This window comes from Carettochelys insculpta, chromosome 3 (assembly GCF_033958435.1).
Source record: "Carettochelys insculpta isolate YL-2023 chromosome 3, ASM3395843v1, whole genome shotgun sequence".
Taxonomy (NCBI): domain Eukaryota; kingdom Metazoa; phylum Chordata; order Testudines; family Carettochelyidae; genus Carettochelys; species Carettochelys insculpta.
Window position 1 is genome coordinate 195,378,257 of NC_134139.1, and position 72,089 is coordinate 195,450,345.

A 72,089-nucleotide genomic window follows, 5' to 3' on the forward strand; every position below is an offset into this window, starting at 1 on the left:
CACAACACACCAAGCTCACCAGGATCCACCTCCTGGCTCCCTGCCCTGGGCTGGGCTGCTTTCTACTCCCATCCTGACCTGAGGCACCACTCAGGCTCTTGCTGTGGCTGCCACCACCAGGTTAGGGCACCAATTCCTTCTCCCCTGATGGCCAGCCACAACTGACTGGCCTTCCTGGCCTTTATACTCAGGCTGCAGCTGGAGCATGCCTAATTGGGATATGGAGGAGGGGTCTTCTCCACCCAGTGAGTCTGGCCCCCACCCCCCTGGCCAGTGCAGGGTTGGTACCCCCCATCACATCTGGTGAAAGTGCCAAAGTAAGCAATTTTAGTACTGTGGATTGTGCCACTTGTATTTTTCAGTCTGATTTGTCAGACAATTTTTAAGTGAAGTGAAACTTGGGGTATGCAAGACAAAGCAGATTGCTGGAAGGTTATAGGAGTCTGGAAAGGTTGAGAGTCACTACTATACAGCACCTGCTGTCTCCAACAGGAAGGTCTTGGGACACATTTCCAATAAGCAGCTCTCCTCTTCCCCTGAATGATCCCTTCCTTTTATCTTGGCTTCTCAAACTATCAGGAAACCAAGTAAAAGACACTCATGCTGCCCAGGAGCCCGTATGCCAGCAAAACTTATGGCACTCAGTGGGTGTTTTTTGCATACCTCTGAGTGACAAATTTTTACCAAAAAGAGTGCTAGCGTTGAGATGGCCCAAGGAAAGCCCTAGATTTAAGTACAAGAGTTGAGGATCACAGAGGACAAGTCTATATGACAGCACTATATTGGCATGGCAGTGCTTCCATAGACCATTGGCTGAAGATAGGGTTGTTCTTATGATTGATAGGCATGGCATCCAATATGCTTACTGTTCCCTTGCCTGGCTCTGAGGGGTGTGCTGTGGTGATTTTGAAATTTCTTTTGGACACCACTGGTGTCCAAAAGGGCCCTATGCAGTACTGTTAAACTGGAGTCCATATGCCCAAAGGCAGCTGGGGGTGGGGTGGGGTGGGGTGGGGGGAAATATTGTTTTTAGAGATGTAATTTTATCATCCTCAGCAACATACTAATGAAATATTTTAAGTGTATTTTAACCTAAGGTCCTGTCAACCAGGAGCAAGGGAGGTTTGGGTTGGACCTGAGGAAAAACTTCCTATCAGGGTAGTTAAGCACCACAATAAATTGCCTAGGGAGGCTGTAGAATCTCCATCACTGGAGATATTTAAGAGCAGGTTAACATCTGTCTTAGAGGACCTGGATGGTGCTTGGTCCTGCTGTGAGGGCAGGAGACTGGACTTGATGACCTCTTGAGGTCCCCTCCAGTTCTAGTATTCTATGCTGTTACCTGGGGTTGGCAAATGCCTATTAAATGGGTTCAGTACCACTAGAATGGCTCTTTCACAGGTTCTGCTGTCAGGGTTTTTCACTTTTAACTTAACTAGATCCAGAACAGGGATAAGAAGAAGTGGGTGCATTGGTGGACATTAAGACCCAGTGGTGCCCCAAATTTTCAGGTGCCCTACACAGCTGTATATTCTGTTTATGGATAGGTACGGCCCTGGATGAGGACACACCATGTCAAGGGGACAGTGCTGTCCCATCAGTATAATTAATGTACCTTGGGAAGAAGCAGAAGCTACATCAGCGGGAGAGTATCTCCCGGTGTCATAGTGCTGAGGGGGACAAAGCAAAATGTGTGTTGCTCAGGAAGGGGCTTTTTCACACTCTGACCAACATAAGTTATGGCGACAGGTGGTAGCATAGACCAGCTCTGAGATGCAGCAGATTTGGAAACCCCTTATCTTATCTGCAGTCACTTTTCAGAGCAGAAAGAAAACACTACAGTCCCAGGTCCATGAGAGAATGTATATGTAAATTAAAACATTACCAATTAACAGCTTGTTATAAGTAGAGGCAAGACAGAGCAGGGGCTGCTCACAAAAAGTGATTCTAAATACCTTGGCTGTCGAGTTTATTTTTACCTAGAAGTGCCCCAAAAATAGTCCTGTCTCTTGAGCAGACAGACAGAACACTTGCCCTAACCATGAGAACCCCTGGAATTTATGTGTTTAAGTTTTTCTTTATTGGGTTAAGGAACAAACAAACCCTACCTGCTCAATACATTTCCACTCATACAATAGCTTCTGTCTGATGTCAGGACAAAGGAATGCAAACATGTCAGGTGATTGCTTCCTGCTGATCATTCCTCACCTGAAAGGTTGAGGTAATTTGTGTGATGGTGCAATGCTCTTTTGATACCACTCAGCCATCCCTGTCAGAGATGACTCATTCCTTGGACTAACAGTAGCACTTCTGAAGCATTGCATGTGTGTGTGTGTGTGTGTGTGCTGGACTTTGGAACGGATGAGATTCGAGCAAGTGACAAGCTTTTGTGAAAAAAAGTCCTGAAAGAAGGGATGTGTTACTTTCTTTCCCAGCTGCAAAGCCATCCTCTCATTCCTTACCTCAAATCACATTAAAGAAACAGAGAATAAGCCGTGCTAGTCTATACACTATCAAAACAAAAAGCAGTCAAGTAGCACTTTAAAGACTAGCAAAATAGTTTATTAGGTGAGCTTTCGTGGGACAGACCCACTTTTTCAGACCATATCCAGACCAGAACAGACTCAATATTTAAGACACAGAGAACCAAAAACAGTAAGCAAGGAGGACAAATCAGAAAAAGATAATCAAGGTGAGCAAATCAGAGAGTGGAGGGGTGGGGGGGAAGATCAAGAATTAGATTGAGCCAAGTATGCAGATGAGCCCCTATAGTGACTCAGAAAGTTCCCATCACGATTTAAACCATGTGTTAATGTGCCGAATTAAAGAAACACTGTATGATGCTAGCGGTATATTCAGCCATGAAGCACAAACGTTTTCAGGAAGGTGCAGTAATTCTACAGATAAGTTTCTTTCTTGCTTCCTTGGTTAGGATTCTGAATAGTGTTTCTCCAATGGTACCCTCTTCCGTATTGGGGCCACTGGACATTATTAGGTGGAGCGAAAAACTGGGAACTTTTTTAAATTTTTCATTGAAATAATTCAGAAAAAATGTGACTCACCCTAATATTAAGTATCAGAGAGGTAGCCATGTTAGTCTGTATGTTCGAGAACAACAAGAAGTCCTGTGGCACCTTGAAGACTAACAGATATTTTGGAGCATAAGCAGGTCTTTGTCCACGAAAGCTTATGCTCCAAAATATCTGTTAGTCTATAAGATGTCACAGGACTTCTTGTTGTACCCTAATATTAAATAACTTTAATGCTACTACAAATGACTTCTCCTCCTCTCTGTAGAGTACCTGTTACACTGGGTTTATTTTGTGGCAGCCCCTCGTTAAAGCATTAGGAATGCATCGCTGGCTTGTTTTAGCTGTCATGTAGCATGAGAGAACAAATTCCTCCAGCACAGATTTCCTATATACATTCCTACAGGCTTATGTGTCCCACCCCTCAGGGCATCAGCTGCCCTCTACTAACAAGGCTCATTAGCTTTTCCATAGAAAGTCACGACTCCACGCTCCCCTGTTAGCAGAGAGCAGGGCTACTGGGGAATTTTATACCTGTCCTTACCTGCCAAAGACTGAGTGAGGCCCATTCATCCCAAAACAGCACTTTACATGAAAGTGGCAGAAAATCAGTTTCTGAGTGACGTAACTGCCAAGAATAGAGTTTTGTGGCTCTTGTAATCCCAATTAAACAGTTGAGAGCAAAAGGAGAACAGGGATTGTAGCTCCTTCTCTGCGCAAGGTGTCAATAATGCTACAAAAGCAGCACAGGATTCTGAACTCATATCTTGGCAAGTCCACATACCTATCAGTTCACATTTCAAGGAATGACTGTGGGTTTTCCTGATCACAGTGGGGTGGGGGGATATTCCAGGATACCTCTGAGCAAGAACATCATTGCAGGAACATCAATTGTATTAAATGGATTTCTAGACTATCTGTCCTTTCAGTGGTTTGGCCAGGGAAGAGTGGAGAGGAAGGGAATGGAATGATGGTACCCTAGTCAATGTCAGCCTCGAATTGCTGGACCAGCACCCCCAAGTGCTGGAACAGTCAGGTGTTTGATAAGATAAGCAGCAGAGAAACAGTGAGCATTATTGTCTTAACTGCCATCAGTAGGTTTCAGAGTCCATGCCTCACTGAGATCGGAGAGCAGCCCAGAGAGTGGCCATTACAGTGCAGCAGACCACGCAGGCACCTTTGACTCAGTTCCCATCTGGATCTCCTAATAACCTGTTCACTGTCATGTGTGCATGAAGTAACATTCCCTTTCCTGAGGCTTAATGTATTATGGCTGTCTATAATACAACCTTCCTTGGCCAAATACTTCCTTGGGCTTCTAATTCTTCTTTCTTCCAAAGCTTTAGGCTACCACGTTCTTCCAAGACAGGGAGCTTTGCTAGTCCCACTGCAGCCCCTGGAGTGTCTTTCCGACAGGCCTCCCTCTGACTGGATCCCTGGACTCACCCCTCCTTCCCTTTGATTCAAGGACCACACAGCCCTCCTTCCCGGGACTGTGCTGTGATTCAGGCAGACTTCTCTACCCCACTGGTTTCCATTCTGTTTCTTTCCTCTTGCAGGGAGCCTCCCTCCTGACTCAGTGTTCCCCTATGATTCTTCAACCCAGACCATCTTTTGCTTTCTGGAAATCACCTGACTGCAGGGTATTATCTTGTTCTGGAGATATGGAATTAGCCCTTGACCCCCAACATTCACCAGCTTATCTGCTGCTGTGCTGAACACCTGTTTCCTTAAAGGGGCTACGCTGTGGAACACAGCTTGGCTTCTCCCAGGCCCCACTACCTGTCAAAGAGACAGACCACCCTTTCACAAGCCCCAGAGGCTAAGAAGGGCCCCAGCTGTGCTTAACTTAACCATTGTGAGTAGGTTCATAAAGTTCAGTGGGCCTACTCACAGCAAGGAAGTTAAGCGTTTTGTGTGATAGTAAAGAAAAACTCCTCCCTTCCACCCTTTCTTTGGTGTGAAATGACTGCGTAGCCACTCCATTGCCGTTATTGCTTCTTTTTGTTTGTTTGGTTTGCTGGATCTGGGTTATGTAGTTGCACTTCAGTGATATTGCAGCATTATGTTTGCTGCAGGTTTAAAATTATGTCAAGGGCTCCTGAAGAGTATGAATAGGTGTCACTTTCCAGACTCTCTGAGTATCAATCTAAACATGTTCAATAGCTATGCTAGTCTAGGGTGGCACTAGCAGCTGGGACTCCTGTGTGGAAACCGGGTGGGTTGTCTGCCTCCCCCTCTCACCAAACCTTCCCCTGCCTTCTTGTGACACTGCCCCTCCACCTCTGCATAATAAAACTACAGCAGTTCTGCAATGGCTGGGGAAGGAGGAGCCAATATGTGCTGTTCACAGCTATTTTCCCATTCTGTCTTCAGACCTAGTACTTTATCAGTTTACTGACCAGAAATGACCTTTGCAACTGGCCTTAGCACTGAATTTAGGACAGTTCAGAGAGTTAGATTTCATCTAACTCTTCTTGGTGTTTCTCCCTGTGCCCAGAAATGAGACTTTACCAGATATAACAGTTTAAGGAGACTTTCAGTAACTGGGGTAAGAGAAACATAAAGGCTGCATCTATACTAGGTGGTTTTGTCAACAAAACTCACAGAGCATCTACACACAAAATGCATTTTGTTGCCAGAAACTGTCGACAAAAAAAGCCGTGTAGACACTCTGTGGGCCCTTTTGTCAACAAAGCTGATCAAAATATCACTTTTATGTGTAGATGTAATCTGTCAACAGAAGTTTTGTTGGAACATCTCTTCCAACAGAAACCTCTGTAGACAGATGCTTCTAGTGTAGACATAGCCTCAGAGTTGTATATCTATGGTGCAGTTTTTCCTATGAGAAAGATTCACAAGGATATACCTAGGATTGTAGGTACAGGACTTGAGCTCTTAATATTTCTATTAAGGATAATGAGCAACAAATCTTTGAAGCATCTCTCTGTTACAGGCAAACACAAGTCCTCTGTGGTGCACTTCTTTCCACCAGCTTTTAACAAATTCACTCCAGATCTTTATTTAAAATGCTGTAAGTATGATTCACACATTACTCAACTTCCCTTACATTTGCCTGCTTTATCATGTCTCATATTCCTGGCGTAGTATTTAACCTTTTGCTGCATATTCAAGGAACTGACTTGTGGGCTAGGTTTTAAGTTCAGAGCACAAATATCCTTATTGGGTAAGGAGTTTATACTAAAAATGTATTAACTCCACCTACAAAGCCTGCATATCAGATGTGGTAATGGGCAATCTGAACCTACCTTAACCTGGTGAAATCTCCATACCAGATCAGCAATAGTGAAGGACAGATTTATAAACTATGTGGAACGCATATCTATATTGTGGGACTTGATTAAGCAACAAATCAATGGTAGACTCTATGAATACTTTAATTTTGTTCCATACTGTTTGTTCTAAGATATTAAATTTGATATTTAGATTTATAAGGAAGACTTAATGGATGTAAGGGAAATAAATGTTAATTATTAATGTGGAAAGACAAAGTAAATATTCCTGGATACCAAGTGCTACATAGCTGCTTTTTGTTTTGTTATGGTTTTATTGTGTTCCAGTTATCAGATCCAATATTTGGTACTCTCTGATTCTCATGTCATTGTTGCTTTTTGCTTATAATGAACTCAATATGTTCCAAAATCTGCACAATCATAAGACCTAGTAACTTAGGGCTTGATTATGGGTTTGCCTCAAACCCCAAGGAAAGGCAAGTAGGAGACTAGGTCTAAAGAGTCACAGTTTGATCCTTCACTCCCTAGTCAGGGAGGGGGAGGAATTAGAGAAAGGAAGTAATCTGCATCAGTCCAAATGCAGCATGGTTTAATGACTGGAGCACTGGACTGGGACTCAGGCTACCCAGGTTCTGCCAGGTGAGGATATTTCACTTCATCTCTGTGCCTCATTTTCCCCCACCTGCAAAATCGGGATGATGATACCAACCTTCTTTGCCCTGTACTTTGGGATTTACTGAGGAAAACTCAGTGGAGAATTAGATATCAAGATTACTTCCCTTGCTGCTGTGGGTGGAGCATAGCCCAGGCCCCACCCACTCCCCAAACCTGCCCACCCACTGTCTTTGCAGCTGCTTGGTGAGGGAGAGGGCCCCCAGGGGGCTGTTATAACCAGAAGTCTAGGGGAACCTAAAGCAGGCCCCAGTGGGCATATCCACATAGCCCTCTGCAGTGATCTGCCCAGCCCAGGGCTTGTGCTAGTCTCTAAAACTAACTGCATAGACAGCGCTTTGAAGTTGTGTCTTAGACTGGAACTTGGGCTCTGAAAACTACCCATCTCCCTCGCTGGGGTTCAGAGCCCAAGCCACAGCCCCTGGATGGCTAGTTTTACTGTGGTAGCAGGAGCCTTGCTCTCTTAGCCTGGGGCAGGAGGCTCAGTGCTGCTGGCTGTGCCAACGTGCCCAAGCTGGATCTTTGGTTTAAGTCAAAGCATGCTGAAAGGGACAGCTCTCCTGGAGGAGCGCTGGTTCTGCGTATAGCCACACACGGCCTCATTGCCCCCCTGACTGGCATGCACCCACCCTCCAAAACTATTTGTGCCCAGGACTGCCAACACGCCATGGGCCTTGGTGTGTGCATTCTGGGGCTCCAGCAGTAGCTAGGCCCAAGTGCTCAGCACTGCTGCTGATCTGCGAGCTCCTCTGAACAGGAGTTTCCACGTAGCACCTTCAGGGGGCCAAAGACTTCACAAAAGTAGGGGGCAGACCCTGCTGCTCCCCAAGGCCCCTCTGCTGGCCAAGCTGGAAACCACAGCATGACCAGACTGCCTGCCCATCACCTCCTAGGGCGGGGGCCAAAAGCAGCCCCCTGTCCATTTCCCAGCCTCTTGGAGTCCCTGCCCAGTGCAGGTAGAGGTGCCTTGTCTCTACACAGCTGCCTGTGTGGCTCTCCCTGATCCAGGTCTGGCGGGAAAGTCAAAGTGGGCCACAGAGTCACAGGCTGGCCACGATAAGAGCCATCCAGGTAGCTGTGGGGAGTTGCAGCTGACTGTCCTTGCCCGTGGCACAGGAGGCCCACTGAAAGTGTAACCGCCCACAAGCAGACTTGAAACTGGACCTCTGGAGCTCAATGCATGAGTCTATACAGCTTGAGCTAAAAGCCAGCTGGCTGCAGCTAAGTTTGTAGAGGATACCCATTTTCTCTGTGTAACTCTCAGTACCACTACATGGGACAGTGAACCACATCCCTAGGAGTGAGAGTTACAAAAGCAGCTCCCGAGTCCCAGTCCATGTCTCCACCCACTACAACATTAAGTACAGCTTCCCTGTTTCTCCGAACAGAGGGAGCTCCACCACCCGCTCGACACATCCACCCACTCACCCACATCCTCTCCCTTCCTGCCCTGCTTTCACATCCACTCTGGGCCACAGCATTCTGGCCTGTTTACTGCATGGACACTGATGATATCCTGGCAGCAGGTCTCCCAGCTACAACTGGTGAAGGAAGGAATCTTATGTCCACCCTCAAAATCTTGGCAGGGCCCAGAGAACACCACTAGTGGGCCCAGAGGAGGTAACTGAACAGTGACTCTTGATAGCTTCTGGTTAGTTCTGTGCACTCTAGTTCCAAAGTGATGGGCCTGGTATAAAATGTCGCCAGCCAGAAGCTTGCATGGCTGTGTATGCTGTCTCCTGCTATGGGGTCATTCAGAAGACTCCTCCAAGACTAACAAGCTGCATCTTTCACAAGCACTAAATTCATACCAAGAAAACAATGCAATGCAATGTAAAGGGGAAGAAAATCCATCTGGAGCAGTTACAGGAAATTCTTTCAACAGCAGTTCCTAGAAAAATGTTGTTTGAAGGGGAGTAGAGGCATGAGAATTCAGTTCTGGTAGACGCTGATCTTTGTTTTCTAGCCTCAATCACATGGCAGAGGGTCTGGGTTACTGAAGGGGATCTGAACCCCTTAACTACACCGTGATGTTTCCCAGAAGTACTCAAGGTAGCAGACATTTCATTCCCATCTGCTCTTAGTGTCCGAAAACCTGTCTTGCCATGTGTCACTGCACCAATTTCCCTGACCACCCCCACCCCCCATGCCCAGCACACAAAAACTCCCCTCCAGGCCTAGGTAGGCACCATGATGCTATGATTCTGCAGGTAAGTGATAAGCATGTGCCAACCCCCGAGTCCTTCCCACCATCTCCCTAGAATATCCATCCCTTGTCCCACTGGGCACTTGTGGTATTCACACATTCCTCCCAAAGGAACAGTACAGGCCAGCTCACCCATTACACCTTTGATCACTGCTCTACACTGATCATATCTTAACTCACAGCACTTAAGATATGTTTACAGTGAAATCAATAATTGATTTTACAAAACACTGAGATTCAAATTGATAACAAGTAGAAGTATTGGGAACAAAGGGTTATTTATGACTGACATAAAACTAGAGCTCAGACTTCATTAATAAAATACCCATGTCATGATCTCTGTGACCCCCGCCCTCTTTCATAGGACAAACCATGCTGTGTCTCTTGCAACCGCCAGATAACATAAAACAGAACAATCCTTTGTCCTTATTCAGTAACGGGCACCTTCTGCTGCTTCCAAAATTGAAGAGAGCAAAGCTACAGTCAGAAGCTATCTTTTGATTAACATCAGGTTCAGCAGGGAAAAAAAGTATACGGTGCAAGGTGAACGATACACATGACCAGCCTGCGATATAAACATCAGTTCCCATCTGCCTGATAAGAACATTCCTGAGATAAGTCACTTCCTGGTGACCTGCTTTCATCCCAAATCCTTAAGAACATTTTATTCTGTATAGGTAACTAACTCCTCACATATTATCCATATGTACATTTCGCTTGGGTTACAACAACCAGGGAGCCCTTGGTGGAGACCTCACATGCTGCCCTTTGGTGAGCTGCAATCCAAATATTTGACCCAAGGGATCCTTTGCAGGCCTGTGCATCCTCTATGCCTCGTGCCAATGAGCACCAAGGGATCTTCAGATGACAGTTGCTTCTGGGGTAATGAGTAAATGATTCTGAATTATCACATCTCCTAGTCAGGCACCCATGGCCGTTATTGTCAAGGAATCAACAAGCAAGTCAGTGAATCTGAACTACTTCGTGGCTGCCTCAGACCATCATGACACCAGCTTATTCTCCAAGAGCTGTTTCACACATGATGTTCATGATCTTGCTTGCAAGTAGATATGTAAGGCATTTAAAGACAATAATGTTTGCTGCAAAATCAGGAAGCCATTTTTTAAACATTATGAATTAGTTGAGATGCTGAATTCATCACGGCAACGTGTACCTTGTGGGTCTGAAGACACCATGAAAGGAAAGCTGGTTGCCAGGTGCCACCTTTGATCACCTTTACTGGATCCACATGAAAGAGCAGGAGCCAGCCTCTTGACAGCTTTGTCCTCCTAGACCTGAGGAAGAGGAATTGCACACATGTGAAGTAGACAAATGAGGACTGTTCTGTGTCTGAATTAAACCCAATAAGGTACTCCTAGAAACCTTATCAAATTTCCATTCAAAGAGTTTGTGTACATGGCAGCACCTTCCTCAGGAGGGCTTCTGTAGCCAGACATGACCCCCCATTTGGCCTTTTCTTCTTCTTCCCCCCAGCACTGGGAGAGACAGAGAGAGAAACAAGCAAGGGAGACAGGCAGCCTTTGATGTCCTGGGAACGCAGGTGTGCTGTCTCGCCCAGCTTCTCTACTATACACAAAAACCAGACAGTGAATGGGCTAGCTAATGGCCGCCCTTCTGGCTGATCTCGGTAATTGACACGCCTGATCACTACCCCAGGAAGAACGGGGAATCTCCGCCCATCACCTCCAAAGGTGCCCAATTGCCCACAATTCACAGGTGCAAATGGAGCCTTGCACCTTCCCTGGGAAACTTGGGGTTCAAACACATTCCTCCCGATTGGCCACTTGAGACCAGGAAGAAGCCTATGTGACAAAAGGGGTACAAGAGGGGTTTGGCAGCCCACCCCCTTTGAGTTTCAATCACCTACACCTGCTGGCCAGGTCTGGAATTAACTCCTGAGACTGGGGACGCCTGGTTCGTATCTACTTCTTCCCGAGGGATTGAGAGAAAGATTCTGGGTCACACCGGATCTAGGAGGCAGGGGTAAGAATTACACCTGTATTACACTTCTTTCCTATAGGAATTGAGGGAAAGACTCTGGTTCCACCAGGTCTAAGAGGCAGGGGTGAAAATCACACCTGCAACGTGCCTTTCTTGTGTACATTACTTCTAGTAGTTTAAGCTACCTAGTTTGTCTAAAACTTTTCTTAAGTTAAATTGTGTAGTTTCCCCTTTAAAAACCACGAGTACTAACTTGTACTTTAATCATTTGTCTTAGTTAAATTGTTTCTATCTTTGTATAAATAAAAAGTAACTGTTAAAGCCTCTGTAAGTGTAATTTTTCCTCTTGCTGGTGTACCCGAACTAAACGCAAACCAAAGAACCCAGCCTGCCCTGGCTGCTTAGCGTAGCTGCTGCTGTGGCATCACCCCCTTTGCCCCACCAGACCCTTAGCTGGCACCTTGGCATCGGCTCACAGCTTCTCTCTGTATGTATTCAGTCACAGCTGCTCATTTTAATGTCACATTTTACAACTCTTCACTCTCGTAGCCATGCAGTCACTTGCAAAGAGAGGGAGGGATTCTGCTCTGTCTAGTGCCTCATCAACAGAGCTGTTCACTAGGTTTCATTCAGTTACACCTCTGCAACCTCAGTGAGGGGAATGGGAGTCAGATACATCACTGCAAATATTGTTTGCACATTCTGGGACTGGACAGACAACTTCCATGAGACATGATAATGCCTAAAACAAACAGAATCCAGACTGACTCAGAGTCCAGGCAAGGGGTTGGGAAAAAGCAGGTTCTCACATGCGTGCTGAATGTATTCAATGCAGAAACTGGAGACGATAGACACTGAGAGCCATGAAGGGATTTGTCAGGCCAAAAGTGCATGCTCCTCTCTCCCTCCTCTACCTCATCGTTCTTGGCACAAGACTTTGCCACTCTTCAGCTCCTGATTTGCTGCATCTCTCTGCATCTATTTTCATGTCTCTTTTTCCCCTGTAGCTTGTACTGGGTATTTTCTCTCCTCCTGCAGGGGTGAATGTGAGTGAAAAATCACAGTGGTATGAGGGGCACCTCCAGCTTCCCCAGGGCCCTTCCACCCTGCATTTAAAGGGCCCCGGGGCTCTGGCTGCTGCCATGGTAGCAATAGCTGGGAGCCTGGGGCCTTTTTAAGTAACCAGGCCATGGGAAAGCTACTCCTTCCCCTCTCCTCTGTTTGCGGCTCTCCCAGTAGGGCCCTTAAAGTATTTCCTCAGCGGAGCTACTGCATTAGATCTTCAATGTCATTAACCTTTCCCCCACCCCATTGGTGGCCTGGGAGGAGGAACAAAAGGGGCAGCAGTTTAACATGCGCTGTGTATGGGCCACTGCTGGAAGCCATTTCTTACCCGCACTCTGTAGCCCTTTGCAGCCATAGGATCCCCAAGGCAGCACTGGATGGGAAGAGCAGTTTATACAAGGGACATTTCTGTAAAGGAGTCTTGTTTTGTGCATCCCCAGAAATGGGAGCTGGAACTTGGGGTTCTCCTTCGGCTCACGTCTGTAGTTATGGAGCACTAAACACATACCTGCTGCAGAGTGGGTGTAAGAGGCCAGAGAAGGCTAAGCCTTGCCAAACAGCCAGGCCATTGCCCACCCACCGACTGCCCTGAGACCTCCCCTTTACATCCTACTCTTCCCTTGGGGCTCTGCCCATGCTGCACCTCTTCCCACCCTCACTCTGCTTCTCCCTGAAGCCAGCAGGGGGCAAAGGTGGGCCCAGGACTCAGACTGGTTGGGATGGGAAGGCTGAGGTGTTTCAGGCAGATTGGTGACCTGGTGCTCAGGGCAGTTCGTAGGGTGAGGGGTGGGCAGGGGCTTCAGCTGGTTGATGACCCAGTGTTACTGAGGAGAGAGGACTGGTGCTTGGTCTGGCTGGCAACCTGGGACTTGGGCCAGCTCGTGGCCTGGGATGGCAATCCCAGTGCAGCCACCACTCCCTATTTTATCTGGCTGAAGCTCAGCTTTCTGACTGTAAGTTTTAACCTCCCCTAATGCTAGAGTCTTCTTTGCAGGAGCCTTTTCTACACTCCCCAGGTTTCTGGAATCACCTCAGCCACACTCTACCCAGGGTGGATCCTTAATCATCAGGGGTGACTGGCCCATAACTCTAACCTTAAGGTGTCAGACACCCTGATACACAGAGCTTGAAAACAGGCTTTAAGGGGAGTTTGAAGGAGGGCAGTGAGGGAACCTGGAAGGACTCGCTGCAGGATGGAGTTCCAAGCAGAGTCGGGCATGTGAATTTTAGGGAGTTGAGAGCAGAAGAGTAGACCGCAAATTTGGTGCTTTCTGACTGCTTCTGAACCTTTCAGACAAAGCAAATTCCTGCCTGGAGAAATGATCATAAGCGCTGTTAAGAGCATCAGAATGGCCGTAGTGGATCAGGCCAATGGCCCATCTTCCACACTGCACAAGGCTACATACTGCCAGGGAAATGAAAAGAACCAGGCAGTTTGGGGTGATTTATGGGGTGATCTGGTCCTAGTTTCTGGCAGTCAGATTTAAGGACACACAGAGCATGTGGCTGTGTCCCTGACCATTTTGAATAATAGTCATTGATGGACTTATCTGCCTCTTGCCCACCACTATTTCCACTTCTTTTTCTAATCCAGTTAAATTTTTGGTCTTCATAATATCCCCAGCAACGAGTTCCCCATGATAACTGCATTGGGTGAAGTACACATCAGCCTTCTGTATTCCGGGTCTCCCTGATCTGGGAACACCCATGGTACAGACCCTGGCAGGAGGAAGTGGCAGCTTTGTGCACTGGGCTACCCCTCTTCCCTTCAACTGGGGGAACGACAGTGCAGTGATGCGCTTCTCTGGAGGTTTTGCCCCTCTGCTCCCATAGCCACAGAGGAGAGGGTGCCTGGGAATGGCAGGAGGCACAGAACTACTTTTGCCCCCAGGAGTGAGGCATCAGGTAAGCACCCCTCTCCCATCCCCTTTACGCACCCTCATGGTCTCCATGGTCTGAGAGGTTGCTTAATCCAGCCTACCCTGTTTCCCATGGTTGCTGGATTAAAGAGGTCCAAGTGTATTTCTTTCTTTTAAGCTTGCTGCCCCTCAATTTAATCAGGTAACCCTGGGTTTTTGTTTTATGTAGAGAAGTAAATAACACTTCTCTATTTACTTTCTCCACACCGGTCATGATTTTCTAGACCGCTATCCCATACCCACCAGTAGTCATCTCTTTTCCAACTCATTTCATGCACACTATAAGAGGTGTTTAGAACTTCTGCTTAAGTCTTTATTTGTATTGTGGTAACATGTAGGGGTCCCCATCAAGGCCTCATTGCACGAGGTACTGCACAAAACAATAAAATGGCAGGCCATACCTCAAAGGTCTTATACTCTAAGCAGTGCATGAGACATAAGAGCAAACTTTAGCGCAGTGAGTCCAAGGAAGAGGTTTTCAACCAGCTCGGGATACTACAAAGGAGAATGATGAAAACAAAAGAGGAGCCAATAAGGCAAGTTCTGCAGAGGGATTGGAATTAGGAAGATTCAAGAAGAGGGGACGGATACACACACACACACACACACACACACAGAGCCTGTTTCAAAATATAAAAACCTCATTTAAAGTCCGTCTTCTACTCCTGAACTCTTAACACATTATTTGCCTCCCATCCAGTTCATCTTTGGCTATGTTCACAAAGCTGCTTTTGTGCACCCAATTCCCTCCCCCTCCACCCTGAAACTGACATTTATAGATAGGCTGCCCAGACCACTTCCTGAAAATTACTTAATAAATATATCCTTCTCAATATCTCCCTTTCAGTGTCACAAGGAAGTCCTTCACAAACCTCTCCTTACTTAAGAAACCTTTGTTTTCCAAGTTAGAAAGATTTTGGTCTGTTGCTGTATGCTACCCACGTGCTCAAGGAAAAACAAAGAGCTGATCTCATGATTCAGAAAAGCTTGGGCCCGACAGATAGTACCTGTGGGCGGTTGTGAGTTGTTAGATTTGTTACTTGCTCTCCAGACCGCCAACTTGCTTCAGAGCTGGAAAGGAGGCAATTCTCCCTTCTGGCGATGACTAGCCAGTATCACTGGTCTGCTTTGGCTTTATCACACCACCCTGCTGCTGCAAAGTGGCCAGGGGTCAAACAAACCTACCAATGACTCTAGCACACTAACCTTCTAAAGAAACTAATTGTGTGGTAGACTGTTCTTAGATTCCCAGAGGTGGCCCTATCCAACCCCAAAAGTAGTGAGCAAAAAGACTTCCACTGATTTCAGCGGGAATTGTATCAAGCCCTAACAAGTTATCTACACTTAATACAACAACAAAGTTGCACTACTGTAGCACTTCACAGTAGACACTACCTATGCTGACAGGAGTTAACACACCCTTTAGCATAAGTAAGAAGAAGCTAGGTCAGCAGAAGAATTCTTCCATCAACCTAGTGCTGTCTACAGAGGGACTTAGGTCAGCTTAACCATGCTGCTCAATGGGGTTGGATTTTTCACACCCCTGAGTCACATAGTTATACTAACCTAATTTTCCTACTTTAGGCCCGACCTAAATGTGCAAATCAGGACTCTCAATCACAGTTAATGCATGTGACTAACTCAAAACAAATTAACTAGATTTTTTAAAAAATAGTTGAAATTTATCATAGTTCTAATCACACTGTTAATACCAATTTAAATTTAACATAAATAGTTCAGGATTTTTTTACATTTTCAAATACAACGAATTCTTTTACAACACAGTACAAAGGGTGCAGTGCTCACTTCATTTTTGATTATGAATATTTGCACTCTAAAGAAAGACACAAAAAGGAATAGTATTTTTCAATTCACTTCATACAAGTCTGCTCAGTCCTACTTTTTGTCCAGCCAATTGCCAAGATAAACAGGTTTGTCCATATTTCCAGGAGATAATGCTGCCTGCTTTGCATTTATAATGTTCCCTGACAGTGAGAACTGGGACTCATAGGCTGCGTCTACACGTGCACGCTACTTCGAAGTAGCGGCACCAACTTCGAAATAGCGCCCGTCGCGTCTACACGCGTCGGGCGCTATTTCGAAGTTAACTTCGACGTTAGGCGGCGAGACGTCGAAGTAGCTAACCTCATGAGGAGATAGGAATAGTGCCCTACTTCGACGTTGAACGTCGAAGTAGGGACCGTGTAGACGATCCGCGTCCCGCAACTTCGAAATTGCTAGGTCCTCCATGGCGGCCATCAGCTGGGGGGTTGAGAGATGCTCTCTCTCCAGCCCCTGTGGGGCTCTATGGTCACCGTGGGCAGCAGCCCTTAGCCCAGGGCTTCTGGCTGCTTCTGCGGCAGCTGGGGATCTATGCTGCAGGCACAGGGTCTGCAACCAGTTGTCAGCTCTGTGTATCTTGTGTTGTTTAGTGCAACTGTGTCTGGGAGGGGCCCTTTAAGGGAGCGGCTGGCTGTTGAGTCCGCCCTGTGACCCTGTCTGCAGCTGTGCCTGGCATCCCTATTTCGATGTGTGCTACTTTGACGTGTAGACGTTCCCTCGCTGCGCCTATTTCGATGTTGGGCTGAGCAACGTCGAAGTTGAACATCGACGTTGCCGGCCCTGGAGGACATGTAGACGTTATTCATCGAAATAGACTATTTCGATGTCGCAACATCGAAATAAGCTATTTCGATGTTGGCTGCACGTGTAGACGTAGCCATATGGACCTGTTGAATTAAGTGTTGCAAGGAATTTATGTGGCAAATGAGTTAATTATTCATACGCCCCTTCATTCTTTGATTTGCAGGCTCCACAGTTTTACATGGTTTTAGCTTTCAAATGCAGCGCTGTTTTTTATTGTTTTGATTAAAAACAAGAAACACAAAACACTTTCTTGATAAGGAGATTCTATTACAGCAGGGGGTGAGCAAACTTTTTACTGCAGGCCTCACTTTTCCTCCCTGCAATGAGCGGGGCCTCCCAACCTCTAACGTAATCCAAAGCAATGGAAATTTAGGTTATGTTCATATGAAAAATGCCTTCATTTGGCATGTGTAAGAAAAAGTCTGTAGAATGTAAAAAGCTTTATCAATCAGTATATAAATGTGAATACACAGACATGCAACAGTAACATTTCAACATTTTTAATGAGATGGATGAGCCTGACACCCAGCAGCCGATCCTGATGTGCCCCCCACTTTAAGAAATTTCACATGGGACCCACTCCCCACTTTGTACCCCCATGCATTACAGTACTTGCATCAGGTGAACTGACAAATACTATTTCTTTTTTCATTTTTACAGTGCAAATATTTGTAATAAAAAGAGAGCACTGTTCACTTTGTAATTGAAATCAATATATTTGAAAATATAAATATATTTATGATAAAAACAAAAAAGCAGGCAAGTAGCACTTTAAAGACGAACAAAATGATTTATTAGGTGAGCTTTCGTGGGACAGACCCACTTCTTCAGACCATATTCATACCAGAACAAATTCAATATAATAAGGTATGGTCTGAAGAAGTGGGTCTGTCCCACAAAAGCTCACCAAAGAAATTATTTCGTTAGTCTTTAAAGTGCTACTTGACTGCTTTTTTTGTTTTGATAGTATATAGACTAGCACGGCTTTCTCTCAGTTAATATTTATGATAAATGTCATTTGGTTTTCTACTACAGTTTGACAATGTCATTAAAAATGCTATTAATCACAACCGGTTTTTTAATCTTATTAATTGCTTTGTTTATATTTTTAAGTCTTTTGACAGTCCTAGTGCAATTTTGGTTGTATTCAGAAAGAGACATGAAATGATCTTCACAGAAATGAAACAGTGTGTAAAGCTAGGAACTAGCTCTGGGAACACATTGTAAGCAAACTCACAAGCTCAGGCCACTTCCTTCCTTCACAACCCTCTTTTCTGATTTGATCTCTCCTTTTCTGCTTGGTTTTGTTGTTGTTGTTTTGGTTTTGGTTTTAAATAGGCTTGGTCCTGCTCTCATTGAAATCAATGGCAAAACTTGCACTGACTTGGATGGTGCAAGAACTGGCCCTTCATTCCAAGGAGTTTCCTGTTTAAGGACAGAGAGCTGACTATTTTTATTTGTCTGCAAAATGGCATACATGCCAATGGTGCTACACAGACAGACCAAAAACAGTGAAGTGGGCAGTATGGTTAGTATAAGCTCAAAATCTTGCCTTGCACCAACTGCAGTTGGTCCAATAAAAGATATTGCCTCACCTATCTTGTCTCTAGGTTAGCATACTTATCAGACAGAGCTCTAAAAGCAGCCAATATCATTACAAGTGAAGCCAACCAGGCAGTCAGACATTGCCTCTAACACACCCACCTCTGTCTCACGATCGGCAGAGGAAGGGCTTGACTGCACCAAAGGGTGGGAACAGAAATGGGCTTAGCTCCAGCTTGGAACATTTTTGAACTGACCTTGGCCCCGTTTGACAAGTACTGGCTCTCTCATGTGTTCAGAAAGGAGCTGCTTCCTTTGAGTTCTACTCTACAGCACCCTCCGAGGCACCTGCTAGGACTATATGGGCAACAGCAACTTACACTGAAAGAATAGTGGCAATTGTGATGGCGGATAGTGAAAGTTAATCAGCTGGGACTCATCTTCCTGATGCTCTTTGCATATTAAGAGCAAGTAGGGCATGGCCCTAGTGTGCACATAGCTTGGATAACATAAGGCACTACATAAGCAGTAAGTATTATTATAGTAAACAGAGCTTTGGGCACTACAAGTGCAGGCTGGATTCAGACCAATGGAATCAAGGTGAGCTCAATGTGCTGGTACTCTAAGGTGTCCCCTCTTGTATGTATTCATGAGCACATTAGTTCTTGTGCATCTGATGTGTCAAATGCACAACAAACCATAGACTTAACATACTGACATTGGACATCTGGTAGCTTGACCTCAAAGCATTTGTACTTGGTGAATAAGTGTGTCTGCAAAGTCAGCTTAGCCTTAAAAGTAAAACATGGAAATATTTCCAAGCTATTATTATAACACCTCCTTGTTATGGGGCAAGAAATGCAGCTATCTTTTTAAAGCAGGCTCAGAAAGTCACATTCCATAATGTTTGAGAACTGGCAGGTGTTTGCTTCCTCTTAGATTAATACTAAATTTACATAAACTCAGCATTCTTATCTGCTGCAATTTGCTGAGCCCATCTGATGGCAGGAACTTACAGTTAATTTCCAACAAAAGGTTCTGCTGTTTTTCTGCTGGTTTTGAGGTGTCATGAGAAAGCAAGTGACTTAGGGTAGGTCTACACTTGGCCTTAAATTCAATCCTAGATCTGCAGTTCCAGCTATAGTACCTAAGATCAACTTAATCTGGCCATCCCCAATGAGTGAAGTCAATGGGAGAAATTGTCCCATTGATTTCCCTGAATCCTCACAAGAATGAGGAGGAGTACAGGCGTCCACCCCACTAGGCACACAAAAAAATGAAACTCCAGAAGATCTCCCGGTAAGTGTAGATGTACCCTTAGAGATGTGCAAATGGGTTGATTTTTTTGATGAAAGGAAGAGAAGTGGTGGAACAGAACTGGTCAATGGAATGAGAAGTTCCTGAGAAAGAACAAGGTTTCCAGCCTGACCTATGTGGGGAGGCAAGGGTAAAAACAGACTCACAAACCAGCTGTAACCTATTAACTCCTCAGGGGCCAAGAATGAGCAGTCTTAAAAAACAAAGAAAAAGAGCAAGATGGTTATGGTTGCTGGAGCTGGCAGTTGCTGTTTTCCTGGCTGTGAGCTGCCTCCTGACCCTGCCCAGTGCCGGATGATGGCTGTATTACACTCCAGGACACTGCTGGCTCAAATCCCAGTTTATTAAAAACCGTGTTTTGCTTATTTATAGCAAATGTAAATATACATGCAACCAATACAGCAAAGCTAGAACAAAAGTACCAAATGCCTCCATGAATCCCCCAAGCTACCTGGTGAGGCAAGTTTTGGCACCAGACAGCCTCCTACGCACGCACACAGATGAGGAAACAATAGAGTTAAATGCCCACGGCACAGAGTGACACACTAGCAGATGAAGATTTAAATATCTAGAGATCCTGGCTCTGGGCCCTGAACTGCACCTCTGGGAGTCACTGCTGAGGTGACCCACCACCTTGGACATATATACTCTTACACGTACATACCCCAATCCCAGCCCAGCACGCAGGGAAGGCCCAGGGGTAGGGAAAGATTGTAAACTAGCCTTGCTCTCACCCTGCCTCAGCAGCCCATCTCCCACGATGTGGCTGGTCTTAGATCCCTGCTCTGAGTGACGTAACCTGGTGCATGGAGTCAGGTTTGGTGTGGACACTTCTCCCCACTTCTGAGGAGTGAATACAGGGCAAGCTCACCATCACCCTTCTCCACACAACCCAGAGACTGTGTGAGGCACAGCCAAGCAGAGCAGGTCAGAGCAGGGTCAGTAGCTGTCTGCAGCCCAGGGGTGATGGCTGGGTTCCCAGCAGGTGGAAGAAGTACTAATAATACCTAGTCACAGAGAGGAAGCCGTGCTAGTCTATACACTATCAAAACAAAAAGCAGTCAAGTAGCACTTTAAAGACTAGCAAAATAGTTTATTAGGTGAGCTTTCGTGGGACAGACCCACTTCTTCAGACCAGACTGGTCCCACGAAAGCTCACCTAATAAACTATTTTGCTAGTCTTTAAAGTGCTACTTGACTGCTTTTTGTTTTAATAATACCTACTGGGCATGTTTGTAGACTCTGAGGTTGAAGATGAAAGGAAGAAGTCTGGGGAAAAGTGGTGACCACTTGTCACAGGGGAAGTGGTATGATTACTGGACTAAGACTGGAAGTCCCAAGAAGGAAGGAACAAACAAACATTGGTGGTGGCATGGCCGGAGGGCTGAGCCATCAAAAGGAAGCTGTGAGAGGGGCTGAAGGCAGATGCAGAGACTGCATGCAAACTGGGGATGGGCATATTGGCCTTGAGGCAATCCACAGAGTGACCAGGAAGAGGCACCAGTGCAGGGGTGAGTGATGAGGCCCCTGACATACCAGAAGTAAAGTGTTCATGTGCCAAGACGCTAGCTGTGTGCTCCCCACATGCTGCTAGGTTCTGCAATTCATTACCACTGCCTGGGCCTTCAGTCAGCCTTTCAGGATAAATGGCTTGATTCGCCCCTGCCTTGCCCCTTGAGCGGCAGTTCCCAGCTGCGAAGTGTGGGTGTAAAGCGTCCCTGCCAGTAAGCGTACAGAATGCTCATTTGGTAGCATGTTACACCTGGTTTGTATAGGAATGTCTGTGCCTGGTTCAAGGCAGAAGAGACTCAGGCCTGGAGGCTTCCAATCAGGGAAGCCAGTCTAAAATTAAAATGAGTCTGATCCATGCACAGCACCCCAGCCAAATGCTGCTATTGGCAGAATAGATTAGTGTGAACAGAGCAAGGAGGATACAACTCTAAAGCTACGTCTACACGGGGATGCTACATCGAAATAGCTTATTTCGATGTAGTGAAATCGAAATAAGCTATTTCGATGAATAGCGTCTACACGTCCTCCAGGGCTGGTGCCGTTGACGTTCAACGTCGATGTTGGGCAGCACTACATTGAAGTAGGCGCTGCAGGGGAGCATCTACACACCAAAGCGGCCCACATCAAAATAAGGGTGCCAGGAACAGCTGCAGACAGGGTCACAGGGTGGACTAGCACTTCTGGGGCAACAGCAAGCCGCTCCCTTAAAGAGCCCCTCCCAGACACACTTGCACTAAACAACACAAGATCCACAGAGCCGACAACTGGTTGCAGACCCTGTGCATGCAGCATGGATCCCCAGATGCAGCAGCAGCAGCCAGAAGGGCTGCTGCACACGGTGACCATAGAGCCCCGCAGAGGCTGGAGAGAGCATCTCTCAACCCCTCAGCTGATGGCCACCATGGCGGACCCCGCTATTTCGATGTTGCGGGATGCGGATTGTCTACACGTGCCCTACTTCGACATTCAGCGTCGAAGTAGGGCGCTATTCCCATCTCCTGATGGGGATAGCGACTTCGACGTCTCGCCGCCTTACTTCGATTTCAACTTCGAAATAGCGCTCACCACGTGTAGACCTGGCGGGCGCTATGTCGAAGTTGGCGCGGCTACTTCGAAGTAGCCAGCTCGTGTAGACGCGGCTTAAAGGTGGTATTGTTTTCCACGCCTATTAACACTGCACACAGCCTGGGAGCAGGTTGTTCTCTTCTCTTCTCCCGCACCCCCATTGCGAACTGATCTCTTGGAAGCAGATTTTAGAGTGGTGTTACTGACAACGCACAAGCCAGACTTAAAACCCAGCACACTCCACCATACATGTGTAAGGAATGTGCCAGCAGGAGCTCAGTACTGCGGAAGGAGTTAGGGAATGTGTCCTTCAAAGGTTATTTGCATGAACATGCAAAAGGTGTGCATATGTAATGCCTAGTAAACAAAGCCTGATAGGAGCAGGCAAAGCAAGGACGTTTTGTCTATTCTATTGTAACAACATGTTGTTGTAAAGTCACATTTTATGCTATTACCCAGTGTAAGAATTGTGGAGTCTCAACAATGCTTGAATTTCTGTTTGGGGGTGGGTACAGGGTAGTCATCACTATTGCGGAAGATACGGATTACAGAGTGCCCCCTCCCTAAAGAACTGCGAGGGTGAAAAGGGGGAGGTATAGTGGTTGAACCAGCTGCTAGGAAGCTTTTTGGCTATGCAGCTGTAAGACTGGTTTGACTAGATCTTCCCCTACTGTTTAAAGTAGACCCAAAAATGGGTCCACAGCTATTCTGTGAGAATCCACTTTGGTGGATGCTGTGGCTAGGCTCAGAACTGAATGCTACCATGAGCTGGAATCACAGGGTTTTTGTCTACAGCAAAAACCCACAAGACACAAGCAGGTGGACAGCTGGTAGAAGAAGCAGCAGCAGCAGATGCACGGCAGTCACAACCAGAAGTTGGCTGGTAGGAGGAGCAACGGGTGGCTGGCAGGTGTGACCAGTGGGCGGCTGGTGGGGCAGCTGGCAGGGAGCAAGTGGAATGCTGGACCAGCACAAAGGTGGCGTTGCCTCAGGTTCAGTGAGGGAATACACCAGGGTGATGTGTCAGGGTCTGCGTGGACTGCACCGAGTTGTGAGAGGGTCATTAGAAAGTGGGGTACGAAGAAAGTTTGGGTGTGTGGATTGGCTGGTTACAGTATGGGACTGTTGAGCCTGAGAGGCAAAGGACACTGCTCAATCCATTTGAGCTGGGACAGTTACTTGAGGATTGGTTATGAGCGCTGGGTGTGGTATTTTCCCAAGCTTATGCCACCTGACTTTTCTGCTTCTTTTAAAAAGTTTCTTTTCTAGTGGGGAAGCATCGCCTCTCTGAGGTGCCTAGGAGTGTGTGTGAATTTCCAGGCTACTGGGTGAAGGCTGAAGCCGGTTCTGTGTGAGATGGATGAAAAGGAACCCCTTTTCCTTGATGTTGAACCCGGCCCTGATTGGTCTTGACTCCTTCTGGCAGAAGAGATACAAATATATGAAGTCTTTTGCAGTATATAGAGTATAGTGCAAGAATTAGAGACGGCACTGTCAGGCTGGTCTCTCCAGATCCTTGTATTGTAGCTAACCATTGAGACTGTTCTACTGTTGTGGTGGAAACTCCATTCCTGAGTTTTTATATGAAGATTGAATGTTTATTTAAGAGGTAGGTTCCAGGTAAGTGGTTCCCAAACAACAACAACCCTGGAGACCCTTTCACAAAATGTCAAATTTCATAACCCCCCCTCCTAAAATTGAATATAATGGAGGGATCTTCTCTCCTTTCTGAGTCTAAGTTATAAAAGCAGCGATCATGGTAATACAAAGTTTTTATGACATGCTTACTGCAAAAGACTATTATTACATTCATTTTACTGCATTGTGAAAATGGCAACACTCTTGACCATCAATTCATCTAAGGCCATATTTTATACCATATTTTTAAGTGACTTTCCAGAACTTAAATTTTCCACATTTGAACTTGATGGAAGCACTAGCTGCTGTCAAACATTTGTCTTCTCGTGTCTTAACACTTTGTTTTCAGCAACTTGCCCACAACAGCGCTGAGAATGTTAACAAATGAACAAACGAGTGAAAGGATGACAGACCCTGGTGGTCAGCAGATGGGATTGAATCGGCAACCTTGGGGAACATACTTAGGGTTAGTCTGACTGTGCAAGCCGGGATGATTCATGAATTGGGAACCAGTCTTATATGTAATCCCTGCTAAAGCTGGTTGAATTGTTTTCCAGTGAAAATCTTCCTTGTTAGAACATGGTTTGGTCAGTAAAGAAAACTCTTTGGGGTTGGGGGGAGCTATCTTTCTGTGAACAGCTGCAGTCCCTACATTCTTTTGAGCACAGGAATTGACTCACAAAGGGCAAGATGGAGGGGCAGTCACTACTCTACCATCTGCCCCACGCACCCTTCACTGCCCCTTAAGACGCTGTAGCATGCATTCCTTTGGGAGTGGCTATTCCCCTTATAGTTCAAAGATGCACTGGCTTAGATCCTCAAAGGTATGTAGGCTCCAAACTTCCATTCATTTCAAGCAGTTACTACTTCAGCTCAAGTCATGGAAATCAAGTTTCCCCACCAGAAGTCTTGAATTCAAAGCCCCCGATAAGCCAGATGGCACAAAACCTCTGCACTAGAGGATGGGGTGTGAGGCTGGGTTCCCTCTAATTTTTTCCATCCATAGGCAGAATGAATTTTATTATATGCACCAAGGTACGTGTGTGCGCACCACCATAGAAACACATGCTGCCAGCTGTGGACACTCTACTAATCAGCCGGGCAGCGCCTGAATCTCTTCTAGGCAGCCATCCAAGTGTTCCTCTTACAAGAAACACAGGTGTAAGGACTGGGCAGTGCTACATTATCTGCTATCCAGGGTATGCTTGAATTTAGTGCCATGTCTGACCACAATGTCCCTTTAACCTCCAGTGCTGTCAATACAAGTCTGATGAATTTTGCACTAAAAATAACAGAGCAGGAAGGAAAAGGCAGAACAAGGAACCCAAACAAATCATAAACCCACGATATCTTGCCTCTTTAGAATGCTATTCTTGTTATACTTCAAGTGACTGCAGCCAAACTTCATTGGCATCAGATGTTCTGGGACACACACAAGCATGCTAGCACTGCCTTCACAGTCACAGTAGCATATTAAAATAGACACCCCACATCCAGGGCACCAGACAAGTATCAGTTAATAAGACACTTAGGCTACGTCTACACGTGCAGCCAACATCGAAATAGTCTATTTCGATGAATAACGTCTACACGTCCTCCAGGGCTGGCAACGTCGATGTTCAACTTCGACGTTGCTCAGCCCAACATCGAAATAGGCACAGCGAGGGAACGTCTACACGTCAAAGTAGCACACATCGAAATAGGGATGCCAGGCACAGCTGCAGACAGGGTCACAGGGCGGACTCAACAGCCAGCCGCTCCCTTAAAGGGCCCCTCCCAGACACAGTTGCACTAAACAATACAAGATACACAGAGCTGACAACTGGTTGCAGACCCTGTGCCTGCAGCATAGATCCCCAGCTGCCGCAGAAGCAGCCAGAAGCCCTGGGCTAAGGGCTGCTGCCCATGGTGACCATAGAGCCCCGCAGGGGCTGGAGAGAGAGCATCTCTCAACCCCCCAGCTGATGGCCGCCATGGAGGACCCAGCAATTTCGACGTTGCAGGACGCGGATCGTCTACACGGTCCCTACTTCGACGTTGAACGTCGAAGTAGGGCGCTATTCCTATCTCCTCATGAGGTTAGCGAATTCGACGTCTCGCCGCCTAACGTCGAAGTTAACTTCGAAATAGCGCCCGACGTGTGTAGACGTGACGGGCGCTATTTCGAAGTTGGTGCCGCTACTTCGAAGTAGCGTGCACGTGTAGACGCAGCTTTAAAGACCAAGAGCAAGTGCCAACTCATAGATGCCCATGGAATTATAGGAGGTGTGTCATGGCACAACTTGGTCTTCACACTGCACTGTCCTTGACAGGGCCCGTGTCTCTTATGCACCCTTATCATCCATGCAGAAAGGAAGCATTATCCCTGCTTCACAAACAAGGAACTGAGGCACCAGATTGTCTCAAGGCAAGTAACACACAGGAAGTCTGTGTCTGTGTCAGGGGCTCCAGATGGTCTCTCAGTCCAGCTCCTTAACCACAAGCAGCTTCCTTCCTAGTGGAAGACATCTTAGAAAAAAAGAAAACTTTCTCCCCTCCCCCCACAGGCAGCTATAAAATTGTGGAGGGTTCACATGAAGATATCCAGTCAAAGTAACATGGCATGGTTAATGCTTTGTACGACCTTGAATTGTTAACAAGGAACTTCGACACATTGGAATGATGTTGTTAAGTGATGTCAGAGGAATTTTTTCAGAACTCATGACCTGAAAGCATTATTTGTGGAGTAAGGTAACCCTGGGCTCATTTTTCTTGCAGTCATTTCTCTCAATGACTCACTGTTAGAGGGACAACATATTGATTTCTACCATGCCTACACCCAACAGAGGAAGCTATTTGATATAGAGCAGTGGTTCTCAACATGGCCCTCCCAGCCGCACCCCAAAACTGTTCCTGAACCCCCATCAAAGCCTGTTCTAGCAATTCCAATTTATTTTCCACCCCACGGACTTCAGGTTGAGAAGCACTAGTGTAGACAAAAGCTTTTGTAGAACAAATCTTCAAGTTACATGCAAGGAGCAAAAAATACAGCACTAATATTTTAACCAAGCTAGTCATCCATCCCCACAGCTTCAGGGCTATCAATATGTACATCAGTCACTTCCTGGAACAAAGTGCAATTGTAAACCTGAATGTTAACTTACCAGCCCTTGCATGCTCTCCACCTTAACCCTAGTCCCTTTCCAGGGACCCATTTTCTCTCCCCATAATAACACCTGTTCCCTCTTATATGTTCCCATTCCATGTGTGTCTATGGTGGTGCATATTGGACCTTTCCTCCAGTGTGGGTCTTCTTCAAAGACATATCAACCCCCTAGCAGATTACTCCCCAAAACTACATTCCTGGCAATAGAGATGGGTTGGAATAGGTCTCCTTATTACTTTCTTCCTCAAAGCCTTCTCATAGCAGGCTGTGCACCTGTGAGTCACATATAAACTGGGCTCTTCCCCTGCTCCAGGAAAACCTGCCTGCAGCTTGATTTATTTTTTTATGAGCACCAGGTGTTCTTTCTGCTATTATCTAATCCCTAGCTGGCATTACCAGATTGGTCACAGGTGGGACTAGGAGCCTATCTTTTTGCCCCCCACCCCTTTGAGAGCAGCTACCCTGTGCCAAAGACAAATGTTAGAGCATCCTATGAAAATGCCCAGGCCCTCCCATCTGAGCCAAAAGAGAATCTCCCTTAGCAACATAAACCCTCTGCCACATAGTTGAGAAGTTCTGATTCTATCTACTGTATGGCAGTAGCACAAGTGTGTGCATGCACACACACGCAGGCACGCAGGCACGCACGCACACTTTACAGAATTTGTAATGTCCTTCCTGTACACTCTGATTTCAAGGGGGCAAGGACTTCACTCTAGATCGCAGGAACATCTTGCTGTTACACAGCAGTGCTGCAAATGAAGGGCTTTCTGAAATCACACCATCAGGTTCTTCAGCAACTTCCATTGCTCCAAGGGAGAGAGCAGGAAAATCACAGTAAGGCTACGTCTACACTAGCCAAGAACTTTGAAATGGCCATGCAAATGGCCATTTCGAAGTTTACTAACGAAGCGCTGAAATACATATTCAGCTCCTCATTAGCACACGGGTGGCCACAGCACTTCGAAATTGACGGGGCTCACCGCCGCGCGGCTCATCCAAACGGGGATCCTTTTTGAAAGGACCCCAGCTACTTCTAAGTCCCCTTGTTCCTATGAGCAGATAGGAATAAGGGGACTTTGAAGTAGCGGGGGTCCTTTCAAAAAGGAGCCCCGTTTGGATGAGCCGCATCAATTTCGAAGTGCCGCGGCTGCCCGCATGGTAATGAGGTGCTGAATATGTATTTCGGTGCTTCATTAGTAAACTTCAAAATGGCCATTTGCATGGCCATTTCGAAGTTTTTGGCTAGTGTAGACACAGCCTAAGAAAGAAGCAGTGAGCATCGTGTGATTCAGTGATAACTTTAGTTCAAAGAAGCATCAAGGGCCCAGATTAACTGGTTACAATAACATTTGTACTTCCTTCCAGGAACATTAGTCAGCACACAGAAGCACAATCTTTTAGCCACCCACAGCATTTTGCCAGCTGATTTGAAATCTCAGGCACTGATTAAACAAACACTATAATTAAGGCTAGACTAACTAGAAGTTGCATCATATCCCCCCCAACCCTTCCCCATTCCAAGTAGACACCTCCCGCTACTGCTGAAAAATTTTGTGTACTGGTTTTTTTTGTTATCTTTCACTTCTATTCACTTTCCTCTGCACTTCTGGTTTCCTCTTGGGGCCAAACTGAGAGTCCTGAAATATGGTAGGCAGATCTGTCCTCAAGAGGTAGATACATTCATGGAAGATGCATCCATCAATGGCACCCTGTGACAGGACATTTGCCCTGACCTGGCTTCCCAAGTGTTAAACTCAGCTTTGAGAGAGGGCTGAATTTGTGGAGCCTCCCGCTGTGGCACCTATCAGCCAGTTAGGGGCCAGATGAGGGGATATAAACAGGGGCTGCTGGAGGGGAGGAGAGAAGGCTCTTGTTCCACCTATGGAGTAGAAAGGCTGTAGCTACAAGGGAAGTTAAAAGGGCTGTGTAGGGTGCGAGAAGACATTGTGATGGTTAAGAGTGCAGTCCAACCCCTTTGTGAGCCCTCAGGAGAATTCCAAACAAACTAGCCAGAGGCCGTCTGTGCAAGGCAAAAAGCTGCAAAACAAGTATCCTGCCAAGGCGAAGAGCTGCAAAACAAAGTACGCTTGCCAAAACTTCAAGGCTACGCTGGCAGTAGGCCACAAGAGATAGTAAGAGTAATGCATAGGCAATTTTAAGCAATCCTATATAAATAAGGTGAAGCTTTATTAGTTAGTGTTAGAAGACCCGCTGTAGAGCCTCTCCCCCGAGCGAAGCGCCGACACATTGGGTTTTCCCCCACTGGTGACTGCAGCATTTCCAGGGCTCCCGTCGGGGGTGTCATGCGCTTTCAATAAACCAAATATAGGACTCACCTTCTGGATGCAGCCTCGTTTCTGGGGAACCCAAGCCTGGTTGGTTACATTTGGCGCAGCGAGCAGGGTTCTCCAGGTCAGATGCCTTTTTGGTCAAAGGCGGGGGAGGCAGGGAAGCCAGGGATGGCCCTGCAGCGCATACCAGGATGGCCCTCAATGGAGCAATGGGGGCCGGTAGTGCAGATGGTGGCCTGTTGGGCAGCCCTGGCAGACTGGCCAGAATTGCAGGAGGCGGCAGGTGTGACACCGGTACAGGTAGAAGGGGCATTGTGTCGGCTGCGGCTGAGCTGCTGGCCAGGGACAGAAAAAAGGGCAGTGGGAGAGGTAGCATGGCTTTTCCTAACTGTCCTCCGGGCCCTGGATGACGAGCTTCTCCGCTTGCAGAAGGCGCTGGTGGGGAAGGAACAGGAATGTTGTGATTTGGCGGATGCGCAGGCAATAGTGCAGGAGGTGGTTATCTCGCAGTCCAAAAGGACGCAAGAGTTAACCCTTCATTGTGAGGTGTTGGCGGTGAAAGTGGCAAATTGGCGGCGCGCAAAACTAGGGAAAGGACCAGTTGCAACGGCCCAAGTGCTTGCGGTCCTTGCGCTAGCTGCTTGTGACCCTGAAACCTGGGATGGCAACATTTGGAGCTCGTCCTCATCTGAGGAGGAGGAGGAGGTGAACGGGGTGGCTGTGCAAACCGTCCCGAGACAGTCATGCCCCATTCGGGAGATGAGGTTAAAAGGAGGCCAATTGCAGCCTGAGGTCTGGCGGGCGTTTAAAACAAGTGAGTTGCAGGAGATGGTGAAAAGTTTTAAGCAGGAGCCAGGGGAAGGCCTTCTGGCCTGGCTGGTGCGTGTGTGGGACAATGCGGGCAACACTGTGTTGCTGCTGCTTGAGGAACTCCGCCAGATGGGTGTGTTGTCCCAGGACTCACAGGTCCAACAGGCGTTGCAGAACTCGCAAGGATCGATGCACAGGGAAACGCTGTGGAAGCGCCGTCCCTGTACCACTGGTTAACTGAGGCGGTGGACGTGGTCTACCCCTCCCCGGGGGAACTGGAAGCACTGGTGAGGCCCTGGCGTACAATCCCGGAAGGGGTGAGTGCGCTGCGGCAGCTGGGCATGGCTTGGGCTGTGGTTCCCGAGGGAGAGACAGGACCGAATGATGTAGGGGTCCAAAAATCCATCAAGGCTGCTCTGTTACGCCTTGCCTGCCCTGAGCTGAAGACCTCCCTTATGGCTGTGGTCATGGCGCATGATGGGCATATAGGTGACTTGGTTGAAACGTTGATGCAATTAAAAACTGTCATAGGCGCTAAAGCGATCCTCATCACAAAAGGAAAAGGTGGTCGGGCGGGAGCACCCAGGCAGCAGAAAGGGCATGCTAGGGTAACCCGGAAAACCATGTGAACGGACTTGCTGAAAGCAGGGGTCCCCCATGAGGAGATCAATGGTCTACCAACACCAGACTTGTACAAACGTTGGTTACTACTGCCACATACCCAGAGGAGTGAGGATGAGAGTGCCTCCAAGAAGGTGGGCAAGACCCAGGCACCACAAAAAGGTACGGGACCCGGCGGAAGGACACACCCCAGCACCCCCATCGACTGGACCCTTCCCCCTAGGAAGTGACGGGGATGCGGGTCCTCTGCAGTACGGGCTGTGGCTGTGCGACAGGTAGCAGGGGACCGGCGCCCATTTGTCCCGTTAACCATAAAGTGGCCCCGGGGAGGGGAGCAGCATGTGTTAGCTCTGTTAGACACTGAAGCTGAGGTGACCATTCTGCATTCTACCCAGACTGCGGGTCACGTGGTGGTCGTGCAGGGCCTCGGAGGAGCAGAGACCATCGCTTATTCGGTGGAGGTCACCCTAACACTGGGAAAGCCCCTCCCTTTCGAGCAACAGTGTTGGCTGCACTTTTGGGTAAATACATCATTGGAATGGATGTCTTGTCGTGTGTGGATACGCAGTATGGGCTGTTTGCCTTTGGGCACCCCCGCTACATTCGGGCAATCAGGACCATGGAACCCCTACTGTGGGAACATCCCAAATGGGACCCTGTGCACCTGCCGGTCCCCCAGGCCCTGGTGTCAGTCAAGCAATACCGCATTCCTGGTGGAGAGCATGAAATTAGTAACACTATTGCTGCGTTGCTACAGGCGAATATTATTAACCCCACGCTAAGCACCTTCAACAGCCCCATCTGGCCAGTGAAGAAGCCAGATGGCTCATGGCACATGATGGTGAACTGTTGGGAACCCAAAAAGGTAACCCCAAAGCTTACAGCCGTAGTTCTGGACATGGTTACCATCCTGCAGCACATCACTGTGACGGCCTTGCCGTGGCATGCTGTCATAGACCTGGCCAATGCGTTTTTGTGTATTAACATTCATCTCAAGAGTCAAGAGCAGTTTGCCTTCACGTGGCTAACAAAGCAGTACACGTTTACCGTGTTACCGCAGGGCTTGAAGCACTCCCCGACGATCTGCCATCAGTTAGTGCAGGCCAATCTGGACCACCTGGACCCCTTCGACCGAACAACCTACTACCACTACATCAACAGTGTTATAATCTCAAACCCAAATGAACCAACTGTTCAAGCAGCCCTAGACACCGTTGTAACAGGTTTGCAGAAGCGGGGGTGGGCTATTAACCTCAGGAAAGTGCAGGGGCCAGCCACTAGTGTGGTCTAATTGGGTGTACTGTGGACGGGTACGGAAAAATGCATTCCGCCAAAAGTGTGGCATACCATCCAAGCATTTCCCACACCCTCGTCTAAACAGCAGTTGCAAACCTTTTTGGGCCTTCTCGGTTTCTGGCGTGCTTTTATTCCGCACCTTGATTTTCTTATGCATCCTTGACAGGAGCTTGTGCGGAAAGCCACCCTGTGGAACTGGACAGAGAAGCACCAACAAGCTTTCAGCCTCTGCAAAGAGGCGGTGGTGGCACACACCTGCCTCACTGCACCACTGCAGGGCCAACCGTTTAAACTGGAGGTAACAACCGTTGGCGACGTGGCTTCCTGGGGTCTATGGCAGCAGGTAGGAACCCAGCGAAAAAAACCTATTGGCTTCTGGTCACAAACCCTCTGGGGAGCCAAAAGCGGGTACACCGCCCCTGGAAAAGCAGATCCTAGCAGTGGTGTGGGCTTTGCAGAACACTGAGCGGGTCATGGGCATCACCCCATGACTGTACAAACCCCAATCCCCTTAATGGGGTGGATCACGGATACTTCTGAGCGTGCACATATGGGAGTGGCCCAAGCAGCTACCCGCTTCAAGTGGAAACATTACTTACAGCAGCGCATGCGCTTGGGAGCCCCCACACTTACTGCTCCACACGCCCTTCTCCTGGGAACCATTACTTTGCTCTCACTGCTAGGCTCACTGCAGGGCTGGGCAGCCCATTTGGTGCAAATTCTATTCCTTGGGCTCTTATGCCTCTGCGCCGGGTGTAGCGGTCTCATATGCTGTTGTCAAGTCTGTTGCACGGGTGCATGCTGTGTTGCCAAAAGAGCATCAACCACCTCACTCAATTCCTGCTAGCCTTGGGACTCACAAAGGGGTCGCAGGGAGGAGTGTAGGGTGCGAGAAGACATTGTGACGGTTAAGAGTGCAGTCCGACCCCTTTGTGAGCCCTCAGGAGAATTTCAAACAAACTAGCCAGAGGCCGTCTGTGCAAGGTAAAAAGCTGCAAAACAAGTATCCTGCCAAGGCGAAGAGCTGAAAAACAAAGTATGCTTGCCAAAACTTCAAGGCTATGCCGGCAGTAGGTCACAAGAGATAGTAAGAGTAATGCATAGGCAATTTTAAGCAATCTTATATAAATAAGGTGAAGCTTTATTAGTTAGTGTTAGAAGGCCCTCTACAGAGCCTCTCCCCCGAGCGAAGCTCCGACGTGTCGAGTTTTCCCCCACTGGTGACTGCGGCGTTTCCAGGGCTCCCGTCACGGGTGTCACACTTTCAATAAACCAAATATAGCACTCGCCTTCTGGATGCAGCCTCGTCTCTGGGGAACCCGAGCCTGGTTGGTTACAGGCTGCCTATCACAGAGCTAGGGGAAAGGTAGATAGAAGGTGGAGGAGCTTTTACCAGGCAAATTGCTAGGTTGCACAGCCAGAGGGAAGGTCTCAAGGTATGATGGCTTCAGGGAGGTAGCGAGGGCACGTGAAGGCAGCTAGTCTGACCCCCTTCCCAATGAAGGGTAGCCACTTTGGACTGTAATTTAGCCCTGAGATAAGGGGCTAGATGATGAGTGACGGGGTTACTGAGGCAAGGTGGAGAGTAGGGCAATTCCCTGGAAGGAGAGCATCCCAGAGAGAAAGTGTGGGGCACCGTGCCAGGGCAGGAGCCTGAGGAAAGGTATAATGGTGTGGAAGGGACCTGGTGGCTGCTCTAAGATGGTAGAAAACAAACAAAAAGCAGGTACTAGTGAGTGGGACACTGGCCAGAAGAGGGGACTCCAAAGGCTGGAAGAGCTAATTGCCAAGGGAGCAGCAGGAGGTGCTGTGGCAGTGAATCTTGTCCAGTTGTATCTTCTTAGCCTCTGTTTGTCAGCAGCTGGGAATGGGTGACAGGAGAAGGATCACTTGGTTTCCTGTTCTGTTCATTCCTCTGGGACACCTGTCCTTGGCCACTGTTGGAAGATAAGATACTGGGCTAAAGGGACCTGTGGTCTGATCCACTGTTGCTGTTCTTGTGTTATGCTGTTCTTTACATCATCCCCATCCTGATCTGAAGGGGAGAGAAAACTTCTTCCCATATCATGATATTAAGAATCAGAACAAAGACTAAAGAGCTCAACTAAGCATCCCAAAATTTGGCTGCCTTTGTAAACAAAAGTCAAAGTCTGTGCCATTTCATGTTCACCTCCCATTAACTTTCCTCCTTACCTCTTTGCATAGCCATTGCCTCTGCTGAACACTGACCAGCTCTCACAACACGGCTCCTTTACCTGACTTTGGTTCTGGCCATGCTTGGCTCTCAGACCTCCTTACACTTGAGCACATCGCTCTTTTCATCCTACACTGTCATGCTTCTTGCTTTTAGTTTTGAATGAGTTCACAAAGAAATGTTGATTCCTCATGACTTTTGTGGCTTCTTCTCTTTCCCTTGTGAAATCTCTGCTCCTCTGGAAAGATTAAAGTGTTTTTGTTTTTGTTTTTGTTTTTGTTTTTTTAAGTAATCTAATTTCTTAGCATGGATCCAGGAGCAAAGCAAACCAGAGCACTTCAGCACAAGGCTAAGTGTTCCACTATGTGTTTTTCTTTTATTTTAAATTGCTTCTTGGGAATGTTTATCTCCAGCAGCCCCAGCTTCTAGGCAGAGAATATTTAATAGGAACCCATTAATTAAAAGATCAAGTTTTGCTACTACAGTTATGGCTAGTTACAGGAAAGTGTGTTTTCCTGGCATTGTTCATAAAATATTTTTCTGTATCCAAAAAACCAGGGTGGCAGCCCTGATCAGGAAAAACATGTTTCCATTCAACCACAATCTGAAATGGAATGGCTTTGGAGATTTCTGTAAGTATGTTATTGATGATTGGGCTAAAGAGCGGTAACTGATGTCTCATTTTTAGTCATGTGGATTAAAGGATTCTAAAATACATGAGAAGAGTTAAAGAAACTTATGAATGTCGTACGGTCTCCTGTTTAAAAAAAATCTGGCTAGTTAAATGTTGAAACCGTTTCTGTGGGGAATGTTGCTAATTCTGTCCCTTAGCTTCTTGATGCTGTGAAAGTGGGTCTGTTTCTGACACTCTGGCACCTCCTAGTGGCCCAAGATTCTTACATTCCTTTCCATTTGAATTGTTTTTCAGCTACAAATCCTTTCTCTGCTGATTGAGAACTGTAAAGCAATGTAGCTTAGGCAGTTCTTCCTTTCAGGTTTACAGGTCATGCTGGAGTTCTTCTAATTTTCAGTTATTTCCCAAACCACCCCCAAGTGTGCTTATATAAATCCAGGCATTTCCTTAGAGTCAAGAAGCGAGGTGCAGCTTTCAATGCTTATTTCTGAACATCTATTGTTTTTAATTCCTTGATGGGGTGGCCGGTTTGCAGCAAAGTTGGCGACACCTGGAGAGAGTGCGGGAAGGTGCAGGCTGTTGGCAAACTCTCTTCCTCCCCACAGCTGCTTAAGGCCCTGGGAAGGTGTTTGGGGGGACAGGGGTGTGGGCTCTGGGAGGGAGTTTGGGTCTGGGGTGCAGGCTCTGGAAGGGAATGTAGATGTAGGCTCTGGCCTGGGGCAGGGCATGGGAGTGCAGGCTCTGAGAGGGAGTTGGGGGTTGGGGAGAAGGTGGAGTCTTTGGGAGTCGGGGTGTGGGAGAGAAGAGGGGTAGGAGTTCCACATTAACCTGGGGGACCTGTCCTTGGCAGTGGTTCCAGGGGGTGGGGCTCTCTGCATGCTGTTGCCCACCTGCTGCCCCCATGCACTTCTCCCTGTACATCCCCAGCCCTTTCTGTTGCCCCCGGCAATTTAAAAGAGCCTGAAAATCCCCACCACCACCACTGGCAACACAGCAAGGTTAGAGCAGCATACTTCTGCTGGTTGCAGGGGTAAAGCAAGGGGGCGAGGGAGCATGACGGTGACATGTTCCCCCAGATGCCCTGGGTGGGAGGGGTAAGGGAAACAGAGGAGGACAAGCGGGGGGCCTGATGCCTGCAGCAGGGGGTTTCCCACTTCCCCCATGCTCACCTGCAGGGGAGGTGGAAGAACGTGTCCCAGCCTGCTCTGCTATCCTGGCCGTATCGCTCGAGGTAGCTGTTACCCTTTCACTCAATGGTGGACAGCAGAGCAACGTGGCTGGAGGAGGTCCACCTCAGGCTCAAGCAGCAGTGGTTTCTGCTTGTAGCTACATTGTTTCCAATAGCAACTAAGATGGCTGTGATCACAACTGCAGGGGCAACCTCTCAGGAATCTGTGATTATTGTCTTCTGCCAGCTTTCTGCCTGGGGCTCTCCAAGTGGGTGCTCTCAGTATGACTCATCCCTGATAGGAATGATCTGGTACAGGTTAATAATTTCTGCAATACCTGCTGGCAGGGCTGTCCCGGGGTGGGGTGGGGGCAGCGGAGACCCGGGCAAGTCACCTGCTGGAGGGCTCCCCTTTAACATTTTTTATACAGGTCAAATCCGGTTATGGTGAACTTCAAGGGCACCTGCTGGTTGGAAGTTAAATATTGATAAAGCCCGGCTGCACAATTCTAATGTTGAATAGTAACAGAGAGGGAGCCGTGCTAGTTTATACACTATCAAAACAAAAAGCAGTCAAGTAGCACTTTAAAGACTAACAAAATAATTTATTAGGTGATGAGCTTTCGTGGGACCGACCCACTTCTTCAGACCATAGCCAGACCAGAACAAACTCAATATTTAAGGCATGGAGAACCAAAAACAGTAATCAAGGAGGACAAATCAGAAAAAAATGATCAAGGTGAGCAAATCAGAGAGTAGAGGCGTGTGGGGAGAGAGGGAAGGTCAGGAATTAGATTAAGCCAAGAATGCAAACAAGCCCCTATAGTGACTCAGATAATTCCCATCCCAGTTCAAACCATGTGTTAATGTGCCGAATTTGAACATAAAAGACAGTTCAGCTACCTCCCTTTCAATTTTAATGTTGTAGCTCATTTTTATAATTAAGTTCATACAACTTAAAAAACCTCACTCATCACGATCAGTGTCATGGCACTTATGTTCTGAAATGCAACTTCCTGGACTTCCTTACAGCAAATTCTATCAGATTATGGTAAGGCATCTTTGATGCTACTGCCTTCTCGATGGACAGAATGGCAAATCCATCCAGTCTCTCTTGAGACACAGTTGGCTGTAGGCAGCGTTCCCTGTAAGCTGAGCGTTTGTGCAGCTGCTCACAAGAGATTCAAATGCCACCCAGCAGATTAACAGAGCATCCATAACCAGGTTTTCTTTCTGCTGGTGGTGCTCATTCATACATGCCTTACTGCAGAGAAAAATGATTATTCCACACAATGGTGGAAAAATATCCACAAATGGATGGAAAAGATTAGGGGGAACACTGACCGGCGGTGGTTCTGAATTTTTAAGTTGGAAAGCTTTGTTCCCCTGAAGACTCTCTCACCAAAACCGATTACATTTTCATCAAAATCAAATTGCCAGCCCCATGATTTACGAATCATAGCACCTTACAGGCATCTCTTGCAAAACTGCTTTTGTTGAATGGGATTGCAGTTGTTATCCTTAGTTAACTGACTGTGTGGTGTGTTTGCACCATCTGTCTCAACTAAATATGTCTGTGATTTAGCCATTCCTCACACTCTGTTTAACAGACAGAACATGTTTGGGGAGCAGCCTGTAACTCAAGGGTCCCTTGGTCAAAATGACCCCAAATTTGGACCACTAGTGCTATTCATCTGCAAGATGGAGATTTCCGAGCAATCAGAGTAACCATTCAGATTTTAGAGCACTTACGTTGAGTTTAAAGTTCATAAAATGGTGGAAACTACTTGATGCTTTTCTGTAATTTGCCAGCCCTTGTGGGAGGGGGTGGCGTTGTGGGTCCCTTGGTCTGGTACTGTGGGGTGGGGAACCCCAAGGCTGGAGCCTGCTGAAGAAGGCATGGAGGACCCTGGGACTGGTGGTGACAGAGGCTGCCCCCCCACTCTTGGAGCCTGAAGGCCTTCCTTGACTCAGTGCTGGGGGCGGGGGGGAAGAATGAGTGTCATCTACAGCCTAAGCTGAGCGGTCACTGGCTTTTAACTCAAACGGTAGAGGTGCCTGCATGAAGCTCCAGAGATTCCAGGTTCAAGTTTGCCTGTGGCCAGTTACCTAAACACCCCCTCAAAACGTGGAGCCGGGGGCACCTTGCCCTGTGGATGGAACAGCTCTATCAGTTGGCCAGCCCCAAAACAATACATACAACATAGTATTGCATAGTTTAGGTCTTGGACTGGCTAGTATTGATTCTCTGAAAGAGAGATTGCTGTTTGAACTGTATATTTCCCAAGTCTGACTATTCAAGTGCCATTTTTGTAAACTGGATGTTACAATCAATCACATGCAACTGCTATTAACCTCTTCTCCCCTTCCTCCCCTGGCTTTTCCTGCATCTCTGCTTTTACTGAAGCACAAGGCAGACTTCTGGCTTTTCAGGACTTTGTAGTAAATCTTACAGCTGGTCTGCAGAAATCACCATTGGAGATGCAGAGATACCAATAGGTGTCCTGGGTGATCCAGTTTACCCCTTTCTCCCTTGGCTCATGAAGCCACGCAAAGGCAGTCTGGAGTGCAATGAGGAGCAGTTCAACTACAGACTGAGAAAGTGCAGAATGGCAATAGAACATGCATTTGGCTGTGTAAAAGCTAGATTCAGGAGCCTCCTGACTCAGTTAGACCTCAGTGGAGGGAACATTCCCCTCATGGTGGCAGCCTGCTGTGTGCTACATAATTTATATGAGATTAAGGGGAAAAATTTAATTCCAGGTTGGAGGGGTGAGGCACATCACCTGGCCAGTAATTATGAACAGCCAGACACCAGGGTAACAAGGAGAGCTCAGGGGGCTTTGAAAAACAGCTTTATGAATGTTCAGACAGCAATATGACAGTCATGTATGTTGCTTTTAAGGCAGTACTCTCTCAATGATGTGTGCTTGCTTGGAGAGCCTGTGAATTCCCCACCCTGTGCACCACAAGCAATAAAGACACTGACTTGTGAGCTTAATTGTTTTTATTCAGGGGACACTAAAAGAGTTTATGGCAGGAGCTTCAGGCGTAGGTAAGCAAGAACACTTTGCCATCACAGGTGGGGAAATGTCAGCCTCCTGTTTTCAAAAGAGTCCATAGAAGTGGAATGCAAGACTGCCCTTGACTTTCCAGGATGCTGATATAGGGAGGTTAGGGATCATGGTGAGATGGGTATGTGGCTTATCATGGGCTGCAATGGGGCTCTATGCTCCTGTACAAGGCACCACAGGAGCTTTGTTTATTGCCTCATCAACTACACCATCTCCTCCTGGGTCTTTGATTCATACTGTCTGAGGGCTCTCCTTTCATCCTGATCAGCACGTCTGTCCTCCAGAGTGATTCTCCTCCATGCATGTTCTTGCAGGCAGCTTCCAATGCTCTATGAATATGTCTTCTTACTTTCATTTCATCCTGTGGATCTGTGCCAGTCTAACAGCTGCTGAGGTGAGATGGATGGGGGGAGTGAGTGGTGGTCACAGAGCCTGCTGCTGAGCACACTGCCATAAAACATAAGTGAAGGCCAGACTTTAAGGAAATACATTGACTGTAGATAAGTTTAACAACACACCAAGGAATCTCATGAAAGAACTTCTGGGAAACCCAGTAGAAATGCATTCCATGCAAGGACAAATGTTGGTTTTTAAGCATCATCTGTGCAGCAGGCACTAAACAGAGATCTTAAGGGACCTGCATTTCCAGCCAAGGTAAGGCACAAATTGGGGGCATGCTTCCAAGCCTATCGCTGCAAAAGCAGTTTCTGCAGTTCTGCATGCTGCAAGTGGGTGTGGCGGGGACCCAGGAACTGTGTTAGTGTCCTTCACCATGTGCTGCTCCTTCCCCTGCTTCTTCTTTTATGTTGCAAAAAGAGATATTAGTCTGCTTAGAATAGAAAATTGATAAGGAACGACTGCTGACTCAATGTGGGCACAGGGCTGGTTATAATGCTGCACTGCTCTATGGTGCCATGGCTCCAGATTACTTACTGGTGGTTTGGTATGGAAAGGTGTCCTATCGAGGAGGTCAGAATTAGTGAGGCCTCCCCAGAAACCTTGTGAGAAGACTTGGAGCACCTGTCTGAGAGCTTTATGGAGATGAGCAAGGATGATGGGTGCTCTGTCCCCAAATACATTAACAAGCTGTTCCAAGACTCCCAGGCTGTGTAGACACAGCACCCACCATGGATTACACTCAATTGCCTTAACCCACTTGTAACAGTATTATAAATGAGAACTCACCAGAAGTACCGTCCCTGCCATCAAGATCCAGCTACAAAACATCCTTGGAGGAGAGGATGAAATCCAATGTTGAAAAAGTTTATGGCTGTGGTCAAGATCAGCTGCTCCAGTCATCTGCTGGCCATTGTCATCGTGCTCCTCTTCCTCATCTGTGTCCACCTTGCTTTTGCCGAAGGCTTCCAGACGAATATCTTCAGAAGTATCCACAGACTGTTTGGGGACAATGGCTGGGTCATGCCCTAGAATCCCACACAGCTGCTCATAGAATCAGCATGTCTGTGGTGATGACCCAGAAAGTCTGTTTGGCTACGTCTACACGTGAAGCCTACATCGAAATAGCTTATTTCGATGTAGTGACATCGAAATAGGAATAACGTCTACACGTCCTCCAGGGCCGGCAACGTCGATGTTCAACTTTGACGTTGCGCAGCACCACATCGAAATAGGCGTTGCGAGGGAACGTCTACACGCCAAAGTAGCAGACATCGAAATAGGGATGCCAGGCACAGCTGCAGACAGGGTCAACGGGCGGACTAGCATTTCCGGGGCAACAGCTAGCCGCTCCCTTAAAGGGCCCCTCCCAGACACACTCAGCCTGCACAGCACGCGGTCTGAGGAGCCATAGGCACACAGACCCCGGGCGCCGCAGTCATGGACCCCCAGCAGCAGCAGCAGCAGCAGCAGCAGCCAGAGGTCCACCCAGCCCTCCCGACAGGAGCAGGGCTTGCCCTGCTCCATGCCATGCGGGAGGCAGCTGAGCACCTCCTTGCTACACCGGAGGAGGAGCTGCCCCCAGGGTAGCAGGGCTCAACCCCCAACCCTGCAGCACCCCCCGCCACCTCACACGCCAGCGGCTGTGGAGCTACCCCACCAGCACCGACTGGTGGGAGCGGCTGGTGCTTGGGGAGTGGGACGACGACTGCTGGCTCAGGAACTTCAGGATGAGCCGGCAGACATTTCTGGAGCTGTGCCAGTGGCTCACCCCCGCACTCAGGCACCAGGACACCGCCATGCGGCGTGCCCTCACAGTGGAGAAACGGGTCGGCATCGCTGTCTGGAAGCTGGCCACTCCCGACAACTACCGATCCGTGGGACAGCAGTTTGGTGTCGGCAAGGCCACCGTCGGGGCTGTCCTCATGGAGGTAAGAGAACCCACAGGGAGAGGGCAAGGCAGGGGAGGGGGGCCCGGGCACAGGAGGGCAGGGCAGGGCAGGGGAGGCCAGGGCAAGGAGGGGAGGGCGGGGGAGACCAGGGCGGATGAGGGCAGAGGAAGGTCAGGCAGGGGAGGGCAGGGCAGGGCAGGGGGGCCAGGGCAGAGCAGGGGGGCCAGGGCAGGGCAGGGCAGAGCAGGGGCACCAGGGCAGGGCAGGGGGGCCAGGGCAGGGCAGGGCAGAGCAGGGGGGCCAGGGCAGGGCAGAGCAGGGCCACGCACACCCTGCTCACTCCTCATTGGGGCTGTCCCATGTGCTTTCTCTGCAGGTCGTGCGTGCCATCAACGCCATGCTCCTGGACAGGCTCGTGAGGCTGGGGGACCCACATGCCACTGTCGCCTCCTTTGCCACCCTGGGCTTCCCCAACTGCTTCGGGGCTCTGGATGGGACTCACATCCCCATCCGCGCCCCGCACCACAGTGGAGGACGATACCTCAATCGGAAGGGCTACCATTCAGTCGTCCTGCAGGCCTTGGTGGACAGCCGGGGATGTTTCCAGGACATTTACGTGGGCTGGCCTGGCAGCACCCACGACGCCCGGGTTTTTCGGAACTCGGGCCTGTGCCACCGGCTGGAGGCAGGGACCTACATCCCCCAGCGGGAGATCCCTCTGGGGGACACCACCATGCCCTTCTGCGTCATCTCAGATGCGGCCTACCCCCTCCGGCCGTGGCTCATGCACCCCTACACGGGCCATCTCTCCGCTAGCCAGGAGCGCTTCAAAGAGCGCCTGAACCGTGCGCGCCAGGTGGTGGAGCGCTCATTTGGCCACCTCAAGGGACGCTGGCGATGTCTCCTGACCCTCCTGGATGGGGGCCCCAACAACATCCCCCAGATTGTGGGTGGCTGCTGCGCCCTGCACAACCTCGTGGAGAGCAAGGGGGAGACCTTTCTGCAGGGCTGGGCCGCGGAGGCCGGCAGGGCACACGTGCAGCCACCTGCTGCCCCCAGTTGGCAGGTGGACCCCGAGGGGACCCGGGTCCGGGAGGCCCTGCGGGCCCACTTCGACCAACAGGCCGCAGGGTGAACTCTGCCCAGGCCCCCTAATGCCCACCCCTTCCTCCCCCACACTCCTGCCCCAACGCCCACACCATGGAGCACCCCACCGCCCCCCCGCCACTTGTCCTGGACAAATGACAGCACAAACTTGTGGCTGAACGTAAACTTTTTTTTTGTCTTTCAGAAACTTTTTTTTTTTTTTTCAATAAATATGTCAAACACAAACCAAAAAGTAGGGACAAACGTTCAACAAAAGCAAGATATGCACAAATAAAACAATACAACAACAAAGCAAACAAGTGTGCGCCATCAACCAAAAAGAAATCCAGGGAGGAGAACGGGGAGAACTATTTACATGGGGGGACGGGGCAAACGAGGGCACCAAAAAAAAACAGTCCAACTATATACACAACAACAAGGGGGGGGCCACGTCCCGGGCCCCTCGCCCCTACAGCCCAGCACTGGGCGTGCCCGGCCGGGAGCCCCGCCGTGCCTGCAGTCTGGTCCGCGGCTGGGTGGGAGCGGGCTGGACCGGAAGGTATCGGTGCCGGCGAGTGTCAGGTGGCTCCAGGGGTCCCTCGGCGCTGTGGCCCTCGCGGGTGGGTGGTGGGGCGATGGCGGACGGCCCGGCGACGGCCGGAGCAGCTGGTGGTGGGGCTGCAGGAGCGGGCGGGGCGGGCGATGGCTGGGCCGGCACGGCATGGGGGGCCAGGTATTCAACCAGGCGGTTAAATGTCTGGATATAGGCCCCCCATGCCTCCTGGCACCAGGCCAGGGCCTGCTCCTGCAGCTGGAGGTGCTGCTCCGACACCTCCAGCTGCTGGCGGAGGATGGCCAGCAGCTGGGGGTCCGTGGCCATCGCCGGTAGTAGGCGCGGGGTCCGCCGTCTTGCCCTCCGCGGGGCCGGTGGTTCCTCGGCCGAGGGGCTGCCCTGGAGTGATGGTCCCGGAGGGCTCTCCGGGACAACTGAGGCCTCGCTGGCGCTCTCTTCCGGTCCTTCGGATGGTGCAGGTGCAGGTGCAGGACACAGGAGAGGAGGGGGGAAAGAAGAATGGAGACAGGCGTTAGTGTGGGCCCCGAGCTGTGGCCTCTGTCCCCCCCGCCCTGTGCTGCAGGTTCCCCATCCCCGTCCCCGGGAGATGCTGCTGTGATGGACAGGGTTCAGGGGTCCCCCTGCCCTGCACCCCGTCCCCTGGTGGGAGCGACTCTCACTTCACCCCGCAGGGTCTGAGAGCAGGAGAGGTTTCTTAGGCCACAGATGGCCAGTTTCTGGCAGGAGTGACAGCACCAGCTGTCGGGAGAGACAGTCCTTCCAACCCGTCGTGGGGAGAAGACCCCAAGGGGGGCCCCTCTGGGATACAGCTTTCCCCCTCCTTTGGCTGGCTGCCTACCAGCTCTCCCTTCCCCTAGCCTCTACCTGTGGCCCCCGCCCTCGCCCCCCCAATTCCAAGCCAGCTCGGCTCCTCCCTCCTGTTTGTTCAGGGCAGAGGTGTCACCTGCCAGCTGTAGCGCCAGGATCCTCCTTTGGCCCTGGGAGCTCTTCGGCTCCTGTGGCTCATATGTAGCCTGAGTCTCCCTTTGGCACTCCCCCCACTCCATCACATGCTGCTGCTGCGGGGTGTCCCACCCCCTCCGCCCGGGGGCCCCTCGAGGTTCCACTCCCCCCTGGCCCGGGGATGGGGCATGGGACTGTCATGCAGGGTGCGGGGGGGCAGGAGCTGATGGCTGCAGTGCTGTGAGGGCCATGGCCCTGGTGTCCTTGGGGCCATGGCCATGTGAGCGTGTGGGGGGCCCTGGACACATCTCTGTTACCCCCGCCCCTCAAGCCCAGGGGTGTCCACCAGAGAGGGGTACCTACCTGTGGGTCCGCTCCACCGGCCTGGAGATCCCCGGGGGTCGGAGGCCCTGCTGCTGCTCCAGGATGGCAGGAGGATCTGCAGGCTGGATTCTGTGGAGGAGGAGCCCCCCTCCTCCTCCTCCTCCTCCTCCTGCCGCGATGTCCCGGGGATGGCCTCCGGGGGGGGCCCCCGGGGTGCGGGGCTTGCCTCCGGGGCGGACTCCGGCTGCAGGGCCTGCTGGGCCTCGTCAGCCGAGGTGTCAAGGGTGGCCGGAGGGGAGGAGGTGTGCCGGGAGCCCAGGATGTCCCTGAGCTCCCTGTAAAAGGGGCAAGTGACGGGGGCGGCCCCAGATCGGCTGGCCGTATCCCGGGCCCGGGCGTAACCCTGCCGCAGCTCCTTGACTTTACTCCGGACATGGTCCGGAGTGCGGGCAGGGTGACCCCGGGCAGCCAGGCCCTCGGCCAGCCGAGCGAACGCATCTGCGTTCCGCCTCTTGCTCACCATTACCTGGAGCACCTCCTCCTCGCTCCAGAGCCCCAGCAGGTCCTGCAGCTCGGCCTCTGTCCAGGAGGGGCCCCGCTGCCGCTTCCCAGACTGCCTGGCCCTCTGGCTGGGCTGGCTGCCCTGGCTCCCCTTGGGGGGGGGTCCCCTGGGGGCACTGGGGGGGCTGCTGGGCAGCCATCGCCGCTGTGTGGTGGGCTGAGGGCTGTGCAGGCTGCCCGCATGTGCAGGCTGCAGCCTGCATGTTGCCTCAGCTTCCTGCAGAGTCAGGGCGGGGGAGGGGACCTTTAAGGGGCCGCTCCACGCGGCCACCAGTGAGCTGAGGGGCTGGAGAGAGCGTCTCTCAACCCCCCAGCTGATGGCCACCATGGAGGACTCGGCAATTTTGACGTTGCGGGACGCGGATCGTCTACACTGTCCCTACTTCGACGTTGAACGTTGAAGTAGGGCGCTATTCCTATCTCCTCATGGGGTTAGCGACTTCGACGTCTTGCCGCCTAACGTCGAAGTTAACTTCGAAATAGCGCCCGATGCGTGTAGCCGCGACGGGCGCTATTTCGAAGTTAGTGCCGCTACTTCGAAGTAGCGTGCACGTGTAGACACAGCTCTGGAGAGCAGCAGAACTGAAAGTGATGGCCAGAGCGGTCACATTTGGGCACTCTGTGACACATCCAGGAGGCCAAGAATGTCAAATTTCATAGCGCTCCATCTGCATTACCCAGGTGAAAAAGAACATAATAGCTGTGTCTACACGTGCACGCTACTTCGAAGTAGCGGCACTAACTTCGAAATAGCGCCCGTCGCGGCTACACACTTCGGGCGCTATTTCAAAGTTAACTTCGACGTTAGGCGGCGAGACGTCGAATTCGCTAACCTCATGAGGGGATCGGAATAGCACCCTACTTCGACGTTGAACGTCGAAGTAGGGACCATGTAGACGATCCACGTCCCGCAACGTCGAAATTGCCGGGTCCTCCATGGCGGCCATCAGCTGGGGGGTTGAGATATGCTCTCTCTCCAGCCCCTGCGGGGCTCTATGGTCACCGTGGGCAGCAGCCCTTAGCCAAGGGCTTCTGGCTGCTGCTGCAGCAGCTGGGGATCCATGCTGCAGGCACAGGGTCTGCAACCAGTTGTCGGCTCTGTGTATCTTGTGTTGTTTCGTGCAACTGTGTCTGGGAGGGGCCCTTTAAGGGAGCGGCTTGCTGTTGAGTCCACCCTGTGACCCTGTCTGCAGCTGTGCCTGGCACCCTTATTTCAATGTGTGCTACTTTGGCGTGTAGACGTTCCCTCGCAGCGCCTATTTCGATGTGGTGCTGCGCAACGTCGAAGTTGAACATCGACGTTGCCAGCCCTGGAGGACGTGTAGTCGTTATTCATCGAAATAGCCTATTTTGATGTTGCTACCGATGTTCGCTTCACGTGTAGACGTAGCCAATGAGTGACAGGAGGGAGGTGAAGTCAGAGGGCGGAGTAGCAGAGAAGGGGCAGGCAGGGTGTGGAGCAAGCATGGTCACTTTTTCTGCAATTAGAAAGTGGGCAACTCTGTCCCTATCTGAGGGGAGGGAACTGAAGAGAGACCCATTGTTGTGGGCTTTTCCCTCCCACACAGCTACAAAGAGAGGAGGCAGACCCTTTTCCTCCTTCTGCCTCCAATACAGACCCTGAAGAGAGCTGTGGTTTTGAACACAACTGGTTGTAGGCAGCAAGATGATTTTTGTTTGTCAAGGGTTGGAATTAATTCAGGCCCCCCCACCCAGCACACATGCTGTTATTAGGTAGCTTGTGTGTAAAGGTAGAGTTAATTAAGAAGAGTAATACAATTAATTCGGAGACATGCTTGGGGAGGTGAGAGAGAATTAATTAGGGGGAGCTCTGTGTGTGCAGTGAGAGGAGGGGGAGTAGAATTAATTGGTGCTCAGATTAAACCAATTCTGAATTGTGCACGCTTAAGTCTCCTGTGTATTGCAGAAAAGGTTGGCAGGTATGCATACGTATTTAGTTTGCCAGCGTGGCTGAAATCAGATGTTCCTGTCATCCCACCACTTTGCAAAACTAGCTTAGCAAATATTTAGCCTTGCTTCTGCCTCGTGAATCCCCCCAAGCTTTCCTTAGATAAATTCAACTTTTGAAGACTTTTTTAAAACTACACTAAGTGGATCACACTGTTTTCTCTGTAAGTAGTCAGCATCCACTAGAAAAGAGAACGCAAGTGTCACACACGTGTGAAATCTGCTGCTTCATGAGTAATCCACTGCTGTCCATTCAGGGGTTCAGATCATTGACTCCAATGGCAGAGGCCCAGCCTGTTCTTCGTTGCTAAAGCATTTGCTTTATGCTGTCACTAGTAGCTGGGGTTGGAACACAAGCACTTCTAGTGCAAATGCTGGCGTGTGCCATTCTAGGAGTGGCTTTCTTGGAGCGTATGCTCCTGCTGCTTTCAAATCCCCTTTTTCTGAAAGCTTCCGCCAGTAAAAAACAATCTCTTAAAACACAGACAGTGAGCGCACAAGGAGCAGGACTTCAAAGCAAATTGTCTATGTTCATCAGCTGAAGAGGCCTGGTAAAAGACTTTCCATATTCAGGCAGCTTTAATAATTATACACTGAGGGTGTGCACATTGGAAGCAGTTGAAAGAAAGCCTTTTTTAGCGCACACGCGGTGCGTTTGAAACTAATGGGCACGTTCCCAGTCCCTTCATTAATGAAAATATTTGTGTGGGGACTGAAGACCCACGTGGAATATTTCTGCTCAGGCTAATTCAAAATAGCGCTCATGTCCTTTGAATCCCTGCAAGCGGCTGTGGAGTTGAATACCTGCCAGGTTCACCTTTCCTATTAAAAGGCACTGTGACCCCTTTTCATGTGTATAGATATTTGAAAACCCCTTTCAGTAAAACTCGAGGCAGACAGACAGATGCAGACATATTTGTGCCAACAAGCACTCCATATAACCCCCAGGTGATTGTATTTCTCATTACAATGATGCTTGGACATCATTGCACACTCATCAGGTAGACCAGGGTGTAAACTGGCACAGATTTCCCCATTCCAGAACATCCCCTCCTGACAAAACATGGCCTGGCTGCCTCTAGGCCTTGCTAATGCTGCTTTTTCCCCCTCCTCACCAAGCCCAGAAGGCCTGACATTGAACCCTGGGGTCTGTGAAATGCCTTTTCTGCAGGCTTTTCCATATTACTTGCAGCTTGAAAAAATGAGGCAGCCTATGGGTTTCACATAGCCTTTAATATTAATAACCCCATCCACACACACACAGCTACAAGGTTTAGACAGCTGCTTTGCTCAGTTCTTTACTGAGCTAAAAGAGAGAATCTTGGCAGAGTGTTTGACGTGTTTTCCCCTTTCCTCTGGGGATCTGGTTCTTTTAGCTCATCACTGGATCCAGAGGCCCCTTCAAGACCTCATGGCTGTCTCTCAGAATCTGTTTTGGCTCCCAGAGGCTTCTGCCCGCCCTGCTCCATGCAAAATTTCTCTCTAGTCCCAGGGAGGTCAGATCTTTCTACTCTGCAGTGTCTGTTCCCAACCAAGCAGGGGTTGGTTTTTTGAACCTGCCCCTGCTCCATATGTCTCAGTTGAGGCTGAACAGCTCTTTTTTCATTTTGGCTCCCAACCCAAATGATCTCTTGACCCAAGGTGTGCCCTGCCCCAATCAGGCCATGCCACGGTGCCCTAGTTCAGTGACAGAAGATCTCTGACCCTCTTCTTTAAAGGGGCTCTGTTGCCCTGAGGCACAGGCCATTTTGGGTCACACATGAACTTGAGTGTGGACGGTCACCCCTGAACTTTGTCAACAGTGGGGCTGGAATACAACTTGGCAGGAGCAAGAGATCCACACCCACTGTGCTAGGCACTGGTCACACATGGTACTTTGAATATTTATCTGCTTTTATGCAAGCTGACCACTTGCCATGGAACTGTAATCTACCCAGAATGAAGCTGAATATGTACCTTACAAAGTATAGAAGGAGTGAAAATACCCCCATCCATTAACTTACAAAGAGAAAACGCATAGCTCTGGTGCTCAGGAACTTTATCCATCGTGAGGTATCAACACTGCATATATTCCTCATCCCCAGTGTGAGCACCTAAATACCTACATACATTTAAAATGTGTGAAAGTTGTAGACCAAAAGTTTAGACTGGCGATGGGCAACACAAGCTAGTGAGTGGGCTGCATGAGTGGCCCTCCTTTAGTTCTGTGGGCCAAAAGGCTGTCATAATCAAGGTGGTCTTCTAGGATAGGGCAGTTTTGCCAATTGCGCTTGCATGCCTAGAATTTGTGGGATGTGCCAACTGAAACTTAGCAGCACTTTGATTGGATGCAGAGGGAGCGTGAAGCTCTCACAGTCACTATTGTATGCAATCAGCACTCACTTCACTTCACGGGCCCTTGGCTGATGTGTGTGTCACTTTAATAAGGATAGGAGTAAAAACCCTACATGGACAGAAACCAGCAGAGTCTGGCAAACCTCCATGTGGGCAATAGTAAACAAACATCTCAGGGCCACACATACAACCCTGGAGGGCTGCATGTAGCCCTTGGACATCAGGCAGCCCACCACTCTTCCGACTGAGGCCAAGGATTCACAAAGCATGTTTAGAATAACACTGAACAAACCAAGGAGCCAGTATCAATGTCACCAGTGCCGCTGCATGGATTTCTTATATCTATTTTGCTGAGACAACAGGAAGTAATTTTCTTCCAGCTTAGCAGAATTCATTTTTCAGGCATTAGATTTCTCCAAAGCCAGTGCTTTGGTGGTCAGATGGTGGTCAGAGGTCTGCATTGTGCTGCAGGACTTCCTTTGTGTCATGAACGTTTAGGATCACTCTTCAGCCTTTCTGCAAACTGTATGAAGATAGCATGGTGTGCGGCTCTGGGTGAGTCTAGAATAGTTCAATAATCCATCTGTATCAGATGCCTTTATTTTAAAATCTTTCTTCTGCCGCTCCTTTCCTCCCAGGTGACTGCTGTCTTCCTCTCCATTTCCTTTTAGAACAAGGTTACTACTTTTGTCTTAATTTCTGGTATCTGTGTTAACTAAGCCATGGCACCACAAGATGTGTTCACAATACTCCAAGCTAAAAAAGTAGGGCCCAGTCAGTACTCAGACAGGTGTGCTCTGAGGGAAGCCAGGAGCAGTAGTTCAGAAAATGGCAGTGAGCTGCCAGAATAGGCCATCTAATCCAACAAAAACAGTAATCCTGGATGCTGAAATTTTTGGCCCAACTTGGAGTTGCCTTAAAAGGGCTCAGTTTTCACTTGAGCACTCACCCTGCGAAAATCAGGTTCTACCAGTCTTTAAAGCAGGGCCCTGAAAAACTAAGGCACCTGAAACCACTAATCACATCTGAAAATCTAGGCCTCCATTCCTGTGTTCTCTCTCCATAAAATAGGAACTATAGATCTTCCTTTGCCTTGTCTATGTGGGCAAGAATGCTTTTTGCTATATTTATAAACTGTGTTGAGCATAATTGGTTTGGTCTTTGGTGCTATTGCTCCGCCTTCTAGGTATTTGTACCAAAGAACATCAACATAGGATATGAGCAAAATTAACATAGAATCATGGAAGATCAGGGCTGGAAGAGACCTTAGAAAGTCATCTAATCCTCAGCTAAATCCTTCCAGCCAGGGCTTTATCAAGCCTCATTTTAAAACCTCGACGGATGGAGATTCCATCATATAGCTAGGTGACCCATTCCAGAGCATCACCTCCATCTTAGTGAAATAGTTTTCCCAGTGCTTTTTGTATTAAAAAAAAAGGAACATGTACTCAGCTGGCTTCCCACCCCTCACTCCAGCCAGTCACACAGCTGGGGCTGCCGAGGTGCTGGTACACAGTACCGGCAAGTAACAGCACAAAAAAGCACAAGTTTTTCCTAATATTCAACTAGATTATCCCCACTGCAACCTAGGACCTTTGCTTCTTGTTCTGTCATCTCCCACAAATGGCTCCATTCTCTTTGGAACCTCACTTCAGGTAGTTGAAGGCTACTATCAAATCCTGCTTCATTCTTCTCTTCTGAAGACTAAATAAACCCAGGTGCCTCAACCTCTCCTCATATATCATGTGTTCCAGCCCCCTAATCATTTTCATTGCCCTCCACTGGACTCTCTCTAATGGTTCCACCTCCTTTCTGTAGTGGGGACCCAAAACTTGACACAGTCCAGGTGTGGCCTAACCAGTGCCAAATAGAAGTGAATAATCACTTCCCTCAGTCTACTGGCAATGCAGCCCAATAATGCCTTTAGCTTTCTTGAACAACAAGAAGTCTTGTGGCACCTTATAGACTAACAGATATTTTGGAGCATAAGCTTTTGTGGGCAAAGACCCACTTCTTCAGATGCATGAGTGGGGTGGGGGAGTTCCAGAGAGATATTTAAAGAGTGGGGTCCCAGTAAAAGGGAGGGCCAGAGCTAACAAGGTCTGTTCAGCAAGGTGGAAACGGCCCATTATCAGTAGTATGCATCAAAAGAGATAAAAACACATCAGGAACGCTAACGTACAGAAACCTGTGGGAGAGCACTTCAATCTCCCCGGACACTCAGTAACTCCATTTGATTTTTGAAATTTTTTTGATTCAGAACTGTCACCCTTAAATCTGCCACTGAGTGTCCAGGGAGATTGAAGTGTTCCCCCACAGGCTTCTGTAAGTTACCATTCCTGATGTCTGATTTATGTCGATTAATTCTTTTACGGAGAGACTGTCCAGTTTGGCCAATGTAGATTGCAGTGGGGCATTGCTGGCACATGATGGCATATATTATATTCGTACATGTGCAGGTAAAGGAGCCCCTGATGGCATAGTTGGTGTTAGGTCTTGTGATGATGTCACTGGTGTAGATATGTGAGCAGAGTTGGTAGCGAGGACTGTTGCAGGGGCTGGTTCCAGGCCTAGAGTCACTGGCTTGTGATTTGTAGTGGCTGGTGAAGATTTAAGGCTGGCAGGCTGTCTATAGGCGAGGACAGACCTGCCTCCCAAGCCCTGTAAGAGTGAAAGATCATTGTTCAGAATGGGCTGCAGATCACTGATGATGTACTGGAGAGGCCTTAGGTGGGGGCTGTACGTGATGGTCAGTGGTGTTCTCTTGTTTTCCTTGCAAGGTCTGTCTTCTGGCAGGTGGCTTCTGGATACCCATCTGGCTCTGTCAGTCTGTTTCCTCACTTCCTTCGGTGGGTATTGTAGTTTGAGGAAAGCTTGGTAAAGGTCTTGTAAATGTTTGTCTCTGTCTGAGGGATCAGAGCAAATACCATTGTACCTTAGTGCCTGGCTGTAAACAATGGATCATGTAGCATCAAAGGGAGAGAGAAATCTGTGAGCTGCAATTTATTTGCAAATTTCACTCCATCAATCATGGATTAAACAGAGATTGGGAGTGGCTTGCAGCTTACAAAAGCAGTTTCTCTGCTCTGGGTGCTAATGTCTCCCCATTAGACTCTGACAATGGCTCACATCCCCCGTCTGATCTGACTTGTTTTTTCCTCTTTTGATAAGTACTGTTGATACTGGGCCATTTCCACCTTGCTGAATAGACCTTGTCAGCTCTGGCCCTCCCTCTTAGTGGGACCCCACTCTTTAAATACCCCTCTGAAACCACACCCCCCACTCATGCATCTGATGAAGCGGGTCTTTGCCCACAAAAACTTATGTTCCAAAATATCTGTTAATCTATAAAGTGTCACAAGACTTCTTGTTGTTCTCGAAGCTACAGACTAACATGGCCACCTCTCTGATATTTAGCTTTCTTGGCAACAAGGGCACACTCTTGACTCATATCCAGCTTTTTGTCCAGGGTAATCCCCAGGTCCTTTTCTGCAGAACTGCTGCCTAGCCATTCAGTCCCCAGCCTGTAGCAGTGCATGGGATTCTTCCATCCTAAGCACAGGACTCTACACCTGTCCTTGTTGAACCTCCTCAGATTTCTTTTGGCCCAGTCCTCCAATTTGTCTAGGTAACTCTGGACCCTATCCCCACCCTGCAGCACATTTACCTTTCCTCACACCTTAGTGTCATCTGCAAACTTGCTGAAGTGAAATGTACCCATCATCCAGATTGTTAATGAAAACGTTGAACAAAACCAGCCCCAGGACTGACTTCTGGGCAAATGAAAATTACTTATGTAAAGGTAGTCACATTGATTTCAGTCAGATTATGCACGTGTGAGAAAGTTTGATGGATGGGAGTGTAAATACCTAACCTCAGTAGAAAAATACCCTGGATCCTGGGGCTCATTTTTCCCTCTTGCCAAAAGAGGTATTGGTTCTCATTGACTACTTGTGATCAGCAACTTTTCATCCAATAGGCACATTTAAATTGTGTGTTTCTTTTAAAAAGAGGTGACATTTAAATCTCCAAGAAAGCCCCTCTGTTATCCTTTCCCTCCTCTCAGAGCTCCTGCAGGAACTCTGTGCATGCACACACATGCATATTTGTCCTTCATGAGTCCGAAGAGTCTTGCTAGTTTTATCATGTCTTTTGACACTTGAGGCTTTTTTTCTTAAATGCCAGCTTGTGGAGTCATGTCGTTAGAGGAGAAGCTCAGTTTACATTTAAAAAGAAAAAGGATGATTCCAGCCCCCATGGTTGAAAAGGTGAGTTTGAAAATATGAGTCAACTCCACTCTGGTCTCAGACATCAGATGGCAAATAAAGAGAACCCAGAATTCATTATTCTTTACAAAGTTCATGCTTTTTGCAGGGAGTGGGAGGCTGATCCTGGGTTTTGGAAAACCGAGCCTGCTGATGGGGGGACGGGGGGGACGGGGGGGGACAAATTGGGCAACTGTCCCAGGCTCTGGCAATTCTAAAGGGCCTGGGGCTTCCCGCCGCTGCTGACAGTAGTGTTAGCAGGAACCTTTAAATCACTGCCGGAGCACCAAGGGGCACACTCCAGGTAATCTAACGGCGGGGGCAGGGGCAGCTCTGAGCAGCACCCTGGGCAGCGCTGAGGACTGGCTGCCTGCAGCTCCACCTCTTCCACCCAAGGTCCCGCCCCTTCTGGGAACAGGGAGTCTCCCCTCCCCCACATCTTGCCCAGGGGCCCAGCATGGCTGTCAGCTGCCTGTGGTACACTCAGCGTTGTCAGTACTGCATGCTGACTTCACTCTCCCTCCCTGCTCTGGAACCACGTCTGCACATAGGAAGAGTTTAGGAGTTTCACCTTTCATATTCAGAACAGCACATGCTGAATTAGCTGAGCAGAACATTCCTCTTGTTCAGTGCTGCACAGTTAATAAAATAAAAATTGCCTCCCCTGTATTTCAAGAAATCGCTCAGCCACATCCACCCAGCTGGAAAACAATGGGGTTGTTCCAATACAGGCTATTCCAATACACCTAACTACTTTAACAGTGGTTATTTGTAACATGATATTTGGCTACGAGCTTTCTCTGTGTGACCTACAGATTACTGTGCAGGAGGCAGCCCTGCTAAACCCCACAAACGCAGGAGAGGCTGCAACTCAAGCTGAGTGGAAGCCTTGTTTGGCTGTAATTGTAGCTGTTTTCTTTAAATAAATGCCTGTTGCTTCCATATCAGTAATGTCATATATCAGAACAATTACAATATTCTTTACTCAGTCCTTGTCGTCAGCTTCTCCTCCTCCCCATGCTCTCCCTCCAGGACCAGATGCTGCAACACTCAGGTTGAATACCTCATCTAAGTCTGCTGTTCTGTGTCATCACACACTGAAGAGTGACCGAGAGAGAGCTGTGTTAGTCTGTATTCTATCAAAACAAAAAAGCAGTCATGTAGCACTTTCAAGGCTAACAAAACAATTTGTTAAGTGGTGAGCTTTCATGGGACAGACCCACTTCTTCACATCATAGCCTTACCAGAACAGACTCACTGTATAAAGCACAGAGGTCCAAAAATTGCACTACATTCAGCCATTCGGAATGGAGATCCATCACCTACGTGAAAAAACTTGCCCAGATTCAGACAGACATCAGCTTTCTCTCCAAATGCAAGAAAATGGACATCAAGGGGCTGACAGTGAAAAACCCATTACAATCAACATACTGCACCGACTACTGTGAGACTCTATGGCACGCACTCTCTAAGAAACTGAGGAACCACTTGATCAAAATCCTTTACAAAAAACAAAATAAGATTAAGAATGAGCCCTCTGAACTTGAAACTCTCATCAGTAATCAAGCATCCACACAAGATCCCACAGAACAAGACTTTACCTATACTAGACAAGAAACCTATAAAACACATTTCCACACCCTACAAAAAAGAAAGGACAATAAACTATCTAAATTACTTCATACCTCAGTATACCACAGTTACAACAACCACAGCTCAACAAACAATACTGTTAACCTTTCCAGATACAAACTCAGCCTAGCAGTAGAGTTCTCTTATCCCAGGGTCTTTCTTTCTGCCCCTCTTCCTCCACAATCTTAATACAATTCTGTGGTGACTTCAACACCTTCTTTTGCCATCTCTGTCTAAAGGAATTCTTCCAACACACTTATGAACATCAGTCTGACTCGTTCAAATCCCAATACCAACACCAAAAGAAGAACTCTATATGGACTCCTCCTGATGGCCATAGTGAAAGTCTGGATTTCTACATTCAATGCTTCTGCAACTGTGCACAGACTGACATTATACGCAAACAACACCACATGAGAGACAATCTCAGCTATGCTGAACACTATGCTGTCCAGTATCTCAGAAATAACCTCATATTATAATCAAACCAGCTGACAAAGGGAGTGTTTTTGTCATCATGAATAAGTCAGACTATGAACAGGAGGCAGCCACACAACTCTCCAACACTATATTTTACAGACCTCTCTCCTCTGATCCCACTTTGGAATTCCAAAAGAAACTACACCAACTACTTAAGGAACTCCCTGCTTCTACTCGGGACCTTATTCACTCAGACATACCACCTGAGCCCCAGCCTGGATTATTCTATTTACCTCCCAAAATCCACAAACCTGGAAACCCCAAATGCTCTATCATTTTGGGTATCGGCGCCCTTATTACTGGACTATACAGTTATGTGACTCCCTTTTCAAACCTTATGCCACCAACACTCCTAGCTATCTCCGAGATACCACTGACTTCCTGAGGAAATTACAGAGCATTGGAAAAACTTCCTGACAACACCATCCTTGCCACCATGGATGTAGAGGCTCTCTACACTAATATTCTACATGAAGATGGACTACAAGTGATCAGGAATACCATCCCTGATGTTACCACAGCCAGCCTGGTGTCTGACCTCTGTAACTCTGTTCTCATCCACAATTATTTCTGATTTGGGGACAACTTCTACCTCCAGATTAGTGGCACTTCTATAGGCACCCACCTGGCCCCACAATATACTAATATATTTATGGCTGGCTTGGAACAACAATTCCTCATTTCTCATCTCCTGTTACCCCTCCTTTACTTACAATACATCAATGACATCTTTATCATTTGGACCCATGGTAAAGAGACTCTAGAGTAATTCCACAGATACTTTAGCAATTTGCACCCCACCATCACTTTATGCCTTGACCACTCCACACGAGAGGGACATTTCCTGGACTCTACAGTACAAATCACTGGTGTCCTGATCAATACCATGCTCTACCAGAAACCCACTGACTGTTACACTTACCTACATGTTTCTTGCTTCCATCCTGTACACACGACACACTCCATCGTTTACAGTCAAGCCCTGAGATACAATCGCATCTGCTCTGATCCTACTGAGAGAGACCAAAAACTACAAGATCTCTACCAAACATTCATAAACCTGAATTACCCACCGGGAGAAGTAAACAAACAAATCAACAGAGCCAGACGAATACCCAGAAACCAATTACTCCGAGATAGCCCCAAAAAAGCCGATAACAGAACGCAACTTATCCTTACCTACAGCCGCCAACTCAAACCACCGCAACGCATCATTAAAGACTTACATCCTATCCTAAATCATGATGCCACGCTCCAGAAGGCCCTAGCTAACAGGCGAGTTCTTTCCTATAGACAACCTCCCAACCTTATGAGGATTCTCACTAGCAACCACAGGTTATACCATGATAATACTAATCCTGGAACTTTTCTTTGCAACAAGCCCCGTTGCTGACTTTGTCCACACATCTGTTCTGGAGATACCATGACTGGACCTAACCATGTTATTCACAGAATCACGGGCACATTCTCCTATTCCTCAGCTAACTTTATATATGCCATCATGTGCCATCAATGCCCAGTAGTAGTAGTAGTAGGCATCCTTCAGTCTGCACAGACTATGGATCGCGCCCTTTAAAGTTTCAATTGAGGACTTCATTTACAGCGTCTATTGTGACTGTGAAGACCCACACGAGAGTGATAGTCCTTGCTGCATCTCTTGCAGATGTAGTGGGTGTCTGGCAAGTCCTTAGTGTGCTTTCTATGCGCTCGCTTCTCCTCTGCTTGCTGTCTAATCTTCATCTCGCCCTTCTGAAGGCCCTTGTGTAACCCCTGCCTCCATCTGCTGCAGTCGTCTGCTAGTTCTTCCCAGTTGTCCAGCTCGATGTCTACCTCTCTGAGGTCTCTCTTGCAGACATCTGTGTAACGCAACTGGGGGCGTCCGGGAGGTCTTTTGCCAGAGGCTAGCTCACCATACAGGATGTCTTTTGGAATCCTTCCATCGTTCATCCTGTGGACGTGGCCAAGCCAGCGGAGTCAACGCTGCCTGAGGAGGGTGTGCATGGTTGGGATTCCAGCTTGCTCAAGGACAGCAGTGTTGGTCACTCTGTCCTTCCATGATATTCCAAGGATGCACCTGAGGCAGCACAAGTGGAAGACGTTCAGCCTCTTTTCCTGATGGGCATACAGGGTCCAAGTCTCGCTGCCATAAAGGAGGGTGCTGAGGATGCAGGCTCTGTAGACTTGCATTTTGGTGAGAGTGTACAGCTTGTTGTTATTCCACACTCTTTTGCTGAGTCTGGACAGAGTTGTGGCTGCTTTTCCGATCCTCCTATTTAGCTCAGTGTCCAATGACAGGGTGTCAGTGATGGTGGACCCCAGGTAAACGAACTCGTGGACAACCTCTAACGTATAGTTGTCAATGCTGATTGATGGGGATTCAGCAACATCCTGACTGAGTATGTTCGTCTTCTTTAGGCTGATGGTAAGCCCAAAGTCCTTGCACGCTTTGGAGAACTGATCCAGCAGTTTTTGAAGCTGGTCTTCTGTGTGAGACACTACAGCAGCATCGTCTGCGAACAGCATGTCTCTGACAAGGACTTCTCGCACCTTAGACTTAGCTTTCAGCCTTGCAAGGTTAAACAGTTTCCCATCAGATCTTGTGTGCAAAAAGATGCCCTCTGTTGAAGATCCAAAGGCATGCTTCAGGAGGAGTGTGAAGAAGATCCCGAACAATGTTGGAGCAAGCAAGCATCCTTGTTTGACGCCGCTCCTGATTCTGAAAGCATCCGATAATGCACCATCATATTGGATGGTTCCTCTCATGTCTTCGTGGAACGACTGGATCATCTTGAGTACCCGTGGAGGACAGCCTATCTTGTGGAGCAGTTTGAACAGACCATCCCTGCTGACCAAGTCAAAGGCCTTGGTCAGGTCGATGAAGGCTATGTAGAGTGGCTTCCTCTGCTCCCTGCACTTCTCCTGCAGCTGCCTTAGAGAGAAGACCATGTCAACGGTAGACCTCTCTGCGCAGAATCCGCACTGTGATTCGGGGTACACCCTCTCAGCAATCTTCTGGAGTCTGCCAAGGATGACGCGAGCGAACAGTTTACCAGTGACGCTTAGGAGGGAGATTCCACGGTAATTGTTGCAGTCGCTTCTGTCTCCTTTGTTCTTATACAACGTTACAATGTTAGTGTCGCGCATATCCTGTGGAACCTCACCCTCTTTCCAGCACAGGCACAGTAGCTCATGTAGGGGTTCCAGGAGTGTGTCCGCGGCACATTTGATTATCTCTGGTGGTATACCATCCTGACCAGGGGTCTTTCCTGCTGCAATGCTGTCCATGACTCTCTTCAGTTCATCCACAGTCGGTTCTTGATCCAGTTCATCCATTACTGGTAGGAGCTCAATGGCATCGAGGGCTGCGTCAACCACAACATTCTCACGTGAGTACAGCTCAGAGTAGTGCTCAACCCAGCGCTCCATCTGTTTGGCTTTGTCAGCAATGACTTCACCAGATTTGGATTTCAGAGGTGCCACCTTGTTCTGTGTGGGTCCCATCAATGCCCACACACCATGTATATAGGACAGACTGAAAACACTCTTTCACAAAGAATGAATAGACATAGAACAGACATAAAAAAACTCCAAATACACAAACCTGTCAGCCAGCACTTTAATGGAGTGGGCCATTCGATTAAAGAACTGAAAGTTTGTGTTCTACTGAAAATGGACTTTAACAACCATCTACAAAGGGATTGCTCAGAGCTAGCATTCTTAATCAAATTCAACACATCAACACGTGGCTTGAACAGGGACAGCAATTACCTGACCCATTATAAGGACTCTTTTATGTACTTTGATGTTTTATCTAACTCTTAACTTCCCCACCCCACAACCCACACCCTCCCGTCCATCTGCTCTACTGATTTGCCAAGCATGATAACAATTTTTGGACCTCTGTGCTCTATGATGTGAGTCTGGTCTGGGAAGGCTATGATCTGAAGAAGAGGGTCAGTCCCATGAAAGCTCACCACCTAATAAATGATTTTGTTAGTCTTAAAAGTGCTACATGACTGCTTCTTTTGCACTGAAGAGGTTAACTTTACAGATGCCAGCCAATATGCACTAGCAGAAAAACAAGCTGCAGAACAGCCTGTTTTATCAGTTCTTTTCCAAGAATGCTGCTAGAAGCCTTTAGAGACAAGCCAATCTGTTGTGCTTCCCACCTCCATATTTTGCTCTGGCCTTTTGTTGACATTTAATAGTTTCTCTCTTGTGAGCATGTTACATTTTTTTAAAATAATGCTCTTTGCCCTTTTTATAGATGATGTCTTGAGGTTGGGGCTACAAGTTGCTTTAAAGATCATGTGAGTACGGCAATCTGCAGAGTGCAAGAATGGGAGATTTGGTGCCCTCTGGAAAACGTGCGGTGTTTCCATTCCGAGCCATGTGCAGAAGGTTTCATACAACAGCAGCAAAATCTGTCATGGTCAAGTGGGCCTGGGGTCTTTTGGTTTATGAGCAATGTAAACCTGCAATGGGCAACCAAGGATGGCAAGCAGGCCGTATGAGTGGCCCGTCTGCATCTCCATGAGCCGCAACAGCCTGCAACCCACTGGGATTCCATCTGTGAGGTGTGAATGCCTGCACCTGCCCCTCTCCCTCATGCACTTCTCATGCACTGGGGCACTGGAGCCCCCACTTCCTACTCTTGCCCCTACCTCCCAGCACTTTTGGAGTGCCACAAACCACCTGATTCATACTCTGCCTCCACTCTTCCCCCTCCCTCCCAGAGCTTGAGCAGCTGATCTGTGCTACTCCGGCTCTGGGAAGGAGGGGGAGGAGGAGGAGGTGAGGGACTCAAGCGCCCCATTGCACAGAGAGGGACAGCTGGCCAAGGATGGAGCCCCACAGGCCACAGGTTGCTCACCTTTGTCGTAAACTGCTCTTTATCAGCATCACTGATTCTCAACTTATTTACCATGTGGGCGGCCTGTGCACCTCTCTGTATCATGTTGGCCACATGCACCCAACGTGTATGAGCTGTATGGACTTGAGGGTGTCACATGGGCTGCAGCTGTATGCTGATTGGCCCTCAAGCAGCACACAGGCTGCCATGTGTTGAAAACCACTGACTCACATGATAACATCCAGTTGGACTAGAAGGGAATCCTGCAAATGGGACAGTTACCCTGGGGCCCTGCAATTTAAAAAGACCTGTGGCTCTGGGTCCTTTAAATCACAGCTGGAGCCCCACCTGGCATGATCTAGAAATCACTGAGGCTGTGCCTAGCCCCACCCTTCCACCTGAGGCCTTGCCCCCTCCAGGGTGGGTGGGGGCCCAGCACTAAATCCTGCACTACCCAGGGCCTGGAGAAGTCTGTCCTCAGCCCTGAGGGAATCCTAACTTTTTCTGATGGTGGAAAACAGATTTATTCTGTGGGATTGTTTTTCCTTTGATTATTGTACATTGGCTTAAATTTCCCATCACACAGGGCAGGAATTTTTCCCCTTAGAGTTCAGAAATCCTAAACTCTGCAATCTGCGGAGGGGAATCTCTGGCTTTGGCTAACATCTCTCCAGGGTTTTAGTCCAGGTCCACGGCCAGAAAAGGCACAGAAAATTGTTACAGAGAGGAAGGACGTGGAGAACTGACTCTAAAGAAGTTTGCAATTTGTCCAGCCTTCAGAGTAGGGCCTTGATCCTGCAATCAGCTCTGTGATGGGCAGATCCCTTGCAGTGACTTCAGGGGGAGTGATTCATATGAAGGACCAGGACTTAGGGATACCACCATAACAAATGTCTGGCACAGGCTTGCCTTCCTGACTCAGCTAGTACAGGTAATGATAGCAGTGAAGACAGCACAATGTGGGCTTCAGTGCAGTGGTACAAACTCAGCATAGACCCTGCATACTTTCTCAGCCGCAACAACGAAAAGTCCTGTGGCACCGTATAGACTAACAGATATTTTGGAGCGTAAGCCTTTAAGGGCAAAGATCGGCTTCATCAGATGCGCACCCTGCCCCTCCCACATGCCCCCCTGCCGCCTGGCACTAACACCTGTTTGCTGCCATCACGCTGTTGTCTATTTACATAACAGCTCTTTGGGTCAAACTGTGTCTACTACATCATATCTGTACAGTGGCCAACACAACACAGACCTAATCTTGGCAGAGTCTGGCAGATGCTCCTACGGCCCAGGTGAAAAACAATAATGGAAATGGTTTGATATTTTTGGTGGGCAATTTTTGTTATTAAGAAAGCTGAGGGAATTGCTCTTTGCTCCGAGCTATGTCTCCAAACTCGCACCTCACGAGGAGTGATCCACTCAGCTCAGTTCTGTACCTCAGCTTTAAAAAAAAAAGTAACCATGACCTTCGGTGTTCCTCCGTTACTTGTAGACTCACCTGAGTCACCCAACTCTGCTTTAAACCAGGAACGCCACTGAAGTCACTGGAGTCTGGGTGCTGTGGTTGATTAGAATCAGGCCTGCCATGCTCAGTTTTGAGAACGCCGCCACAGCTTTCTGTAAGTAGGAGGTGTGTCTCTGTGCCCCTGGAGAACTTCCAGGGGTAAAGCCACTGTCAACCCTCTGCATGTGTTCTTCTGCCCAGGGGGACCCCCCAGTGTCCTAGAGCCATTGCTGTCCCCTCCTTCCACTCCTAGCCCATGGTGTGTTCCTGAGCAAAGGAGTTTAGTTACAGTAACCCAGAGAATTATGAGAATCGGCCACTGAGCCTGTGATTTGGTGAAGGGACATTGGAGCAGACTCAAAACTGCTTTACGCCAGAGAACACACTGGATCCAGCCCCAGGATTGTGGTGGTAAAGGGGGTGGCACAAATGTGGCTTCCTAACTGTTCTAGTCTGGAATGACATGCAATTGTGAAATTTCAGGAGACTTCATCTCCTTGGGGAATTTAGATGGAATGAGCTTGAAAATTAGACTTTCAAGGCTAACTGAGCATTAACCATGATTATGACATGGCCTAGCCCACTCCCCAATTATCATTGTGGTCTTTAACAGCACCTAAAGGCTGTGTCTACACGTGCCCCAAACTTCGAAATGGCCATTTGCATGGCCATTTCGAAGTTTACTAATGAAGCGCTGAAATGCATATTCAGCGCTTCATTAGCATGCGGGCGGCAGCCGCGCTTCGAAATTGACGCTCCTTGCCGCCGCGCGGCGCGTCCAGACGGGGCTCCTTTTGAGCTCATGGGAATAAGGGGACTTCGAAGTAGGCGGCGTCCTTTCGAAAAGGAGCCCCGTCTGGACACGCCGCGCGGCGGCAAGGAGCGTCAATTTCGAAGCGCGGCTGCCGCCCGCATGCTAATGAAGCGCTGAATATGCATTTCAGCGCTTCATTAGTAAACTTCGAAATGGCCATTTGCATGGCCATTTCGAAATTTGGGGCACGTGTAGACACAGCCAAAGAGTACTAAGTGCTTCAAAAAAAGACCTAGAGGACCACAGCCACTATCCCAAAACATTGACACACCTTATTTTCCTGGGACCCAAAATACACTGTCCCCTGGAAACTGAAATCCATGTCGCTGAAAGTTCAGTGGGGACATTACCTGTCTGCAAACAGATCCATCACAGACTTACAAAGCCATGATGGCTCTGGTCTGTTATCACCTACAGTATTCTAGCAGCCAATATAACCATGACAACTAGTTCTTGGAGCTGGCTCATGCATTGTCCAAGCTCAGATGCAGTGTGGGGGGTTGTTATGCAAGACTGTTGACTCTGAGCTCTAGTACACAGAGCCCAGTAGTCCATGGAGCCGCTTCTGTCATAGCAGTGAAGCATCTGCTCATCTTCAGTGCAGTGCCACTTACTGCTGGCGGTAGCCCAGGCAACCTCAAACCGCAATTAAGGACCTTCAAACCCACACAGAACAAATCTGGGACAAAAGGTTTGCACAGGCCCCTGTGGAGCATAAAAGACAAGGTAGGGAAGTATGTATGCTCAGGTGAGTTACAGATGGCATTGAAGGCACAGCCCTGGTGTGCATGCATCCGATTACAACAACAAGACATGTATCCCATTGCTTAGCAACAGTGGAATCAGTGTGTGAGTGAGATTGCTAGCTGCACAGTGCTACAGGCTGCTAATCAAACCCAGTTACAAGAGACATAGATTTTAAAGCCAGAGACATATGATCATTGAGGTTGACATCTAAGACACAGGCTAGAGAATGTTCCCCAAAATAATGACTAGCACAGGTGCATTAGAAGAAACATCCTATCTCGATTTTATAAAGGTCTGGAATGGAGACTCCACCATGACCATTGTCAACATTTAATTGGAACAACTTATCACTGATAAAACTGTACACCTCAGTTCCAGTCTGAACTTGTCTAGCTTCAGCTTTCAGCCATTTGATTGTGTTATACCTTCTCTCTTAGCGTGCAGAGCCCATCATCAAATATTTGCTCCTCATGCAGGTACTTGCAGGATCAAGTCACCCCTTAACAAAGACTGACTCCAAGAGCTCAGCTGCTGCAAGGCAGGATTTCTAATCCTGGTCTTGGTTCTTCTCTGAACCCTCTCCAATGTATGAACATCCTTATTGAGTTGCTGACCTAGAACTGGACACAGGATTGCAGCAGTGGTCAGACCTGCACCAAACATAGAGCTAAAATAACCTCTTTGCGCCAAGATTCCTCTGATTATATATGACAGGAAAGGGAACACTGAATGATTTCCTGTTCTGTTCACTCCCTCTGGGGAACCTGGCATTGGCCACTGCTAGAAGACAGGATACTGAGCTGGCTGGACCTTTGATCTGGCCCAGTATGGCCATTCTTATGTATATACTTCCAGCGATTGCTTTAGCTCTTTTGGCCAGAGTATTGCAATGAAAGCTCAGGTTCAGCTTATTAGCCACCATGATCCCTAATTTTTTTTCAGTCATTGCTTTGCAGGCTAGCTTGTAAGCATGGCCTATGTTCTTTGGTACTAGATTATACACTTCCATTTACCTATATTAAAATGCATATTCTTTCTTTGGGTCCATCTTACCAAGCAATCCAAATCATGCCATATCAGGGCCCTGTCTGTTCATTATTTACAATGCCCCTGCATGACTGCAGCTTGTAAGTGAGAAGTTTAAATCCCATGTTCAAAGACAGTTTAGGCATCCAGGAGCCTAATCCCACTGACTTTTAAAAGAGGGATTTAACCATCTAAATCACAGTGCCGAGTGGATCAATGCTTGTACACTGCTAAAGTCTGTGCCTCACTTTCCCCTCTGTAAATGGGGATAGTAGCAATTCCCCACCTCCCCAGGATGCTGACAATACATAAATTTTCAGGCACTCAGAGACCTTGGGGATGGGGGCCCTATAAGTGCCCTAGCTGTCTAGGGCTATGTCTACACGTGAAGCCTACATCGAAGTAGCCTATTTCGATGTGGCGACATCGAAATAGGCTATTTCGATGAATAACGTCTACACGTCCTCCAGGGCTGGCAACGTCGATGTTCAACATTGACATTGCGCAGCACCACATTGAAATAGGCGCAGCGAGGGAACGTCTACACGCCACAGTAGCACACATCGAAATAAGGGTGCCAGGCACAGCTGCAGGCAGGGTCACAGGGCGGACTCAACAGCCAGCCGCTCCCTTAAAGGGCCCCTCCCAGACACACTTGCACTAAACAGCACAAGATACACAGAGCCGACAATGAGTTGCAGACCCTGTGCATGCAGCATGAATCCCCCGCTGCAGCAGCAGCAGCCAGAAGCCCTGGGCTAAGGGCTGCTGCACACGGTGACCATAGAGCCCCGCACAGGCTGGAGAGGCAGCGTCTCTCACCCCCCAGCTGATGGCTGCCATGGAGGACCCCACAATTTCGACGCTGCGGGACGCGGATCGTCTACACGGTCCCTACTTCGACATTGAACGTCGAAGTAGGGCGCTATTCCGATCCCCTCATGAGGTTAGCGACTTCGAGGTCTCGCTGCCTAACGTCGAAGTTAACTTCGAAATAGCGCCCGATGCGTGTAGCCGCGACGGGCGCTATTTCGAAGTTAGTGCCGCTACTTCGAAGTAGCGTGCACGTGTAGACACAGCTTTTATGAGATAAACCTGTACTTCTAAATCTGTTAACAGCTTCTATGTTAATTCTTTGCATGGTAACAAGTGTCAGAGAGGTAGGCATGTTAGTCTGTATCTTCAACAACAGCAAGAAGTCTGTGGCACCTTATAGTCTAACAGATATTTTGGAGCATAAGCTTTTGTGGGCAAAGACCCACTTCATCAGATGCATGAGTGAGGGTGGGGGGAGGAGTTCCAGAGGGATATTTAAAGAGTGAGGTCTCAGTAGAAGGGAGGGCCAAAGCTGACAAGGTCTGTTCATCAAGGTGGAAGTGGCCCATTATCAGTAGTATGCATCAAAAGAGATAAAAAACACATCAGGAATGGTAATGTACAGAAGCCTATGGGGGAACACTTCAATCTCCCTGGACGTCCAGTAACCGATTTAAAAGTAGCAGTCCTAAAACAAAGAAATTTCAAAAATCAAATGGAGAGAGAAATCTCTGAGCTGCAATTTCTTTGCAAATTTGACTCCACCAATCAAGCATTAAACAGAAACTGGGAGTGGCTATCCCCTTCCAAAAGCAGATTCTCTGCCATGGGTGTTAATAGATCCCCATTAGACTCTGATTATGGACCCACATCCCCTGTCTGATCTGACTTGTTTTTTTCCTCTTTTGATACATACTACTGATAATGGGCCATTCCACCTTGCTGAATAGACCTTGTCAGCTCTGGCCCTCCCTTTTACTGGGACCCACTCTTTAAATGCCCCTCTGGTGCCCTACCCCCACTCATGCATCTGAAGAAGTGCATCTTTGCCCACGAAAGCTTATGCTCCGAAATATCTGTTAGTCTATCAGGTGCCACAGGACTTCTTGTTGTTCTGTAAGTTAATTCTTTGTTTTTCAAGTTTGGCAGGCTGCTTCTGGTTTTGCTGTCTCACCCGCTCAGACTGCTTCACTATTTGAATAGCTGAGGGTGGGGGTTATGTCTGTTTTTAAATGCAGATGCTGTGAAACATTTTTTCTGTTAATCTAATATCCAGCCTGTCTGATATTTTCATGTTTCATGGGTCTCAAATCAGTTTTCAGCCAATGCATGTGGGGTTCTTATAAAAAAGTCCATATTTTCCCCTGGTCCTTGAATTCTGTGGTGGGAGACACGCTCTATTATAAACCACATTTCTCTGAGGTATAAACCATACAATAAGCATATCCATAAATTTTCAGTTTCCTTACAGTGATCTGTAACAATTTGAAATTTTGCCAAATTCTGCTTCCAGTGTGTCGATTATGAAAGTTTGTCAAAGCTAAAGTTCTCTAGGGCACTGAAAAGTGGCACATTGGTCTGAGCATGGGAGTGGGACCCAGGAACCCATTATATGTAATCCCGTCTCCAGGACTGACTTGTTACGTGGCCTTGGGCAAGTGGCTTAATCTCTGTTTTTTAAAATGAGGACAAAAATTTATTCCCCAACTCCCAGGAGGATTGTGAGGTTTCATTACGACTTAGAAAGTCTTTAGAGATGAACATTTCTGCTTAGGTCTGAAGTTTCAAAGAATAGACACCAGTAACCTAAAAAGACAGTTACCCAGGATGGACACCTGAGAAAAAGCAGGTGAAAGAGAGGAGAGACTGTTAGTGGGCAAGACACGTGGACAGTAAAGTTAGGTGCAAGCAGCCAGGCTTCTAGTTCCAAAGATAAATTCATACTCCCATTAGAGGCTAATCATTCTATTTAAGGGTACCAACAACTGTGTCTCATGTGAATGGTTAAGTACAGCAAGGACCCAAAAGCCTTTTGTCGGGAGGCTGAGATCTCTCTTTCACTAGCCCGTCATTTACTAGTACCCTGCTGGTTATGGCATTATTTGGCCTGCAGAATTATATTTAGCCATAATAGCTACATCCTAGAACCAATAGTCTACAGCATAATTATTATTGCTCTCCTTTGTGTTCTTTCTCCAACTTCCTGGAAAAGGCCTGACATTAAACTGTGAGAGGAACGGCACATGTAAGCGGAGATGGGGTGTGGGGGGGAGGGAAGAATCTCAGCACAAAAAAGTGTTTGTTACTTCCCAGACATCTGGGTTTTAAAGTGTCAGCTGGATCACAAAGACAACCCCAAAAGGCTCTTTGCTGAAGAGTCTGGTAGCTCCTTTGACTGTGATCCAGAGATTCTCAGGAACAGAAGGGAGTGCCAAGGGATGAGTGACCACTCACATTTATTCCTAACACAGGACAGGAGGGGAGGCTGGGAGCTGCAGCCCAAACTGGCTTCCCCCAGCAAGACACGTGCAGGGGGCCGGTAACCATGGCCCAAACTACCCCCTCCATAGCTGGGGCTGAGCTGGGAGCCATGGCCTAAACCAACCCCTGCTCCACAGACAGGTGGGAAGCAGCGAGAGGCATAGACTGAACTGCCTCCCTGGTACATGCCGCTGGGGCTGGGAGACAGGTAGTGGGGCCAGAAGCTGCAGCCTAGCCCAGTCCCCACAGGATAGGCGATGTAATGCCTATAGAAGTGGAGTTGGTTTGGCCCAGTGGTGAGTCTGGAGTACGTCGTACCTTCTCTCAGTGCCCCTCCCTTCCCATGTTCTGGGAAATCCCACTTTCCAGGCACAGCCAAACTCTGACCTTGTTAAAGTTCAGGTCAGAGGACACTGCATACCAATTTTTGTGGTCGTAGCTCTTACGGTTTAAGAGGAGTCCTTGAACAAACCCAGCACCAAGAGGCAGGCAGGCAGGCAGGCAAACTTACTCTAGAATATCAGAGAGGTAGCCGTGTTAGTCTGTAGCTTTGAGAACAACAAGAAGTCTAACAGGTATTTGGGAGCATAAGTTTTCTGATGAAAGCTGATGAAGTAGGTCTTTGCCCACGAAAGCTCATGCTCCAAAATATCTGTTAGTCTATAACGTGACACAGGACTTGTTTTCACTCTAGAATAGATCGTAGACTGTCATAACGTGGTATTGTGTCTACTGCTGTCCTCCAAAGGATGGAATTGGAACTCCTCAACCGGAGACAAACTGGCCACACCTTTTCTTGCCCAGCGCTGGCTGCCCCTGGAATGGTTGTCACAAACTCTTTCTGCAGTAGAGGCCCTGGGGTCTGTGCTGGTTCATGCAGAACAAAGCAGTGGCTTTGTATTGATTTCAGGACAAATTCTGATAATCCTACTTACTTGGAGAAGTTTTCTACTATGCAGTTAGTGCCACTGAGTTCAGTAGATCGGGTAGTACTATAAGGATAATACTTACAGTTTATCTGTCTGCTGTTGTGAGGATTAGCTAAGGTCACCAGCATACTGCTGTTAGGTACTGAGTGTGCAGAATCAAGTCCTTATTTAGGTCTTGTCTACACTGGGAGTTATTCTAGAATAGCTATTATCTACTAACTCCCTGTGTGAATGCTCTTATTCTGGAATATGCATGCTTTATCCTGCATTAGCTTCCATATTAGAAGCCTAAATAGTTTTGAGGATCTGAGCCTGGCAGGGTCCACACATTGAATAGTTATTCCACTTTGGATTCACACCCTTTTTTACTAGGGGTTAACGTTCATGTGTAGACAAGCCCTTAAGATTTGTGAAGAAATCTGCATATAGTTTTGCAGTATTTAGGAGGACGTGAATGGACACACACTCACTCTGGCAGAGAGAAGACTAGTGAACTCCTCTGGGCCTGTACAACACCAGTGAGATTTGCCTGCAAGCCATTCTACAGGGAGGATGGAGGAGATTAAAAGCGAGAACCTGCCGCAGAAGGGGGCAGTGAGCAGTAAGAAGGCTACCTCTCCTCTGGCAGCTGGCTGAGATAGAGACAGCAACGGGTCTGCCTGCTCCCAAAACTGCATGACCCAGCCTCAAAACAGTGTACCCCAGGAGGAGGGGGCTGGAGATAGAATCTATTTTGGACTATGACCCATGAACAGAACCAGGAAGACTGTTGGATGTCCCAGTCACCCGTGCCTGTGTTTTTTTGCCGATATCCTCCTCCCATAAGGGAAGGAATAGGGGAAAGGACTTCTCTGTTTGTTTGCTTGAAGAGTCCCCTTTGGTATCTCCTTGGAAGGGGAAGAAAGACATTATAAAGGACTAGAAGCTGGGTCTGGAGACAACCCTTGCCCCCAGCAGAGCAAGCCAGATCACAGACCTGCATGAAGTGTTCTCCTTACCCTTATGCAGACTATGTAGCTGTGTAACTGGGGCATGAATGAAGGTCACCAATTCCTATTCCTGTTTTGTGGCTCTGCTTCCTCTGTGGAGGATCTAGTTAACTTAAAAGTGAAAAAGTCTGCCCGAGCTATTAGCAGAACACTGAACCCATAGAAGAACCATTCAAGTGGTAATGGAGCCATTTAACAGGCATTTGCCAAGCCAACATACATACTGTCAGTTTCTGAATTTACTGGGCTGGTCAACAAGACCTTCGTTTAAAATTTGCTTAAAAAATATTTCATTAGTGTGTTGCCAAAGATTATAAAATCACAGCTCCAAAATATCATCTCCTTCCCCACCACCCTGCCTACCTCTCACAGATTACCATTGAGCACAGGGGCATTAGTTTAATAGTACTGCCTAGGGACACATAAACTACAAGGACAGGCCTCCTCATATGGTAACTTTTGATGCAGGCCATCTAGTACTCTGACCTTGGTGTCTCCTGTAGTATGAATTGACAAGTTGACAGAAACATTTAGATCACATGCCCCCTACCAATCCCAGGATGATGATCGTAATTTTGCCCCATTATGTTTTGCTCAGAGAAGAATGGCTGTCGGATGCTGATGAAAACAGCAAAACTGCATTGAGTCTCCTAGAGGTCCTCTGATTCCTTGTTACTTTTCTATTTCATCTCTTGGGACAGTACTAGTTGAACCTCTCTGGTCTGGCATCATTCATGGTCTGGCATGATTTTAGTTAGCTGAATGTGCTCTTATTATGGGTGTTTCCAAGTTTCCCACAGTCCCACAAAGTTGGTTTACAGCCACCAGTCCTGGTTCTGTGCTGTTGTTTAGCTCGACTTTACTCCTCAGTGTCTTCTAAGAACTCAGCAAGCATTAGAAGTGTTGATAATGCTGCTAGAGAATATTGACCTCCCATGGTCCTGCAAATTCTCTGAACCAGCCAGGTCTTGAGGGTTAGCCAGTCTGGAGTGAGTCAACCTGTATTTTAATTTTGTAAGAAACCTTCCACTGGCTCCATTTTAAGATCAGAGTGTGTTTTGGGAAGTGCACTCTGCCATGTAAAGAATCACAATGAATATACTGGGGGCTGGGGCTGCAAAAGAAAAGAAATATAGCAAAACTCAGCCAGTGAGGTGTACAAATTAAAGTTATGTCTACGCCACACAGCTTTTAGAGACAAAGCTGCATTACCACAGCCCTGTTGGTAAAAGTCAGAGAGTGTGAATGCTGTTTGTGGGCACTTTTACCAATAAAATATTTCTTGACAAAGCAGCATTCACACAGGCACTTATCACAGCAAACTTTGTCATCTGTCAGTTTTGAATTACAAGTTTTGTCAAATAAGTGCAAGCACAGACACAGCCTTAGATACCTTTCTGAAAGCTCCCACCTTGCAATACAGTTATCTGTACAGATTATTCCTCTGTTGTTGAAGATCATGCACCTTACTTTGTCCTTCAGAGAATCATAAATTAGGGACCTAATGAGCAGAAGTCAGTATTGTCAGGGATTTTTATCCCTCGGGCATTATCGCCCCTGTGGGTCAGGGGAAACAAGCCTTCGGCCATTAAACATCAATGCAGGTACACGTAGAATCTAAAGATGCATAGGCTGCCATTTAGCAGCCCCCTGCAATGGTCGCTCTGTGTCAGTTGGTTTCTCCGGTAACCTGAACTCATAAATAATTCATGACCTGGGATTCAAAATCCAGGCCTCTGATTGGGCACAAGTGGAGAGTTGCTAGAAACTTCCACTGCCTGGAGGACCTGGTTGAAAACCATGGACAAGATCATGAATATTAAAATCAAATAATGAATTATGTATGAAATCAAGGGATAAAAGCAGGCGCAGCACAGCGCCCCGGGGGTAGTCAGTCAGTCTGGGCAGCCGCTCCAGCAGTGAAGTCTTTGTGAAGAGCTCCTGTTTTTTTGAAGAGCTCCTGACTTTGAAAGAGCTGAAATCACTGAGGCGGCTGCCCTTTACGGGGCACCGCCTAGAGCTGAAATCACTGTCAGCACCTGCCTCTGTGGCTGAAGCTGTGCTGAATCATCGGAGCTGCAGTTCGCCTCAGGGACAGCTGATCTCTGAAGCGGCGCTGTCGTTCAAGCGCCTCCCTGAGCCCCAGCAATGCACTTGCATCTAGGAGCGGCAAGTGGGCCTTCAGGCGTACTCACCGGGTGGCGAACTGGCCCGTGGCTTCTGTCACGGGTACTGCGTACCCAGTGAGGAAACCGGAGGCCCACCAACGTCATCTCATTGACGCCGCTCCTACGGCCATAACATTGCCTGGCAGTGCCTACCTGGACCATCTCATCTGCGGTAACACCACCTCCGCCATTCTAACTAACCTATCTGACCACCGGCCACTTCTTCACTAATTATTCCAAACACCG